The 57,627-nt window shown below is 37.9% G+C and overlaps 5 protein-coding genes and 2 non-coding genes across 9 annotated transcripts; 5 read left to right on the top strand and 2 right to left on the bottom strand.

The window, feature by feature from the left end:
• Positions 1-2,285: 2,285 nt before the first annotated feature.
• LOC131784191 (uncharacterized) lies at positions 2,286-9,786 on the bottom strand. Of its 2 annotated transcripts, none has more exons than XM_066159909.1 (9): positions 9,485-9,786; positions 8,696-8,976; positions 8,079-8,297; positions 6,461-6,640; positions 6,071-6,218; positions 5,537-5,754; positions 4,836-5,055; positions 3,332-3,609; positions 2,286-3,103 (listed from the first exon to the last, which is right to left on the bottom strand). In XM_066159909.1, exons 2-9 carry the CDS (start codon positions 8,888-8,890, stop codon positions 2,942-2,944), a joined length of 1,620 nt encoding a protein of 539 aa, XP_066016006.1. In that variant the 5' UTR covers positions 8,891-8,976; positions 9,485-9,786; the 3' UTR covers positions 2,286-2,941. The 2 variants fall into 2 exon arrangements, with proteins under 2 accessions (XP_066016006.1, XP_066016007.1); XM_066159910.1 differs by having other exon boundaries at positions 8,696-8,939.
• A 726-nt stretch (positions 9,787-10,512) lies between these two features.
• Positions 10,513-22,808, top strand: LOC131784204 (uncharacterized). The gene is made up of 14 exons (XM_059101002.2): positions 10,513-10,640; positions 12,033-12,264; positions 12,591-12,794; positions 13,822-13,983; positions 14,310-14,472; positions 14,759-14,982; positions 15,565-15,784; positions 16,921-17,183; positions 17,299-17,461; positions 18,144-20,461; positions 20,852-20,897; positions 21,231-21,473; positions 22,203-22,280; positions 22,486-22,808. The coding sequence occupies exons 2-14, from the start codon at positions 12,061-12,063 to the stop codon at positions 22,677-22,679; spliced, it is 4,482 nt and encodes a 1,493-aa protein (XP_058956985.2). The 5' UTR covers positions 10,513-10,640; positions 12,033-12,060; the 3' UTR covers positions 22,680-22,808.
• Positions 22,809-24,091: 1,283 nt separating this feature from the next.
• LOC131784171 (uncharacterized) lies at positions 24,092-32,599 on the top strand. Its single transcript, XM_059100971.2, has 9 exons — positions 24,092-24,238; positions 25,492-25,723; positions 25,917-26,138; positions 27,253-27,435; positions 27,979-28,129; positions 28,515-28,729; positions 29,556-29,775; positions 30,738-30,997; positions 31,817-32,599. Exons 1-9 carry the CDS (start codon positions 24,189-24,191, stop codon positions 31,961-31,963), a joined length of 1,680 nt encoding a protein of 559 aa, XP_058956954.2. The 5' UTR covers positions 24,092-24,188; the 3' UTR covers positions 31,964-32,599.
• A 3,689-nt stretch (positions 32,600-36,288) lies between these two features.
• Positions 36,289-45,823, bottom strand: LOC131784209 (C-type lectin domain family 4 member E). Of its 2 annotated transcripts, none has more exons than XM_059101009.2 (3): positions 45,769-45,823; positions 36,855-37,256; positions 36,289-36,414 (listed from the first exon to the last, which is right to left on the bottom strand). In XM_059101009.2, exons 1-3 carry the CDS (start codon positions 45,770-45,772, stop codon positions 36,407-36,409), a joined length of 414 nt encoding a protein of 137 aa, XP_058956992.1. In that variant the 5' UTR covers positions 45,773-45,823; the 3' UTR covers positions 36,289-36,406. The 2 variants fall into 2 exon arrangements, with proteins under 2 accessions (XP_058956992.1, XP_058956991.2); XM_059101008.2 differs by lacking the exon at positions 45,769-45,823 and adding an exon at positions 38,071-38,253.
• On the top strand, positions 40,012-42,098 carry LOC136277798 (uncharacterized). The gene is made up of 4 exons (XM_066160491.1): positions 40,012-40,060; positions 40,722-40,766; positions 40,847-41,458; positions 41,881-42,098. Exons 1-4 carry the CDS (start codon positions 40,012-40,014, stop codon positions 42,096-42,098), a joined length of 924 nt encoding a protein of 307 aa, XP_066016588.1.
• Positions 45,824-49,486: 3,663 nt separating the features above from the next.
• On the top strand, positions 49,487-50,419 carry LOC131784211 (uncharacterized). Its single transcript, XR_010715954.1, has 3 exons — positions 49,487-49,497; positions 49,610-49,671; positions 49,752-50,419. It is a non-coding gene; the product is annotated as an uncharacterized protein (transcript).
• A 3,249-nt stretch (positions 50,420-53,668) lies between these two features.
• LOC131784206 (uncharacterized) lies at positions 53,669-57,092 on the top strand. The gene is made up of 4 exons (XR_010716052.1): positions 53,669-53,770; positions 55,518-55,577; positions 55,661-56,279; positions 56,816-57,092. It is a non-coding gene; the product is annotated as an uncharacterized protein (transcript).
• The last annotated feature ends 535 nt before the right edge of the window (positions 57,093-57,627 follow it).

Below are 57,627 nucleotides of genomic sequence, written 5' to 3'. Positions count from 1 at the left end.
AAAAATTATTAATAAGTTTCGAGATTTATACTGAATGATAATAGATGTATTGCTTATACAAGCATGTGGTTCTTGGAATGAAGGTACCTCGAAACCAGACTTTTTTTTCTGTGTTCAGACAATCAATCATTGGTCTTGATATCATCCCTGGATGAATTATCCAAAATTAGTAGGTTTATTTGTCTTCCTAGATTTTACTTTGTGTTTCTACCGTTCTTTCCATGGAACCTCGTATACGTAATTTCTATGGAACCTCTTAGCATCAATAATTTTTACTCATGTATTATACTTTGTGTCACCGTCCGGTGGTTGTTCTCAATGGAAGATCTCTTGGTACTCGTAGGATTTGATGTAAGAACGAAAATTACATCTGTACAAAATGCTGCCTTGCTTTTTTGTTCGTCTAATAAATGTTATGTTTGTTAAATGCCTTCGTTTTTTATTTTGCCCTTTTTGGTTTGTTTTGATTTGTTTTTGTTCTTGGTTTTGTCATTTGGTTTTTCTTTTTAATTGTAAACAGCTGTAATTAGGGAATTTCGTCCGCAACTGAGCTCGATTCTCCTCAGTTTCGGAGGTTGTACTGGTGGGTTGTTTAATTTTTCTTTCTGGATTTTTGGGCAAAGTAAAATAATCAAGTGTCATTAAGATGAAAAATAATTGTTTCCGGATTTCAAAAGAAAAATATTGATAGGTGTAGATTATCGAGTTTGTCATCATACAGAACAAGACAGACACTAATATGCACTACAAGCAACAAGGTTGAAAGTTGATGTTTTTTTCAGATTTATCTGGTATCAAGGAGAAAAAAATGCGACATTGCTGGTTGACTTCGTGCCGGCTAGAGTAGAGTTGAAAGGCGATACCATTGGTTGCCATCGAGCCATGCTAAATGAAATGATCGAGCTTCATGGAACCACAATTGATCCCGTGAGCAAACATCAACCAGGGTTCACTATTAAGGAGGGAATAGATATGGCCGAACAGCTTATATCTAGAAAACTGGTCAGTTCAGGATACGTTGTGGTGTTAAGATAATCATTACTTCATATCTGTGTCCTTTCAGAGGCAGCTGCCCCAGCCAAACTATCTCCAATAACCTATACTGCTCTAGCTTGTTCATATGCTTGCAGAAAACACTCGTACCAAAGGCTTTTAAAAACCAGATGATTGCAAACTGCCAATTTATACCGAGCAAGAGAATCGCTTACTTCGTTTTCTGTGGTGCAAACGTAGAGGCAAATTGTGGGAGATTATTCAGCTTTTAAGGCAGAAAAGGAACAAAATCTGATTTAACAAATTTTGCGAAATTTATATATTCGTAAATTTAGCATAGAAATCTGATTGTGAATGAAAAGAGATTTATATAATACTCTGTCGAGCATTTTCCGCCAGCCAATGTTTGTTTTTGTGTTTATGTTCTTTGATCTCTTATTCTACTCGCTATCCGTGCAAAGAATGGTTAGAATAAGAGAAGGGAGACTACCTGTAGTATACGAATGATCGGCGCGAGACTCGGAGCGCTTCGAAACATTATTCCTGTGACAAAAGTGTGGTCTCCCTACCACTGCACCACAAAGTGAACCTCTCGTGGAATACACTTCTTACCGGTTTAAAGCAATTAACGGCAAAATTTGCCATGTAAAATTTGTGAGCAATAGCTTTGCTTTATGAAAACAACTATCGCCCTCATCATCCACCCACTAACTACATAATCTGACTATTAGGTGTCAATTAGATTGTCGCATATCTTTGAAGTAGTTATTGCTGTCGTTCCTTAGTGGCCATGAAGGGTCATTTATGGATCGTTTAACTGAGCTCATTGTCATCACATTTCATCCGCTATTCTCGTCACGAATTGTGAGCAAGGAAACATCCGGTAGTCCTGTAATGGCGTGTGTGGTCCTGGCTACACTCTAGACAGCATAAGCCATGTGATGCCACGCAGCGACCCGCCAGCCACTGCACACATGCTTGCTAACACATCCTTGCTTACACGATTGGCACGAGATTGTTTTAAGTTTTCTAGGGGAAACTGGTGACAAACGACTCTCCGGAAGTACTTCCGGTTAGGTTGTTTTAAGTTCTTTAGAAGGATAATTCTTGATGAATCGTGCGACGATCATGTTAAAATCAAGAGCTACCACTTGGATAAATAATCTTTCCTTACTGAACTTGAAACTAGCTTTAGGTGAAGTTTTAAAACTTTTCCAAATTAACCTGGTTTGTCAATTTTACATCAGATGTATAGTCAATGCTACAAGACACACAGTCACTGAGACCTCGTGTTCCATTGTGACGTATTAGTATATTCTATCCCAGGAAATGGAGAGTTAGTTTTCCGTAAATATTGGTTTAAAACACTCAATAATTTCTCGAGCTTATCCCACGCAGATACGTTTTCATTGTTACATTGTTTACATGTTTGGCGAGTCTTGGCTTGAGAAAGGTATGAACACCGAGTGTACCAGGAATTTATGTGGTGACGCACTTTGATTGTATCTTAACAGTGATCACACAACAACAGATAAACATTTTACTTTGATATTACATTTAAAAAAATACGGAAGCTGTCAAGTTGCCCTGCGTGACTCGCTCTTGATGATACTCGCTGATAAAGTCTATTGGACTGCGCATATCTACGTGCCAAAGACCATACCATAAACGTAGGACACTTAGAATTCAATAAATATACATGTACGGCGTGAAGATAATATTATCAGCAGTGAATATATTACCCTTTATCGCGACAGTACAAGTCATGAAATATACAAATACACATTTGATCAAATAATTGATTGATGAAGTATTAATTATGGTACAATTACTTTCTCCCACATGTTATCCTCTTGAGAAAAAAACATCTCATGGAAGAACAGCTTACAGTTGTTGATGATCCCGTGCTTTGATGCATCTTATCGCCTATATCAAGCTAATTAAATTTTCAAGTGTCAATGTTGCTGTGGCGCAGTTCACTGCAAATAACACTCTGAACTCGTTTAACAAATTGTAGAAACTCAGGTAACTTCGCAACGATGTCTTCAGGTTTCCAATTTTCATTCTTTAATTGTTCGTCCCAGTCTTTGCAGTGTAGATGCAGATCGATCTGCAAAAAAAAAGATGGTTTTATCAGTAGGTTTACATGCTGAAAATAAAATGTGTCAAAAAACGTTGAAATCGAAACTTTTGTTGATTGGCCGAAATAGATACTGCGATTACAGGTTACTCGTGAAGGCAATTATTTATTTTATTACAAATTTATAAAATTGTGTGTGTCTGATTCAATATGCGAGGATGTTAGTCACAATAATGATGACGATCATAATATTTATACCGTTTCTCTTTCCTCTTTTTTCTCAATATCGCAGGATAATGACATCTCCTTTGAAAGGATAACGAAAAATCCAGCTTGTGGTTCGAATACAGTTCGATGAGAACATCGTCTGTGACGTAGAAATATTTCCTTCGACAAAGTTTCATCGGTAGGGAGATTTGGTCCATTTACTTCATCGTCTTCCGTGAACGTAAAAGTTAGCTTAGACAGATATGACAACAGAGTTTGTCTTTCATTTTCGTCAAGATCTACAGCATAATCGGCAGAGACAGCATCATCTATAAGAAAAACATGATTGTAATATCTCTAGCCAAGTTAAACAAACAACACTTAAAGCCATGCATCATGTAATGAAAAATCAACGTTTTATCTAAGGGCCTGTTTACGTGGAGGTGGGGGACCCCAAGTAGGTGAGGTAACCCGCCTAGCCGTAGTCGAAAAATAAAACGCGTTTACATACAATCTTACAACCCCGGGGTGCTGGGGTGAGGTTTCTTGAGGTTGTTGTTGCGCTTACAATTAAGGATATTTAGCAAAGGCTCATGCTCACATCTCGAGAAAGACGAAAGATTAATTCCCGGACACAAATGTATTTATTCATGAGAGCGTCACGCGTTGTGTTACGCGGTGTTAGGTTACGCGAGGAACCGTTGACTTAATATGTTATACGGAATAGTTTGGGAAACGAAATATGGTCAATTTACAACGCTAAATATTCTGAAATGTGAACATTTTACACGCCTTGAGTGTCCGTTACGGTTTCTGGTGATTTCTGCTGTGAGACGGCTAGGAAATGTACAAAGCTTTAAAACACACGTTTCGCTTTTGAGCTTTTTGCCATGAACGCGACCCCGGCTAAGCGGGTTACCCCACCTTGAGACGCTTACATGGCAAATTGTCACCCCAGCTGACAGGGTTACCCTACCTGGCAGACCAGGAAACCCGCCTGGACGGGTCACCCACATATCATGTAAACGTGATCAAGATAATATAAGAAATTATATGGACAGGCGGGTTACCCCACCTAGGTTTCCCACCTACCTGGGGTCCTCCACCTCCATGTAAACAAGCTCTTACTCTGAGATGATCTGCATTTTTTTAATGGTATTTTAAGAATCAAACGTCGTTGCATTAATTCAATCGGAAGTTTGAATAACATTTATAATTCTTTACATTCATCCAGTCCTCCCCGGGTTCCTTTATCTATTTACTTATTGATAGATTTATTGGTCAAATGGCCAACTAGCAAACTTGACTCCTTGAGAGTTCAAAGTTACACGGACCGGCAAACTGAAATTCAGTATAGGACGTGTTCTTGATGACGCTTATACAGCGTGAAATGAGTAAGTACTCCTAACGGGTACTTCATGTTTCATGGCAGACATAGCTTTTTAAACCGCATCTTACTTTTTATTCCCTATATTTTGGCAGCTTAAATTAGGATTGATCACTTAAAAAAATAGTGAACGACTTAAATACAGAAAGATACTTAAATAACATTTACCATTTCGTTTCCGTAAAGTTATTCTGCAATCAAGTTCGCTTCCGGGAAACAAAATGTCAGCCTGTAGAAATCTGCGAGATGGAAGGGCCAGCCATCCTCGACACCGCGAGCGTGTTTTTTCATCTTCGAAATAAATTTCTTCCAATATATTTTTGACGTCACTAAAGGGGACTGCCTTCTCTTTCACTGCTTTGTCAGAGTCCTTGTTCAGTACCCATATCTGTTGTACACAACAAAAATCATGTTACGACTTTTTTAGGAAGCAATAGTAAATAAGTAAGTGATGTCTTTATTTAATGGAGGTGAGATAAAAACTAATAAACTAACGGCCCAATAACTTCTAGTGAAACATTTTTTAAATCATTAAATACAAGGTTATCATTAGATTCATCTTAAATTCCCTAATTCATGCTTTGGGTTACCATCTCAAACAGAGTGTCATTCCGCAATCATGCCGTCAAAAAAATGTTGGTGCTTACATCCAAGGGTTTGAAATACCTTCGTAAATTTTGAAACGAGCGTAACCAAACTGAATTTTATATAGGCTACTAAAAAGTGGACTAGTTTTCCGTGAACTATGAATTTAGCCAAACGTACGAAGTTTTGAGAAATCAACCAGTAGGTCCAGAATCTTAAGAATTGGGGTATAAAATCAAGTTTTGAGCCAGTTAAATTTTCCTCCCTGCACCCCTTCTACGTACCTTGCCCCTCAATTCGTGTCCGCTGGATATGACGAAGGTCAAGTCATATCTTGCATGATATTCTCTGGGGTATTTCTGACCAAAGATTTTCTCTAAGATTTGCTGATCAACATTGACACCTTCTTTAAATGCGATTTTCCAGTAATCTTGTCCTTCCTGAGGTTTAAATTTTTTCGTTGCCTCTTCAATACTCCATTGTTCTTCACCTGAAACCTCCGCTGTAATCAATCAAGTGTTTCATATTATCACTACTGCAGGTTTAGCCGGAGTCGATTTCAGATCTTCATGATTAGAACGCCACCAGTGAGTCTTGAGTACATTTTGATCATTATTCTTATCATTATTTAGATAAGTGATCAGAAAAGTTAGGAGATAAGTGCAATAGATTTGACTTTATGACAATTTCTTCTATTACATAAGGTCTATTACATATTTATTCCTGTTATGTGGATATTTTCAAACTGAGGAGTCAATACTCATAAAAAGAGAGAACTGTAATAGTCTTCTGTAACAAATTATACTCAATAAGTTTACCTTCATCAGGTCCGCGGATCAATACTTTTCCAAAATGACACCACATGTCGGCCTTCGATCCCTTTTCCCTTTTTATTCTGCGCAGAGATTCCAAAGCATCTTCTTTTAGTTTCAACTCGTATGCCGTGCTATCACTGCAACTTGATTCCTTGATCAGAGAAAACAGAGGAAAACTTTTTACTGATTGTACCTAATAATTTACAACTATTCACCATAACCGAGGAAAAGAACTAAACAACTATATCACAAAACAAAACAGAGACATCATCATCAAAACAGTAAAAATAAAATAACAAAAACCGCTGAGAACAAAGACAAAAACAAAATCAAAAATAAAACCTAAAAAAACTCGTCTTAACCGTTGAATTGTGGTCTTCAGAATCAACAAACCTGCAGAGGTTCATATCCCTCAGTCGGTAGCAGTCGATAATGTTCATATTTTTCCAGAAGACCCAACCAACTATTCAGGGGCTTCAGCATTAACTCAGAGTTTTCCGAAAGATTCCAGCCATCGATGTAGCAACAAACCTTATTACAAGGCTTTTCAGCTCCCCTTAGTCTTGCCCCTGCCTTCAAATAATATAGTAAAGGAGTTAAAACAAATTTATATTGAGTGAGAGAGAAGGTGCGTTTTGAGCCTGGTAAAGAAATAGAGAAAGATGTTTTTTCGTCTTTTCACGAGTGTGAAACAAAGGAAAAAAGAGTCCCGGCGAGGAATCGAACCTCAGACCTTCGGTATTCCACCACTGAGCCACAGAAACTCTACAGCGAGTGAGGCTATCAGGAAGTTCATACATGACACGCGTCCTGCGTGTCTACATAACCGTCTCTCTTATTCCATTTACAAACGTGACGGTAGCGACATCGCTGATCCTAACAGTACGCAGGCAGCGTGTCTTACTTGAACTTCGTAATGGGCCTCGCTCACCATGGAGTCTCTCAGTGGTGGAGCATTGTCTCACGCTTGTGACAAGACAAAAACATCATTCTCCAAATTTATATTTTAATTTTGGATTGCCATTACAACCAGCAGCGGGATATTGTAACAGTGCAAGGTCTACAAGTTTAGTACTTTTCCCGAAATAAATATATCATAGCGAATATGGTTAAACATTGCACTGACCTATACATCAGTTTTACCAATTATGAAAAATGAAAGCGTCCGCACTGAAAAATGTAGCTAAATTCTGCGGAAAATTGCCTGAGAGGCTTTTCATTCATTTTCTACACAGACAATGTTTATCGATGAATCGGTCCTCTCAGTGGCCTGTATTACAGATATACATCTAGGACCTGTTATGGGCAATTTCTGTTCTAAATATAAGCTTCTAGAAATCTCCAGACTGCTTAGTCATGCTGACATGCTTACTATAGAACTTTCTAGTGAAATAGTTCTTTCGTAAGCTTCTGGAATGTTCCTGAACACTTTGTAAAAGTATATAAGGACTCAATTATGTAGTACTTGTAGTTGTCGTTTTTGGGAGTGCTATACCGTGAGAGAGAGCTGCAATGGAAAATTGCTAATTTCAAGAAACGTTGGAGAAAATGTGAGTTTGCCTCGGTGGTGAGCTAAGATATAGACTGTAGTAGGCTTGAGTAGGTTTATTGAGTATAAATACTGTACTGCCTTTAGGAGTCGCTACTTTTTAAGAATATCACTCGTTGTTTAATAAAGTAGTTGAGTTTGTAGGATTGTAGTGTTCTACTGTCGGTAAGATTATCCCGTAACAGACCACTTGAAGAACCAATTGGATTGCACATTTCCATGCTGATGAACAGATCGATACCCTTGACTTCCTCACGTAAATTTATTTCCTGGCAAAGACAAGACGAAAATATTTCCTTCACTGGAATTTTACCCACAAATTGGTATGATATTTGTTTATGAGTCGGCAACGAGCAAAAATTGTACCAAACCGTTGTTCCAGAAAACTCTTACGTTAAGATCTGAGTTCGAATTTATCATGACAACTGAACTGTAGACCTCAGTATATAAGGTGATACTCACCACTATACTCCAAATACGTAATTTTGTCATATCTCTCTGAGACTTGGTACCACTCGTTATATAACATTCTCCTTGTATACGAATCATCCTTGCCCCAGTCTGTGTGCTTATTTCTTTGAGGGTATCGCCTCCCACACCAAAGACGATTCCTTTGTACTTATCTGGAATTTTTACCAGTTCACCCGGAGATCCTTCAGTTTTCCTTCCCTTAACTTCTTCCTGTTAATATCACACAGAAAACAAACTCATCATACAGAGATACCATGAACTTGTCGAAAATTGCACAACTATTAACGACTTAAGGTCAGCATCCTTGTGCTTCCACTCGTGGTTGTCAAGGACAATGTAAAGAGCCGAAAGTTTCATTCAGGCAATATTCTATTTATCTAACAGTCGTGTGATTTAGTAAAAGTAAAAGGATGGCCGGATGCATTTCCAGGTTCTCCCCAGAGATGTTACCTTTATAGCACGGTGAGCATTTACAGATTCATTTCCGTTTTTGAACGGAATTTTATCAACTAATTCCAAATTACAAGATGGCCTGCAATTGCAGGCCCTCCTCAAAGTTGCTTAAATTTACAAAACATTTACAGAATTGTTCCATGTTTTAAACTTACCACTATTTCTGAGATTAATCTCTTCGCATTTGTTATTTGTTCCCTGGTACCGGTGATAGTAAATCCTTCCTCATCTCTGCTCCTTGAAGTGATATTTGCCGAGGAACTCTTTCTGATCTCCTTTATCACTAGTCCTCCTTTTCCAATAACATGACCTTTGAGTTCCTTGGGGACATGCAGATATTCGCTCTCCATTGTTCTTTCAGGATTTGTTACTACAGTCTGGAACTATCATCTGAAAACCCTGAAAAATGGTTTTGCTCCATGGGCAGTTTTCCAATCTAAAGTCAACGTTGGGAAGCAATCATCTTTGTCAGAATTGTAAGAGGAAGTGTTCTGTCTTTATGTTTTTCAAGTGAAAAATCTTTTTTGACCACGGTAATTTACAATTTTGCTCCCGAATAGCTTGCAAGAGTAATACTTGCATATGTACTGCATCGTTTCTTATATCTTATTGCAAATGTGGCGTACAGCATATAGAAGATTTTCAGTATTTTAGTATCCGAGTGGAGGAAATTTAAACAAATTTGACAAAACGGCTGTAAAAATATACTTTCATTTCACCGATGATCATTAGTTTTTAAACGTACTGATCACGCAATTGATGACTTCATCATCAAATTTGCCTTAAACATGAGTGTAAATGTTACTTTTAAATCAAGACAGTGTCGAACCATTCTTTGACAAACAATAACGAAGCTACGATACACTTTTTTGACAAGATTGTCGTCAAATGTATTCGAAACGAAGAGCCTCGTCTTGAATGAATATTTGATATAATTGCCTTACCGTTTTCTTTTTGATTCCATATGACCGGGGATGCTCGTAAAATTAATTTATCCAGCTTAAGATCGATTCAGCACGAGAAGTGATCGAGATACTGCCGGAAGTACTTCCGGTGTCGCCAAAATCTTGGTCGAATCTCAAAGTTAAAGGCTCTCTTCGGCTATCTCAGTAGCTGGACATAATGGAATCTTTTTTCGGCTCACTTCTGCCAAAGGTAAACGTTCAAAAGGAATACTCGTTAGCTAAAGCCCTCTCTTCTCACTAACATTTGTTGCGTTCTGTCGGCTGCATATCGTCTTCAGAGCCCGCGGTACAGCCGCGAAATAGATTAACTGCCTCGTGTACCATACATCAGATTTCTCCAAAATTGTTATTTTTTTAATCATTCTCCGTCAAATCACTTTTAATCCAAGCAATCTTCAAATGCTTTCTTTGGGAATTCGTAGTGTCTACGAAAGGACAATAGAAACGGTCATCGCACATTTCTTTACACAGTCCCTTAATAAAAGATAAAATTCTTACGGAGGAAGACGTGTTCGTCTAAAAGCGTTAATTGGTTAATAAGAAAAGTAAATAATGAATAAATGAATAGAAAGGAGTCTTATAAAATTACAAATGTTAAAATAAAACAGATTCCTCAGAAATAACCTATTTTGCCTATAATGTAAGAAGGCTGGCGTTTGAAACTAATATTTTTTGAGAACGTTAATTAAATGATACTCTGAGAAAAGGATCCTGATAAGAAAAAAAGAGATGAAGTCGCTCTACTTTTTTTTATAGATGAATTTAGGGTATGGATTACAAATACTTACAATGACATCCTACTCAGGCTGACAACATAAAATAAGATTTAAAAAAAACTCTCAAAGACGGAACTGAGCGTTGGTCAGGTAACGAGGATTTTCTTTCCAATTAACATCCAGAAATGGACAGAGAACAGTAAGCTAAGCGGATACAAAGACGGTGGACCAGACCAACGTGAAAGCGGTATTACGTTACATTTTCTTCCTAGGATGCACTGCGGTCGTGGTTAGCACTGTGGTCAGTTGTTAGACTTCTATCCCGGAAGTATCCCGAGTTGAATCCGAGTGGATCGATTTGAAGATTTTTAAGCATAGCCACTTTTTGGTAAAGAAGATTGCATTAAGGAAGTAATGTGGTGAGCATAAAGTGTATTTGGGTTCGTTATGACCAAGAATAATGGTAGCTATGATCGATTTATAATCGAATATGCAGCGAGCTGCTTGTGTATTCATTGTTAGTACACGTAATTTCGGTCAACCAAGGAGCGATATCCCTTGTTGAGTTTCGCTTCTGAAGTAAAATTCTATGATGATCGAGTCGTCACTGTTTATGTTTGCGAAAAGTGCATTTATCTAATGCTATGAAACGCTTCATCTGAACATATTGGTGGACATTTTAGTGAGTTAAATTTTATTGTTAAAATCTGTCTGTGTTATGTTTAATCGTGTCCAGTTTAATTTGATTTAATTTATTTTAATTTTAAGTATAAGCAAATCGCATAACGTTCTCCGTCATCCATCATACTCAAAGTCGTGACTGAAATTAGGATAGCTCAGAAATAGTAACTTCGGGACAATGTTTTAAAATTGCTTAGGGTTTCAAAAAATCTCGCGTGTCGAATTTATTCTATGTATCGAATTAGTGTCCGGTAGAAACGTTATAAACGAGCCATTAAAGCAAAATGAAAATAATACAAATGTTTAACCTGGCATTAACCTATACATTCGAAATGTTGTAACTTTAGTACGCGCGAACAGTTTCACCGATTGCGTGACGGAGAATATAGAATAATTGCAAAGTAATTTCATTCACGGTCATTGAGAATACAACTATATTCCTAGACGAAAGAGTAAACAGTGAAATCTATACAGATTCCCACTCGGTCCGTTGAGTTGAGATATACGATTACCTGTGAGAGTACACAAGATCACTGAACAGTTCAACCGAAGGGCAGCACCTGACTATTATATTTTCAGAAGTTAATTAATAAGTTACGTGATTCATACTGAATGATATATCGACGTATTGCATAATTATTCATGCACCTGAGCGCTGGGAATGAAGCTGCCTCTGTATTTTTCTGTGATCAGTTCAGTTTGTTTGTTTGTGGAATGAATTGTCTGTCTGTTTAATGATTTATTTATCTTTTTTCGGTTTGTTTTGATTTGTTTTTGTTTTTGGTTTTTTCATTTGGTTTTTCTTTTCAATTTTAAACAGCTGTAAACAGGGATTTAGTCTGATATAGTGCTCGACTCTCCTCAGTCTTGGATGTTGTTTAAGTGGGTTGGTTTGTTTTTCTTCTGTTTTCTCTTCTTTTTTTTCTTTTTTTTTTTGTTACAATCTCAAATAACCAACAGTGTCATTAAAATGAAAAACGATTACTCTTTGATTTCAAAGGAAAATATTTGAGAGGTATAGATTATCGAGCACGTCATGATAGAGACCAAGACAGACTTATACAAAACGCAAAAGAATTAAGAGACAAAATTTTAGAGATAAATTTGATAATAAATTATATGTTTTTCAGATTTATCTGGTACCAAGGAGAGAAAACTATGGATGCATCGCTGGTTACCTTCGTGCCTGTTCCAGTAGCGTTGAAAGGCCATGTAATTGGTAAGCAGCGAGTCGTGCTTAATGAAATGATTGAGATTTCTAGCACCACAATTGATCCCGGGAGCAGAGATCAACCAGGATTTACTATCATTGGAAACGAAGAGGGAATAGAGATGGCCAAACAGCTGATATCTGAAAAACTGGTCAGTTCAAGATACGTTATCGTGTTAAGATCAACATTACTTCATGTTGAGTCCTTCGTGAATAATTTTCACTAATGTTCAGAAATATACATAGTGAGGAAAATATCAAATTTAAGGAAATTTCGTCAAATCGAGTGAATGTTTATTGATTTGACAATTTTGGCGAATTTCAGTCAAATTTGTCTAAGCGAAATCAGCTTGACGAATTTTCACGATTCTTCGTTACTGCATGCATTTCTGGACATATCTCAGAATTTTGATATTGACAGTTCTTTTAAAGGCAGCTGACCCCAGCAAAACTAGCTCCATAAATTTCCTTTTTTCAGGAGGAGCTGAAAGATAACTGGGACGAGCTGGTTGAAATTCCAGATAAACACAAAGGCAGGGTGATTGGCAAATGGAGAGCTAAGTTACGCGAGCTAGAAACCCAGACAGGAGTAAAACTTATTGTAAAGGAACGAGAAGTATATATAGTCCGTGGAACAGAACAACAACGGCGACAAGTAAAAATTAGCATTGGATTAATTGTGGTATGAACTAATTTATTATTTGATAATCATCCACAAAGCGAGACCGCAGTACGGGCGTGATTTAGGATATTCTTGCTGAACTCCAGAGTGTAGCAGACTAAAAATTAAAGGAGAAAAAACGATGGTATTTATCAAGTGTGGTAAACAGGAACTGCTTATTGCAAACTGAGGAGTAAACTCTAGCACTCGTGCCCTTTTTTCGAAGAAAAAAAAATGTGTTTTCTGGACTGTAACCACTTAAAACTAACTCGATAACTCACCAAGATGTGTGATGTTTAAAACCATGCTTCTAGTTAAATATATCGTGTTTTCTTTTCCTTGCGTCGTCTTAATGTGCCCTTGTAACGGTCTCTTCGGCCTTTTGTTTGTTTTATGGGCCAGTAACTGTTGCTAAGTTGATTCCGTGAAGCTGCCAATACATATGAAACTCCTAGCCCGTGCTACAAGCTACTAACGAAAGGAACATTTAGGCCTGACATAGGCAGAGAACAAGAAGATAGGTTATTAGCAACAAACAATAGGCCGCCGAAAAGTTTTAAACTGTATTTTCCTTTCCCTCTTTATGAAGACAGACCTCTTGGAATTCAAATTTTAAATAAAACATAAAAGAAAGGTGAATTATCGAGAAAATAATATTAATTAAAATAAAGTTAAAATTTTGGGAGAAAACTTAGACTTTCAGCTTTCTGTAAAATTGTAAAAGTCTGTAAAAAAAGCCCAATTATCAAGGTATTAAATTTCCATCAAAAGCCTTTATCGCCGTTAATCTCTGCCCTTTATCAGAAGGAGAGAATACACGCAGAGCATGGTGAAAAATTTTTCGTTGACCAATTCTGGTTTTAGTTAATCCTCAGCGAAAAGTGACTGAGATTTCTTCATTTTAATTGTAAACTAATTAAGTTATCACAAGCTGAACACTCGTGTCGGGTTTCAATAACTGTGCTTGCGATATGATGGTTAGAAAACTACTTTATCATTGCATTTTACCTTTTTCTGAGCACTGGTAACGATGCCTTTAAACCTTCAGGCTGGAGCAAGAATAAAGGATTTTGAAAACGAATTTTACAAAGTTTGCTCCTATGTCGATGGCAGTCATCTGCCTGTGAACTGTAAACTCAAGCTTGAGGAGACACCAGAAGAGGATTACACCTATTATCGACTGAAGCCAGCTGAGCACTTTAAAAGGGAGGTATGTTTCATGTCAAAATTCCGCAGGGACCTGTGCACGTATTGGTCAACCCGTATTGAACATATTTTATTCTATAACTAGAAATGGACGGAGGAATACTGTGATAGCTGACCTTTTCTGTGATTTATGCTCGGCGTTTTTCATTCCATGCTTATACAGACTGCGAATTTCAAACCATGAGATCCGTGCTATCAACACTCAATCGTCATCCCAGGTTTCTTTTTCCGCCCCTTTGACAAATTTCAAAAATCGTACGCTAAATCAATTTCATGATTTTGTCGCGAATTTACACTCTTTACTCCAAACGCAAATTCATATCTGGACAGGATTCCTACAATAACGGGAACGACATCGTGTATCAATCAAATCTTCGGGATGAAGTTTTGATGTCTCTAAGGAAGATTAAAAATAACGTGGAGACAGCTGAGAGTCCAAAGGTCGACATGTGGTGCCATTTAGGAACCTCCTTTATTCGAGCACCTGGTGAAGGTAGTGTTCATTTTTCTCTTTCATTGATGAATATAGGTCCTAGTATCAAAAGTCCATCCTGTTTAAAGGTTGTTTTTTTCTCTTACGTTGTCTCTTCTTTGTCGTACTTCTCGCCGTTTCTCCTTCGCGTTCTCTGTGATGTTCTCTCTTTTTTTGTTTCCCGTATGCACTTTGCATTTCCTTACTGATAACACAGACCTGGCTGACTTGTCACACCTCGCGAGACTTACAAAGTGGTTTATTTACCAACATATTCATGATGTAAATGTCCTTTTTGATATCGTAGAAGACGTTCTCCAACAAACGTGGGGAATCGAGGAGATAACAGAAAAGTTTCAAAAGCCCGATGAAGGGGAAAGTTTTTGGAAAGTTTCTTTTACTCAGCGAGATGATATTCCAGAGGATATCTTTAAAAGAAATGGCTACATAGAGATCACTGAAGACGACGAATATATCTCCAGATATGACCTGACATATCTGACACCCTGCTTTCATAAACTTAGGTGTAAGGTAAGTTAAAGAGATCTTTTGACTCTTTTCTTCCTATGCAGACAACGAAAGTGTGTAATGCGTAACAGAACTCCTAAGTTCTTGTGTTATATTTTTACACCAAACTTAATTAATTTGCTTTGCCCTTTGACGGCTTGTCCCTAGATGGCCCATTTATTGACTAAGCGCATGAAGACTTTCCACACTGATCATGCTTGTGCGAAGGGAGAAATTCATTTGAACACGAAGTAATTGACGGATTTTTCAAGGTCACCAGCACGTTAACTGAATTTCTCAGAGGCACTGCATTCTTTCTTGTTTTTTTTTTTTGTTTTTTAATATCTGGTATAGTTTACGGTGGGAAAGCGTAGATTAATACTCAATATCCAAAAGTATGTGATAGCCGTCCAAACTTCACAATCAATAGAGTCAATAGGGTAATTTAGTATTATCAACTGAGTTGATAGAAGGACAGACAAAACCCAGTTTCTCTCTGTTTCCACGTCGGTTTTCTCTCTCCCAAACAATAGGTGGGCCAAAAATTGAATCATAAATTTACACCCCATTACATACTGTGCTTTTTCCTCTTTATTAATGTGACAGGTGTGGGTGGCAAAGAGTAGCGTAAAGAAAAGGCTGGAAGATATACCAATCCCTTTCAGTGACGTTAAAAATGTACTGGAGGAGATTTATTTCGAAGATAATTTGACACGAGCACGCTGTCGTGGATGGCTCGTACTTAAATCTCGAAGGCATTTGCAGAGCGACATTCTGTTTCCTGGCTGCGAGCTAGACTGCAGGTTCACTATGCGTGAGCGAAGAGGCAAGACTAACAATTTGTGTTTAGTTGTGATCGTTATAGTCATATGTAATCATCAATCATTTATTTGTTCATTCATTCATTAATTCCTCTATCCATCCTTCGATCCGCCTGTTTGTCCTTCCATTCATCCCAACAACCACTCATTCACCCTTTTTCATTCATCCTTGCCCTGATTAGCTTTTGAAGGCTCTTTCCTGCGGCACAATGACATTGTTTTATACAGAAAAGAACAACTGAATTTATGCAACTTCGATAGGGTTGTGGGACGTGGTTTCCAAACCGGAAGCAAGACAGAATTAATGATTTTTTTTTCTCCGGTTCTGAATCATTGTCTATCATTACGTGAATTTTCTATTCCTCTGGTGATAGATCTCTTAAACTTCCATCCACGCAATAGAGACCGGCTGGTGACACAAAATCAGCCAAGAAAACTCAATATATTTTAAACATATTGAGATTTACACGCTGAAAGAAGGCCAAGTAAATTTTCTTCTCTGAGTAAGCTTGCGTCATTTACTGCATAACATCTTCCTCCACTTAAATCACCTGATCTAAGACTTACTATCTTCATTTACACCACAATCAAACTTAAGCATCCTATATTCACATTCCTATATCCTTGATAGGCAAGCACTTCTGTTTCCCAGAGGCTTTCATTCTTCTTTTAACCAATGACGTCCTTCATTCATCGATACAACATTCATCCATCAATCTTTTAACCATGTATTCGTCCTTCCCATTTTACTGTCATCGTTACCAAGTAGACTTTTGACGCGATTAAACGTCGCACCTTCATAAAGACCAGTGGTTATATCTAATATGTGAAAATGACAATTTTTTATTTTCAGCGTCTCAACAATCCGAATCTCGTATCACTTATTCCATCACGCACCACGTCCTGGTCAGATGTCGATGCGCAACAACGCTGCTCAGCAATAACTCAAAACAGAAAAAAACCGAAAAGGGCCACGTGTGTGTTTAATTTATAACGAATTGCTTTGGAATGAAGTTCGCTCTGAATCCTTCCCATCTCACGATGATACAGCTCTATGATTTTTGCATGATAAATTGTTTATTTTCTACCTCTAAAAATATTGCACAAAAGTAAATACTGTGAAACATTTATCTTCCCATAGATTATGCTGTTGAAAGAGGAGACGTTCCGAAAATCGAAGTGAGACGCACTTTGTCCACATACCTTTCTCGATTAACTTGGACAGATGAAGATGCCTTCGGATTACGTCTTCCAGATCACAATTTTCCTGAGGGATTTCACTTACTCCATAAGCGTTGCTGTAAGCGAAAAATGTACAGTACGCGTCCAGGATTCTCTGCCATAATTTCGCAGGAGAACTCATGGTGGACTGACCCTTCAGGAAATGAAACAAACAGAGAATCGGTAACATTTAATTTTTTACTACTTTGAATCTCATGAATTTTACAAATAATGGCATATTTTCTGAAGAACACACTGTCGAGTCCTAACTCTATCTTTCTCTGTTTCCAATGGGTAGACCGACCTCCATCTACACAGCGAAGAGTGCGACAAACTCCTTAGTAGCTCAGATTGGCAACCGGAAATCATAGTTCAAAAGTTGCCTGCATTTCTTGAATTTGTAAAGGAAATTCAAGGCTATGTCGTGCGGGAAATGAAAGAAACTGGATCAACAAGAACAGGTTAGAAAACACATGCTGCCTTTTCGTGTATCTCGTCGACATGAAAAAGCATCGGATTCCATACCAATTTTATCCATTTTAACGCCGGATTCCTAAATTGAGCTATGTCTTCATACAAAAACATCACAAATATTAATAGAGAAAAGTCCCAAGCCTGCATTGCAATCAGTGCATAATCTCAAAGGAGCTGGGTCAGAGAATTGGTTTAAACTCGTCTTTATGTCTCATGATGAGGTATCAACCATCTACCTTAGTTATTAAAGGCATCACAGCGAAAATAGTGCCAATGAGACCTAGAAGAAGCCCACAAATAATTTGGGAGATTGCAGTACCTTTTCTTTCAAATAGGACCTTATTCTGGGTAGCCATTGTTCTCTTAGCGAATATTCTGATTTTTGTATTAAGAAGTATCGTATATCAACATACATAGCATAAAATGGCAATCAACTTCTTTTTCCTCACGAAAAACTTTAGTTAGAACCATCGGACTTAATATTCTGCTTTGACTCTGAGCGTGACACCATTTCTCTTGACCTCTCATAAAGAAGTGTTCTTTCTATTAATTCTAGCTTTTTCATCATACATTCATTATTTATTTATTTATATATTATGGTTGTTATTACGAAATTTTTTCATTGGATCTAATCTACATGATGATGTTCTGTTGCCTTCGAAAATGCAGTTCCTCCGGAGATCCTTGCAAGGGGCCCTTCAGCCTTAAAAGCCTACTATGACGCATTGGACGAAGGAAAAATCTGTGACAGAAGAGTACCATTGATGTTGGTTGGACAAGACCGATCTGGAAAGACTAGCTTGAAGAAATCGCTAAAGGGAATGTGTTTCGACCCAGAAGAGGAGAGCACAGTGGGCATCGACTTAGATCGTTACCATTTTCAAGTGACAACAGAAATGTGGACGACAGGGAAAAAGAATGAAGAAGGAGACGTTGATGAAGAAGCTATTTCATTTGAAGAAAACGTAGCACAGTTGGCTGCTAATACGTTGAAGAAGATACAAACTGTCTCTGAGTTTAGACGAGAACACATTGCTGATGAAGGAGACTATGATCTTGAAGAAACTGATGATCTCTTGGAGGCAATCCCCAGTGACAAAACAGTTGGCCCAGAGGAAATCGAGTCAACAGAGGCTCGTTTATCCACTGAACATAGCACGGGTGAAATTCTCAAAGCGATAGGAGAGGCTCCTGACCAGAAACCAGAAGAAAATTTACTTTATCTCACTCCAGAACAAGAATCAGAATTTCAAGAAATTGCTTCAAGAATTGAACGCAAACTTAAACTCGAGGAAAAAGAAGATGAAGATATCTACTCAATTCTGTGGGATTTTGCCGGACAGTCCGTTTATTATGTGACACATCCCCTCTTTCTCACTGCAAGAGCAATTTACTTTCTTGTTTATGACCTCAGCCAAAATCCAGACGAAAAGGCTAAGCCTCTCGTGAAGCAGGGAGTGTACAAAAAATCCCAAGACAGTTTCAACCTGAAAACTAACTTGGATTATCTAGATTTCTGGATGAATTCATTGGCGTCCTTAGCCTTTCAACACCCAAGCCATGGGCAGGATCTAGAACCTGGTTCTGATGTTCTTCCCCAGCAACTTCCAGTCGTTTTTTTAGTCTGCACCCACGCTGATAAACCTTATCATGGCAGAGACCCATTTGAAATTGCGAATGAAGTTTATGGGACATTGAAAGAGAGACCCTTTGGTACCCATTTGTTTGACGTGTATTGTGTGGATAATACAAAGTCAGGCAGTGAGTCTGAGTGTCAAGAAGTCAAGCGCTTAAGACAGGATGTTCTTTCTGTTTCCAAGGAATTGCCACATGTTAAAGAAGTAATTCCTGTTAAGTGGTTAAAGTACGAAAAGACACTTGAATGCATGAAGAAAGAAGGGCAGAAGTGGATTTCACTTGCTAAAGCAAAGTGCGTTGCATCTGATCAATGCGAAATCGAGAGTAAAGATGAGTTTAAGACGCTGCTCAACTTTCTGCATGACCTAAGAATCTTGATCCATTTTGATGACACAGCAGAGCTGAAAGATATGGTGGTCCTAGATACTCAGTGGTTGATAGACGTTTTCAAAAAGGTGATAACTGTAAAACCCTACCACTGGAAAGAAAAGCCATTTGTAGACCTATGGTGTAGGCTCGAAAAGGAAGGAATCTTGGAGGAAAAGCTTTTGGAACATGTCTGGAAACCTTTGATTCTCCACAAAGAACCATCTGAAAGCTTAATTGCAATAATGGAGAGATTTAGTCTGCTATGTTCATGGCCCTTACCTGATGTTTCCGGCAATAAACAATACCTGGTACCATCAATGCTGAAGTCACATCCACCAGAAGCTGTCATGAACTTGGTGTCAACTGCACATATGCCTTCTCTTGTTCTCAAATTTGAATCTGGTAAAGTGCCTTCTGGCTTATTTCCTCGACTAGTGCTGCAGTTTTTTCTTTGGGGAAAAGAAATGTTTTGGAGCTCAGCAAAACCAAAGATGTACCACAGCTTTGTCAGGTTTTTTCTGTCAAAAGATGCTGGAGACTCTGTGATTCTTCTTTGTCACTCGTGTTACATTGAGGTTGTCTATCATCGTGGGAGTGTAGACGACGGATTAGGAAATGCTTTACGGTACCAGAGGTCGATGGATATCTGTTATAAAGAACATGAATTAACGTGTGCCCGTGTCATCTGTAGACAGTTTGGTTTGATTCTGGAGTGCATGCGCAATCAGTTCTGCTGGTTGAACAGTATGAGATACACAATGGGTATCATCTGCCCGGTTTGCCGTGAACAAAGTGCCAATGACTACTGCGATAAGCATCAGAGTCTAGATTGCAAAGAAGAGGACTGCCTTCACTTTTGGTCCCAGTCTGATTTGTTTGCTTCTAAGGGGGAAGTCTTTTGCGACAAATCGGTGTGTGCGCATAATAGTAGATTCAGCCCTGAGCGCTGGGCTCCTTGGTTTCCACCTCAGGATGATCAGGTAATTATCATTACGAAGCTGCAGAAAAAACAAGTAACTCTACTATTGCAGGTCAAATAATATAATTTAGCTAAGGCATATACATCGTAAATCAGGGAGTGTATTAACATAGTTTTCAATCTTTAAAGACAAAGAAATTGAAAAGGCTCTTTGGAATATGTCTGATTCTTGCAGAATTTCCGAAGAGTTTTGGGAGTGTAAGAGATGTGATCACATCATTGCCAGAATATATTTTATGTAAAGGTCAACAAATTATCAAAACGCAGTGTGGTAACAACAAAGCATGATATCATTATATATTCTGGCCATTTTTGAACCACAATTTTATAATTCTCAGATCGTGAAATGTGAGAAAATTTTTCAGTCCTCTCCCTTTTTTATATATCATAGGTGTCATGCAGTAACTACTGTGAGAACATTTTGTCTTTGGATACAGGTGAGCTTCCTTCCTAGAATTGCATGTTTAAGACAATCGACGCAGTTTATCGTCTACAATGCACCAAAATCTCAAATCACTCTGCCTAGTTGTTTATGAACAATATTTCAAAGCCATTTTTCATACTGGTTAAGAGTAAGTGCAGGTTCTCATGATGCTTGAAGTATCCTTTTATATTCACTCAAAGTGAATCCACTTTGTCACTCTCAAATGGTCGTGTTTGCGTACGCAATTGCGCGGTTCTCAAATTAGTCTATTCCAAGGCGCTGAGGACCTGGCTAGATAGTTATGATGTCACACATTCTTCAAGTTTTCATAAACTTGTATCCTTAGGATATAAAGATGGAACCCTTTCTGTTCCTGTTGAGATTCTAGACTCCCTTTTGTCACCGTCGAATGATTGCAAAGATGTTGTACAACAACTGAAGGACAAATTCAATCTGGACCAAGTTGTTTTGCGAGATCCCGACCCTGATAAAATGAAGCTGACTCGTTACTTGGCCAAAAAGGCTAACATCGAGGGCCGCTATGATGTGATTAAAGAGCTGAGAAGTCTTGTGCCAGCAGGGATCACAGGTAGGTTCGCTTTCAAAACTTTCCCTACGGTGTAAAAACTCAAATTTACCAAGAGGTCATTTTTATGCAGTCGAAATATTGCTCTGAGAAAAAGAAATATATATCCATTCCGAGTACAGTACAGACTTATTCCTCGATGGTCATGGGTTATCCTATATAATATATCAGAACATTTAAAGTCGTATTGGCTCTGTTTGTAAACCAAATGTTTTTCATGTACATTACGGATTCGCCCTTCTGTCAGGTTTTCAAATCTTACAGCATAAGACTTTCGCGACATTCAGATTTTCAAACTTACGACACTACAAGATAACAACTAAATGGAGAGACGAAAACTAACATAATTGCGGTGACGCAAAGAGTAAGTTTCTCGAACTTAACGTCATATCATAAGGTGACTTAATTGGAAGAGGGTTATTTGCCACTGTTTCAGCGTGTTGAAATTCATGTGTTCCTAATAAGCGTGACTTTTTCTTTAGAGTCTACAACAATTTTCAATGTGAACGGATTTTGCAGTCAATTTACTCAAGACTATAAACTCCCATTTAAGCGTGAACTGCCTGGAGACAAAGTGAGCGCTTTCCTGTCACTGTAGATATACTGTCCCGCAGTTGCGTCTTTGTTCATTTTGAACATTTTATTCTTGAACCCGACCTTTTTGGGTTGTTAGGTGTTGTGCTTTTGGATTTCATTATTTTTTTATATACATATCTTATTTCTTTTTGCTAGCTCCTCTGTTGTCTGAGAGACTTCCCATTCAACAAATACCTATCAGCCAGCTGAGCAAGCTCACCGTTGCCCTAAGTGGTAAGGCTATAAAACAAAGCATATGAACTTTTCACATTTTATTAGTAAAATAGGTTTTATAGGTTGGAAGTATAAGCCAGTTTTATTTTAAGCTTTTATGGTAGCGTTCGACAAAACTCGCAAAATATGTAAAGTAAAAGATGACGAATGTACTTGTACTATCTCAAAAACCAGTTGTGTTGATAAAGCGTATTTATTTCTGTAGTTTCAGACAAGTGGAAGCTTTTTGCCGAAAAACTAGGGCTGACCCCAGACGAAATTCGTTTCCTTGACCAGCGCACCTTGAATCCAGTTGATGCTGCCTTGAATTACATTGCAAAAAGACGTCCACTAACTGTAGGAGATCTTTACGACCTATTAAACGACTGTGAGCTACCTGTCATAGCTGATAAGCTCTAAGAGTAGATATTTTCCTTCATGGAATATTTGTTTCTTAAACTAAGAGAAAATTGATTTTTTAAATTATGTGAATAGTACCTTTTCACACACAAAAAAAACTACGTAAATAAATCTTTTTTAACTCTTTCATGTATTTGTGGGTCTTTCAACAAAAATCAACTGAGAAAAAATAAGAAAAGTCCTCAATTTAAGTCATGTCAATCATTGTTTACAACTTATCGCAGGGTCTGTTTAATTTTCATTACTTTTTTCCTTGCATAGGCTATTTTTTGGAAAAAATTTAAGCTTCGGTAGCTTTCAGTTTTGACCGTTTTCCTGCTTCCAAACTACCCTTTACAGCGTTAATTTAAAAAATGAACTCTTCATTGAGGCAAAGTTGCGCGCCTTTCACAAATATTGAAAAATTTTGAGTCCCAATAAGGAATCGAACCGCACACCCTATATAATTCTGCGCTCCAATACTCTACCACCAAGCCACAGAGAAAACAAACAACAAAATCTGAATTATTTAGCGCAAGGTTTGTTAACTATATTTCAAGTATATTCACCAAATAACTACACAAAAGAATTAATTCGTATCTACAATACAGCAGCTAACGTAAAGGCAAATTGTAGGAGATTATTCAGCTTTTAAGGCGCAAAAGGAACAAAATCCGATCTACCTAGCGCGAAATGTAAATACTCGCAAAGTTGGCATAAAAATCTGGTTGTGAGTGAGTAGTGATTAATATGATACTTTGTCGAGTATTTTTCGTTCTTGTGTTCATGTTTATTGATCTTTCCTCTATACGAATGATTGGCGCGAGACTCAGAGCGCTTCGAAACATTATTTCTGGGCCAAAGGTATGGTCTCGTCACCACTGCACCACAAAGTGAACCTCTCGTGGAATATAATTCTCACCGGTTTAAAGCAATTAACGGCAAAATTGGCCATGTAAAACTTGTGAGCAATAGCTTTGCTTTATGAAAACAACCATCGCCCTCATCATCCACCCACTGACTACATAATCTGACTAGGCGTCTGATTAGGCGTCGGCGTCTGATTAGGCGTCGGTTAGATTATCGCGTATCTTTGAAGTCGTTATTGCTGTCGTTCCCAAGTGGCCATTTCCTAAGTGGTCATTTATGGATCGTTTGACTGAGCCCATTGTCATTACATTTTATCCGCTTTTCGTGCGAAGAAACATCCGGTAGTACTGCAATGGGGTGCGTGGTCAGGCTACACTCTGGAATACACAAGCTATGTGATGCCACACAGCGGCCCGCTAGCTACTGTACACATGCTTGCTTGCCTGGCCTGAGCGAGTATCCAAGCCACTTTATTAAGACTGGCACGAGATTAATTCAAGTTTTCCGGGGGAAACTGGTGACAAAGGACTTTCCGGAAGTGCTTCCGGTTAGGTTGTTTTCAGTTCTCACGAATGATAATCCTTGGCGAATCGTTCGATATTTAGGTTGAAATCAAGAGCTGCAACTTACTTAACAGAGAGCGAGCACTGCTTGATACCGATGGGAAGTCGTGGTTTTGATAGGAGACGATCGAATGACTCGAAAGGAGGGTAAGAAGTTATAAGTAAAGTAATCGAATCAACTTTTAAATTCTTGCTTGAAATGTCTTCAACTTTCCTATTTAGGTGCAAAAGTAGGGAACCCTTTTACTTTCTTTCCTTACCTTATTTGCTTAAAGAAAAGTGGGTGCGTTCTTTTTTCAAATTAATTTTCGATTCGTCCTCGGCTGGTGTCTAAAATTTTTTCGAATTCATATGTACTCATCAGATCTCGTCTTACTTCGGTTTCCAATATCACTTATTCAAACAGATTCTGTATACAGTCCCGATGTTACAATGACAACCGGAAAGTTTTATTTTTTCTTTATCATAAACCAGGTCAATTTGAAAACTAGGAGGTTTGTAACTGCAAGTATCGGTTAGAGTGTTTATAATCAACCATACTCAAGTATTGTGATACCGCGCCGGCAAAACACCAAAGTGACAAATGCAAATTTTTTTCTAGTCACGACACTGTATAATGTATAAATTTAAACAGTTTTAATCATAACACGTATAAATTATCAAACAAGGGCAATTTATTATAATCGTGGCGAATTTCTGAGTCTTATTGCCTTCATTATATATAAATTTTCTTAATGAAATATCATCTTGGATAAATATTATTCCTTACTGAACAAACTAGCTTAGTATGAATTTTTTTAAACTTTTTTTAATTAACCTGGTTTGTTATTTTTAAAACGGGTGTTTGGTTGATGCTACGAGACACAGTCATTCAAACCTAATGTTCCATTGCAGAGCTTGTCGTGTCACACAATCGAAAAGGGGGCTTATTAACAATTCGACAGTTAAAAACTGTGATGACGAATTTCGTTGTCGATAGAAGTTTACATAATAAGCTCAGTTATGCACGCATTCTGATTGGTTCTCACTTATGATCTATTGGAGGACAGACGTATAGATGACGTCATCATTAAAACGTTTTTTAATTCTTTATTATATAAAACAAATGCTGCGCCTCGTGTGTCACTTTTTTGTTCTTACCACGTTGTGACGTCCTCTGTGATCTATTACTGAACAGACGCATGGCAACTTGGAAGCTATTTGTTAAACAGACCGCTCTAAGCCACTGTCGATTTTTTATCTCAATATCGACGTCAAAGAAAAAGGTTCTCTCCTTGCGTGACCATTGCGTGACACGTTGACTCGAGCGGCGTGGTCTGTACTCTTAATGCCAACGGCAATTGGCAATCAGATTGGGACATTAATGCCAATTGTGGTAAAACTATTCTTATGTTTGACAGATCAGCTTACAACCGCCTCAAGAAACAAAATAAAGAGGCAGTGGAGAGTGAATTAGTTGAGGTGCAAAGCGATTTGAAAGGCCATGTAATTGGTAAGGGAGGCTGTAACATTAGAGAGATCATGGCGAAATCTGGAGCAAAGATCACCTCGAGGAGAGATGAGGACAGCTTCTTAATAAGGGGCGATACTGAGCAACGAGCACTTGCAAAGAATCTTATTTTAGAGAAGGTGGTAAGTTTCTACTGATAAAAAGACAAACTCACTTTCATTGAATGAGAAGGCGCTAACACTGGGGTTAAAAATTTCGAGCCAAGTTTACCAAATTTTAAGAGCTTTATTTCCTTCAGGCTTATTTTTGCTGATCTTGTCCAAAACTGATTGAGATTCGTATTCTAAGTTAAATCAGTTTCGTTCATTATAATAGCAAGAAATACAGCGTAAGAGAAACGACGCACGTTCCCTTGGTGAACATGTGGAGATTCCTCAAGTTTACAAAGGCTTGGTAATGGGTAAAGGAGGCGATAATCTCCGTGACATCAGCACTCAAACTGGTGCAAAAGTCATAAGGAAAGACGGTGAAGTATATATAGCTGGTGGGACTGAGCAGCAACGACAACAGGCCAAACTGCACATTAGCACTATCATCGTAAGTTCATTCCTTCACAGAATATTAATTAAAAGCAAAAATATTCCTTTGTAAATCTCTTTTGAGAACTGAAATGATGATAAGGGTCGATCTTGTGCTTTCGTGAACATTATCATTATCATGATGGGCATTCCCATTTCCATTGCAATCGTTTTGATTATGGTCAGCGTTATGATGGGTATCGCTGTTCATCAAGGTGGGCTCAATAATGGGGATATGTTTCAAGTGCATTTTGTTGAAACACATAGCAGAGAAAAATGATGCGTGAAAAACACACCAGGAAAACAGGTTTTGGGAACAAATGAAAAAGACATAAGGGCGGGGGCACAATCACAGAGCACGAATGCTGCAAAAAAAATTGTAGTGGGGGAGGGGGAGTTTTAAAGGACAAGTTCCTAGGAATTGTCTCCTAGAAATTTGTCCTCCGAGACACGTCGCACAGAGTTCAAATTCTTGAACTTGATAAGAGAAAACTTTGTAAAGACAACCACGGTAGTCGTTTGCACGCTTGTGCCAATTTTTTTTTTTTTCACAATGAAATTAGCTTTTCGGAAAGTCGACCTTCCGTAAAGGAATTGAGGGAATGAAAATTAGAAATGTAGAGTTCCCGAATCGGGAGGCGATTTTTCATGTTTTCGGAGAATCAGCCAACTGGTCAGTTCTTTCCTTTAGTCTCAACTGGAGTCTTCCTTCATCTTCATGCATCAAATTGATCAAAGTATTATTGTAGTCTTTCACTTCTGAAACTCTTGAAAATAATTAGTTGTTCACACAGGGCAGGTCTGCTTGAGTAAACACCTTTAAAACAGGCATTATATATTATTCGGTTTTTTGTTATGTTTTTCTTTTTTTTATTGATGTGCAAATAATTTGCATGCACGTAGAAATATTTCACCTCTAGGAGCAAGATGATCAAGGAACGTACCGCACATTCAAGTTCGACTGATAAAAGAATGCACAATATGGAGAATACTTGAGAAAATAAAAAGACGCCTGTTTTAGAAAATCACAAGGTGTCTGGTATAGCTTTGAACACTGCGAATAATGCTCTACTACTTTTAATTTGCTGATTTTAAAACAGCTTATGCAATAATAAAATTCGTTGTTTTTCAAGGCTGGAGCAAGACTAAGGGGAGTGGAAAACGAATTCAACAAAGTATGTCGTTTCATTGATGGCTGTAATCTGCCAGTTGATTGTAAGCTGAAGCTGGAGCAAGTTTCTGAGGGAGATCGTATGGTTCTTCCAGGACTGCAAAGTCAGTGTCGACTGAAACCTACTGAGGACTATGAACATCAGGTTTGTTCATAACAGTTAATATTAAAAGCGATGTAGTTTAGGAACGCGCTAAGACAGTTAGCTATGAATATATTATCAAAAAATTTTCCGTAATAAACTCAGATAGTGTTTCATATGGCCGAGCAATTCCTTCTTCCTCCTTTCTTCTTTTAGCCCACTTCTCGAGGGCTGTACGGCTTTCACTCTTTGGCCCTGCTCACGCTATCACAAACGGCCAATCATAAGGGGATTTTTGTTATGTGATAAATGAAACTTTTTATTCACCGGAGTCTAAGACTATCAAAAACATTTTTACGACCAACTTAGACTTTCATTTGCCCGTCGATGCCGCAGATTTTTTAACTGTACTCTGCAGATACACAAGTGCAGCACAAGAAAATAATTTTTCCAGGCTAAAACTACATGTACGTCTAGTTTCATTAACGATGAAAATGTTTCGAAATTATCGCATACCCTTTTTAGTGAAAAACTGGTTGTTAACGCATATTTAATGCATTTTGCAACGTCAAACAGAATTTGAAATTGAAGATTGATCTAATTTAGGAACCAAATAGTTCTACCGATGGTTATCACTCGCAAATTATGGATGCCGCATTAAAGGCACTACGTCAAATAAAGTATGAAACCGAACAGCAACCGAAGGCTGACATGTGGTGTCACTTGGGAAAGGCTATCATCCGGGGAGCCGATGAAGGTAATTTCACCCATAACCGTTCTACTTCTTCTGTTAGCTTATTGCAAAAACTCTTATTTTCAGGGACAGACGAGAAACTGTGAAATTCCAAAATAGTTTTCATCTGCGTAAACGACTTTAATACAAAAAGTTAGAAAAACTTGATTTACACTCGTTTTGTTCTTTGTTAAGGACGAGCTCTTGCTGATAAAGAACAGGAAAAGAACTTATACGACGATTGTTTGCAAATGAATTAAGGATTAATTAGATATAGTGCATCAGGCCTGACTTTTATCACTGAATCTTGTTATATGAAGAGGAGTTGACCATAAATATCCGATGCATCAGTAACAAAAAAAAGTGATGAGAACAAAAATGTATTCTTCCTATTTTTTTTTTCTGGTAGAGGAAGTGACTGAAGGGGAATGGAGTATTGATGAGGTTACAGCAAAGCTTCAATCTTCAGAAGCAGAAAACTATTGGAAAGTGGCCTTCAAAGAAGGTGTGAATCTCGATGAGAAAATCCTGGAGGGTAATTTGTGCGAAACGACGCCTGAGGATTTTAAAGTGAGATATGATTTAACATATTCGACGCCATGTGGGCACCAAGTGCGATGCAAGGTACGGCGACATCGTGGTTAGAAATGGTGATCCACACAATATAAAATAGATCAATACACCAGCTGATAAACCTAACAGATAGCAGCATAGCTTTATTAAAAATCCATTGCAACCACAAGGATGGATTATGGACTGTACAAATCTTTAATTAATACTAAATACAAAAAAGAATAAAAAACTAAATAAAAAAGGGCTAAAAATACTACATATGTACATTAAAACTCATGAACGGAGGAGAAAATATACTATTGATATATATCATTATATGTATTGTACATAGTGAAATTTAAGAAATAGCCGCATTATATATGTTAAAGCCGTTAGGAAAAAGCCGCGTTGTACATGATAAAACTATTCTTCAGTCTATTTTTTCTGCAAAAAGGTACGTTAAAAAGCGCGCTTTCTCCTTAAGGTTACGGTACTAAGATTACATGACGGCAAAAGGCCATGTAATTTGTGGCAGGTGTTGTCTTTGATCTCACTGAATAGGCGCTCCGTCAGCAATTGGCGCCGTTGGTAGAGGGTGGCAATATTGCACTTTTTAAGAGCTTCTTGGTAGCTTAAAACTGGGAGTTGGCAAAGCTTTGGGAAAAAAGACTCGGTTAAAAAACCTCCAAGAATGATATATAGAGCGATATACAATGATATCCAGTCCCCTACATTAAGATATATAGTTAAACAGCTCTTAAGTTTTTCTAACAAGCTAATTAACAGGAAAATAACGAATCTCACGCAAAAACAGATTCTTGCATTGCATTAAAATAAGTGTTTCTAAGGGGATCATATTCAACAAACGATCGTGTCTTGTATAATCTTTGATATATAGGTGTGGGTGGCAAAGGCGGATATAAATAAGAAGTTGGAGGATATTCCAATCCCTTTCAGCGACGTGAAGAATATCCTCGAGACAATTCACTTTGAGGACGAGGTAACACGGTCGAGATGCCAAGGATGGCTGGTTCTTCCATCTCGAAGATATTTACAAGCCGATATTTTGTTTCCCAGTTGTGAATTTGATTGCAGGTTAACCATTCGAGGGCGAACAGGTGGGTGTGAAACGCTTATAATTTGGTATCGCACTGACCTTTGAAATATTATTGATTTTATTTAATTGCTATTCTAAGAACATACACTATCAAAACTCTGTGCGAGTTTGGTGCCAGCAAAGGGAACTAGGAAACGAAGAATTCGATAAAAGATTTGATAATAAGAAAACTTGTCAAGAGAATATGCGTTACAATCCTCCTCAGGTTTTCTTGAAACACCCCATTCCTCCCTGTGTTATATATTCGCGAGCGCTGCAAGTTTCTTATGGCCAACGTAAAAAGGGGGTAGTTAAGATCTAAAGCAGGTTTGTTACGAGAATTAAAAAAATTGTCTGAATATTAGTCGTTTGGCTATTTTGTACCATCATGCTCCACGCTGTACTATGTAACGAGAAAATATGACACATCGTGAGGCTAGTCTTCTCATTGCTGTAATATACGATAAACATACTGCTGTAAGCTTGGAAAGAAAAGGTCATTGTTACTGAGTAATACGTCAGTTTGAAAATCTGAAACATACCGGCACAAACTCACGTCAACGGAACAAATTACAGATTCACTCCACCAGATGAAAAATAGGCTTAAATTGATTTAAATTTAAAGCACTGGCGCACCATGTTAGGGATCTCCCACTTATTAAGATGTAAGAAAAGTATATACAAATATAAAGATAAAAGTTCCAATTATCCTTAATAAAATTTAAAACGCTCCTTTTTAAGGCTGTAATACTGTTTGCGTCTCGAATATTACTTGGTGAACTCTTCCATTATCAATGATTTGGTTGAAAAAGCTATATTTAAAACCATTAGTTCCACTAAAACTCGGGCGAGGTCCGGTGTGCCATTTTTCCTCAAGTTATAATTTATATTTATGTCCTTACAAAATGGGAGCTTGTTTTAAATATCTAAATTATAATGTCCACTAATCGAACAAAAATGTAACATTTCTCAATAATTCTGTAGATCGTGCGGTCAACGCAGACTATGCACCAGATGAAGAAACAAGACTTATCATGTCAAAGTATCTCTCTGGACTCACCTTCGATGATGAAGATGATTTCGGACTCCGCCTTCCAGAAGAAACCATACCCGAGGGATTTCACTTGATCCATAAACGCTCCTCCAAACGAACTTTGTACACCGCCAATGAGGGATACGCGATCATTCTTTCCAAGGAAAGCTCGTGGCGAAGTGACATCCTAAACGAAGACTCCAGAGAATCGGTAGGGACAGTTCCATCGGGCCAAGCCGGTCAAAATGATGTGTTCGTTAATATTAATATTCTACAACATGGCCTCAAATTTTTTATGATTACTCGTGGACACTATACAAATAGGCGGGCTTACCTTGTTTAAAGTAGAGTAGGTACTGCATATCATGTAAACGTCACTCAAATTTTCTTTCTGCGTTTCTTTTGGATTTAACAACATTTTTCCTCGTGGAACTCCAGCTATGATTTGATCACCGAGTGTTGTTCCGTCTAAGCTTCCATTTATCATGTCATACAAAGTTATTCATGTACGTATTTTAAAACAGTTCTCCATATGCCACCAGCAAATTTTTTATTCTTATTTCACAGGGCTATACTTAGATACTTAGAGTAAACACATGGTTTCAAATGTAATTTGGGATGGATGAGCGCGAACAAATGTTTTCAAAGTCTAGCATAATTGCATGAGCCTGTGACGCCGTTTAGAGGTCGTGTTCGTTTGGCTCTTTATGAGTGCCTTTGTTTATCAACCATCAAAATTCTCTGTTTTTCACTTTTTTGGCACGGAATAACCCTTTCTCTCCACTAAATTTTATTATTTCTGCATCGGAATTCTCATCGACACGTTTTTTTGATGTACATTATAGATGAGGAAATGATATAACGAAAAACTCTGCGAGAGCGAAACCGAAGGAAACTGTGTATGATTTGCTGGAAGCGTAGGACGAAAACAGCCAAAAAAAGCAATAGAAAAGCTTGAATTAGATAACGACTATTTTTCTACTCATAGAAAATTATTTATTTACACGTCATTGTTTGTATTCGTTTGTAGACTGATCTTCATTTGCACTATAAAGAGTGGGATGAGACACTTTGCACCAAGGACTGGGAGCCAGATGCCATTGTTGCAAAACTTCCGGAGTTCTTGAAGTTTTTGAAACAAGTTCAAAGTTTTGTTGCACAAGAAATGGCAGAGTGAAGTTTTCTTAAAGGACTATAGTTTTTGTATTATATTTTTGTGAAAGATTTTAAATGTTTCTGAAATTTTTGTGATATGTTGGAAACATCGTTCACAAATTTCGTTAATATCAAGTCCAGCCCTTCTCGGAAAAATTCAATTTTAAACCGTCAATTTCAAACTACTGGTAGTAAGTTTTTCAGTATGCAGGCATTCTTGATGGGCAGCCCCAACTCTTCTGACCACTTATTAGATTCTTTTTAGTTCGAAAAGCTGACTCAGAATTTACACCTATTTATTCTGTTTTCAGCCCGCTACTTCCGACAACGCCTGTTCTGGTAATATCCAGGACGCTTGTCGTAATCTAAGGCTTAAACTAAGCAAATACCCAGATAATACGTTTGCCGTAACAAAAAAGTGGTGATGACCATGCAAGATCTGGCTCTCGCAAGCTGAAAGTTTTTTTTAGGATCAGCTTACAAGTACACTTCTTCCTTACACTTCGATAGAATCCCTCTCCTTAGGACAAAATCAGATTTTCCCTTGATTCCATCCCATTTTTCCAGTCATTTACTATCAGCTGACTCAAACTCGTTTACTCGTACCCTTGGAACGCAAGTGCACATTTACAGAACAACTGATTGAATAAACGAAAAGTAACATATGGAGGTGTTGTGTTAAAATGGTTTTTACTTTATAAGGTTTTTTATAATGAAAAACGGATACACAATGTTTGGTCAGTCTGATTATTGTATTATCCTGAACTTTAACAATCTAACCGTCATCAAATTGCCTTGCATGTCAACGCACTCATAGAGTGATCTGGCCACGACAAAACTGTTGTATCAAAAACCACTATAGGAAGACTGACTCACGTTTCCCTTATTGAAAAAGTTGCCATAGGGACTGCAAGAGTCATGTTCCGCTATGCGTTTCCATCTCGCACAGCCAAAAAATATCAGATTTCTTGGAAAACCTGCCTCCGTTCGTGAGACCAATAACAAAAAAGCTTAGGTAAGATTGACTTATCCAATGCCTAGACCAGGTGCCTCCTTCTCAGTCCCATTTTTTCTGTGACCGTATCGAAAGATAATTGCTGCACTTAAAACATTAGATGTTTGAATTTTGTTGGTTTTCGACCGCGGCTATTGACTGGAAATCAACCAAAGGAAACAACAATCTAGCATTAATGAAACCTCAATACCCAAAAAATGCAAAAAATTTCGTTAGTAACTCATTGTCATGGAAGTGCACTTTCATTGTTCTTTCAAAATGAGACAAATTTAAACTGAGCACAAACAAACAAAACAGATCTCCATCGTCAGAATTAAAGCCTTACTATATTTTCTGTTTTTTGTTTGTTTGTTTGTTTGTTTTTATTGTTTTTTTTAAGCTGACTTCATGAAGAATCTGAAAGAGGAAAAAAAAGAAAATTGGTCTCTATTATTAGAAATTAAAAAAAAAAACAATAAAACAGGATTCCGTTCCGAAGAGCAGGTGATTTAAGAACCGTTTTCTATGTACGCACATTGTTTGCTTGACTGTAATACGCAAACACAACATACATTACAATTTGGCAGACAACTGATAACATGGCAAGGGAGGAGAAAAAGATTGCATTGGAATTATAAGATTATGGATTTCAGCTTCGATTTCAGTTATGATTCATTCGATAATATAGAGGAGATTGTAGTTTATCTTTCCCTTTTTTCACAATAAAAATTTCCCTCAAGAGTACCCCTGTTAACACATGATGTAAGAAGAATCAGCTCCGAAACAAAAACTTAGACTGATCAAGTATTCAGTAATCTGCGAGTTAAAGTTCTAAAATATACCATGTGCGTTTTGGAGATGGTATTACCTTTAGGCATTTCACAAATGTAAGCCCTATTTTGATTGTTTGACTGAAGATCATTAAACAGGCCTTGCGTTTTTGCTGGGAAATCCCTTGATATCACCACTTTATCTCCATCACTAGATGGAGCGCCAGCGGTCGTCTGCCATTTTTTAAAGCTCAGCTTGCTTCCACTCACCAACTTCCAATCCCCGTTAAAACTTTATTCATATTCATACAAACCCACCGTAATAATAGTGTATAATACACTTACAGTTCCTAAAAAACAAATCGTGCGGGAGTTTCTTATGTACATTGAAAAAGGGCAGCACGAAATGTCACAAGATAGTCTACATGAGGCCCTCGTGAAAAAACAATAAGAAAACATCCAAAAAGAGTAGAAAGTGACCCGTAAATTACAAAATGTTCTACACATATAAATGACTGCAATGGATACAAAAACAACCAGGCGCCTTGTGAGTTCGTTAATGAATGAGCTCATGGAAGAACAGTCCTTTATTTCATTAGGGAAAATTGTTCCAAATTCTAGCCGTTCTAAAAGCCGAAGAACGCTGTCCATATGAGTGTTTTACTCGAGGTAGTACTCCCAATTTTACAAAAGTGCCGAGGACAAAACCTGACGCAAACATGGATATTTCTCGGAGTTTCCGGGGTGTTAGTACTCTCCAGCTGATAGGCCTAGTTGTTCGAAGGCCGTTTGTCTTGGAATTTTAATTTGTTTCTTTATTCCTTTGTTCAAAAGCCTTTTTAGGATAATTTTCTATATTCTTTTTAGAGCATCCACGCGTCCAATCGAGGAAAAAAAATAATTTTACTGAATTTTCTGCCAAAGCTTTCAGCTCTAAGATCAGATTATATACTTACCCTGGGTTATCTTATCCCGGCTTTGAACAACCCAGCCAATACGGAAGATGAACCAGTCAAGTATGTTATTATCCAACAGCACAAAGTAGAGTACAAATAACACGCGAATAGATTTCAAATATCCCGCAATAGTGAACCTGTTTAACCTGTCGGCTGCGCGCTACGCTTCTCTATCCGCTTTTCTTTTCCCGCCTTATGAGATATGAGTAGAAACGATCGGCAGAAAAAAAGCAGTTAGATGATAAATAACATGTTAGACCTTTTGTTGTGTAGTATGGCTAATTACCAAATGGACGTGAGTGTTCTACCGAAAACTAAAACACTCGTAGAATTAATACGACTTATTATATACTCAACAAAATATCGCGTTTCTGATTGGTCAATGATGAATGCATAAATAGGTTATAGAGTGCAATAGAGGTTATAGAGTGCAATACGGAGAAGTTGCCATGGAAACACCGGGGAAGCGCGTGCAGAGTAGCGCGATGGAGTAATTTTGTCAAGAATATAATAAATAAAAAATCGTGTGAACCTGCTCGTGCATTTCGTGATTTATGGTCACTCGTGATGTTTTGAAAGTTCTCAAATTGTACTCGCCTACGGCTCGTGCAATTTTGAGAACTTTCAAAACATCACTCGTGCCCATAAATCACGAAATGCACTCGCGTTCATACGATTTCCTATACTAATACATCCGGAAGCCGAGTGGCGTATTTTTCATATGCGACGAGAGTGCAGATATTGAGCAGCGACGTCACAACTCCCGCCTTTTCAAACTTTACTGAGTGAACCTAGTTCGTTTCTTGTTGGAATACTACACGGCAGCAAGAGTTTTTTTTTGTGGTAAGCGACAAAGATGTAAATGTATTTTCCTGAACAGCTATAGAACGAGAGCGCCGAAAAGAAATTTCTCTAAACTTGCGACGAGACAAAGGTAAATTTTTGTTTTTTTTTCTATTGATACCCAGAAATAGAATTTAAGCCCCTACCATATATATATCAATGGCCCATACAATAAAAAGAATAATACACTTTAGCTCGAAGACACGAATTTTCTGTTCTCTAAGCACGAATAACATCTAAGATGTTGTTCTCGCTACTCGAACGTAAAATTCGTATCCTCTCGCCACCGTGTGATGACCTCTACGTATTTTTAAGGCGTTGTTTTTTATTTTTACTCTCTCTAAGAGCCAGTTAAAATACGGCACAACTCAGCGATACTGCACGTCAAAACGTCAAATAAGATAATGTGCCGGCTTAGCTGGAGATACTGCTGGAAGGAAATACAGTTGGCCATTCAGCCGTGTCATGGGCTACACTCTAAATTTGGTTTTAGACAGTGACCGGGGCATAGAACACCAATTTTTTAGAATTTGAAACTTCCCGGTTGCTTCTTTTAGCCGACCAATGTGGAAAATTTCCTATCATATCGAAAGATAATCGCTGCAATTATGATTTTAGACCATTGACTCTTGCTGGCTTTCGACCGAAGCTATTGATTTGAGACTCAACCAAAGAAAACTCTAACTTTGACTAGGAGCTTTTGTAACCTTCAAAAACCATCAACCATTAATAAGACCTCATACAGAACTAACCAAATTAAATTCCGAAAAGATATGGTTACTCATTTGCCTTACAATTCCACTTTTATTGTTCTTTCGAAAATGAGACAAATTTGAAGTAAGTAGAGAGAATCAAAACATATTTCCATCATACTCTGTGCTATCATTTCTTTGCCGACTTCATTAGGAATCTGATGAGGAAAGAAAAGGCAATATTAATTGGTCTCTTTACAATGAGAAATTAAATCATAAAAAATTAAGATTCCGTCTCGCTGAACAGGTGACTGAAGAGCCATTTGATTTCTACACAAATTGTTGATCATACTGAACAACCACTATGGAGGAATTCTTGCACGTATATAATGACTTTGGAAAGCAAAAAAAAAAGAACAAATTGCATAAGAGTTATCAGGATGTGAATTTAAGTTTCATTTTTAACTATACTACATTCAATAGCAGAGAAGATTGTGACCTATCTTTTCCATTTGTACAATTGAAGTTTTGACCGATTCACAAGTTGGATACTATGATGCTAAAGTTTCTTTCTCGTAGGTTACTTTAAACAGCTAATAAGGCTTGATCCCTTTGGCAGAGACCAAAGTTCAGTGCTGAGTCACTTAAATTTCCTTACCTTTGGGTAGTTCACAGATGTAAGCTCTTTTGATCCAATTTGGAAGATCATTAAACAGCCCTTTTTTTGTCGGTGGGTAATCCTTTGACATTACCGCTTTATTTCCATCACCAGAAGGCTCGCCATGGGTTGTTTGCCACTTGTCTATGGTCAGGGGGCTATTGTTCACCCACTTCCAGACTTCGCCCACTTTATTCAGGCCAATGTGCCATTCGTTAGGTTGCCCAATGCAACGCTTTTGAATTTCATCATTGAGGAAGCTCCATTCTGCTTCGGTCTCGATGGAAACAAGGTCACCACCCTTTCGTTTGCAGGTTTCTCGGTTGTCGGTCCATGTTGCGGGTGATTCCGCATCAGAGATAAGGTAACAAGAATTTTGGAAGCAAGGATTGGTTCCCACCGCTATAAATGGAAAATATTTGAAAAAATAAACATCGAATTGGAATGGATGGGTTGTTTATATCACATACAAGGCACAACAGGAAACAGATATTAAACTCATTGTTCACATCGTGTAGTTGCATTTTTAGTGTACAATTAACACACTTAACTCCACTGACCCCTCAATAGAACAAAACAATAGTCAATTTATTAAGTGAAATCAAAATGGGAAGGAAATGGTGTGTTACTGACAGCTTCTTTCTTAGCCAAACGGTGAGCGTTTAAACAAGTTGATTGCGGAAACGATTTACTGAAGTAAACGAGAAAATATTGTCATAATTAAGCGGGTCCACGATAGATTTGGGGTGAAAAATCGTAAGGTCCTTGAAAATCAGTGATTTTATTCCAACTTGGTAGATTCAAAGTGTGAAATGTCTCCGAGTATCAATTCTTATAAGCAAGGACCAATAGGCAAGAATCACATTGAATTGTCCGGGGTACTGGATTTTGGTTGATGAATCAGCAAAATAAGTAATCTGATGGTAAATCAATTTTGATTCAATGTAAGCATGCACAACGAACGTCGCATTACTTTTAGTTATCCGGAATCAATTATAACTTGATTTTTTTTCTTCATGGATGCCCTGGAATAGCTTAACAATGTTTAGTTTTATTTAACACTTTGAATGTTTTAGTATGAATTTGAGCACCAGGGCTAAGTTATACCTTATATATATAATTACTGCTCAGCGAGAGGAAGCGAAGTACAAATCAGAAAAGATCGTAAAGTTTCTTGCGACTACAATATTCTTTTTTCTAGTCATTGTCTGCTTACCATTAGCAATGCCTTGAAAGGAAAGAAGTACCATTCCCAAGTTAACCGTGAAGAAAACGTTCGTCATGTCTTCTATCAGATTTTGTGCTGTAAAAAGTCTCTTGGAAATGTTTCTCCTTCTAACGACGTATATGTATGTGGTCTTCAAAGCTTATGTTGTAGACTTGAAAATATCCCTCTGCGTCTAACGATATATGCATGTGTCCAAACATGCATAATTTAACTAACTTTTAGTTCTTAAAATTAAGCGTGGGTCTTATGAAAGGGTTCACTAGATCAACCTGTCGCAAAGAACCTAGAAATCATATTCAGGGCATAGATATGCATAATCAACTTAGTCAGCTGTGCTAAACTGTTGTGCCGTAAAAAATACAGACCAGTTGAGGATTTTAAGCCTCGAATCCCACATTGTCCCTAAAGACAATTTCACATTTGAGTAGATGGTGCGAGATAAAAAAGTTAAAATAATTTGGTTGATGTATTTTTTATCGGCCATCCAAACCGACCGGGCACAATTGGAGTCAAACTAAAACCCAACGCGCTGAAAACCCCAAATCCAAAAGAGATCCAGTAATCCCAACTTGCATTTTTTTGCTCTTAATTTGCGATAGCATTTATTTCTGCGGACACTAACATAGTGCTCCTACTTATGGTATCCATTAAAAAAAGGATCATTTCTGATATTCTGCTCTGTCGAAAGTTTTGACTGGTAAAACGTAACTCAGCCGTGTTCAATTTTCTTAATCAAGTCCGAGTGAACGTCAATATATTTACATGTCCTCTTCATTCTCAGCGGTTTCATAAGATGCAAACGGTAGCACAGAATGCTTGGTCAGTTTTTTACTATGCTCTCCACATGCTAAGTGTGTTTAGAAGCAGCTAGCTTGTGCCATGCTTTCAGTTGGACGAGAACCACCAGCCGCTCGGAACAGGTTGAAATGGCATCACATTTAACTTACTATCATCTGTTGTATTGATAAATACTTAGAAAATGGAAAAAGAGCACCGTGTTGTTGACCTTTGCTTGAATTCTCTTCATCAAACACAGAATATGATATTTGACAATTAATCGACTGACCATTTGGTGAAATCTTTTAAGAGCTCCACTATCTAATGTTTCGAAGGGAAATGTATGTAGGGGATTGTCAGTAAGAGCTAAGCTGAAAAAAGAGTTCTCGTGAAATTAATACTGTCTAAACTTTTTTTATGTAGTAAAAATCATATTTTGAACAGTTTAACTATTGAAACTTAATAACTGGTATAACAGAAACTGAAATTAATGTAGTGCTAGAGGACTTTCTAAGGACTCGAGCCTCTTATCGATAGATATCTGACAAGGTAATAAAACGGTGCTTGAAATGATACTAGTTAGCTAAGAAATTATAGGATACTCTGCTGAAGTCCCCGAAAATCCCAGTTCAACAGAGTAATTTCACCATACTTTTAGATATATCTTTAAGTGGGAGACTTATCTTCACTAAAAATATAAGGCATGTAGATACCTACATGCCTTATATTTACCTCATGGGATAGTCATGTGGGACTCTTCGATAATGAAGAACAAAACTAATGGCAAGAAGAAATTAAGAAGAATGCTTATATTGGTTAAGCCAGAGTCTTTTTGCTGACTGATACTAGTGATACTAATACAATACTAACGAACTACTCAGACTCAGGCCAACTTTGCGATCGAATTGCATCACGATAAGTCCAAGGCCAGAAGGATCACAACGAGTGTAACTAGCGTTTTTATCGTGTTGTTCATCAAAAAGAAGGCGGTGGAGCTATACATTTCTGTAGCTCTTGCTGCGTCACTGCTCAAACTCTAATCAAAAAGCTTGTCAATGAACAATAATGGGAAAAACTTCGCCTGTTACGAGGGAATCCCACGCCATATTTTAAGCGAAAAACTGATATGCCCCCTGAACAATAACGTAATTCATGGGATATTTCTGCCCTGATCCTCGCTTGTTAACCGACTGGCTCATAAGTTAGAACATTTCAACGTCAACCTCACATTTTACTTGAGGTCTACATTAGAATTGAGCGACTTCTTTTGGGGACTATATGTTGCTGCCGTGAGAAAAAACATTAAATAGTGCATCTAAAAGCTTTTAGACATCGGAAGACCTCATAGATAATAAGTCATTTTATGGCATGTATCTTTGCTCTGCGAATAAATCTCAAACCCACGCATTCATTTCTCAGAGTACTCGAACGCCCACTTTAGAATCTAACTTAACTATAAATAAGGAGTTAGCTTCTTCGTCCGGTACTCATATCCTAATTTTAACGGGATCAAGAAGAAGCACTTCAAATCACGTAAATAGTCGAGCACACAATGTGGCGTTGGATCGTTTCGTTGATGATTATCATTGTCTTTGTTCAGGGCACTGCACTAGGTTAAAGATTTTGTTACCCTGTTTTACTTATATTTTCCTATTTTTGAATAGGTTGCTCTCCGGAATAGGTTGATCTGTTGGTCTCCCCGACTCTTAACAAATGATCTTATTTGTGTTGTGTGTTATAATTTCAAACATTGCTGGAAAAGCTAAAAAAAAAAACCTGGCCAAGCGCCCGGTCGCGTGAGAAAAGCAAAGCTCTTGTCTTCCCAAAGCGTGTCATCATTGATATCATTCCTTATTCAACAGGAAAGAAACCTAAAGGACGCAAAAACAAAAATGACAACCCTGAAGGTAAGGTAGATCTAGATTCAGAGATGTGTTCATGTGATTCAACTGCTTTCATTAATTCTTGAATCATTTGTTTCGTGCAGACAGCCTTAACGTCGTATTGGAAGTGTTTTCTGGCGTACGTGACCCAAGTTGGACGATCCAACAAGGGAACTCAAATTACCAAGAAATCATAGCCTCCTTAAACAGTGCCACCTTGTACGAACCAGATGAGGCGCCTCCAAAGCTCGGATACCAAGGATTTGTGGTACAAGAGGTGAAACAAGGACAGAAGCAATCGCAAAAGCTGGTGGTTGGTTCTGAAACAGAGAGCTTACAACTGATGTTACTTCGCAGCAGCCCAGAGGGTAAAATATCGTCCAATGTGAGAAACATCGTGGAGATGGAAATCCGAAATGGAAACGTGTCTGCGATGAGTAGGAGAAGAAAACGATATGCTCCATGGTACGACCCGAGTCATTGGAACGGACCAGCGTATGTGCGGAGAAACAACTGCTATAACTACGCAAGCACGATCCGGAACAACACTTTTGCACAGCCTGGCTTTGGAGCGGGACAGCCATACCCTTTTCTATTTACCGCCGAAGACATGAAACGAGCTACAGAAGCTGATGGATGTGTTTCCCTGGTAGCAAAAAAACACATGTGCGCCCCAAAGGGACCAGAACATCTGATTGCACTGTTTGTCTACATTGGTAAGTAAAGGTGCATCGTTGGATTACCAAATTTGGCAATTGTATCGAACTCTCAATAATTAAATCATGTGCAGCATTTATTTTTTGGTTGAAAGCTCATACTCTTATAAAGGTAGGCAACCTACCATATTAATACATTACTATTTGTACCATTCTACTTTTCCTATTTTATTCTAGAATTCAACTGAAATCGAAAATCACTTTCGTAATTACCTGGTGTACAAGTACTCTAATCTGTATCCCACAAGAACAAAAACATTTGCAACAAGAAACAAGGAGTGTATGGGTTTCGAACATCACACTTTTTTTAAACAGAGATCACAAACTATATCTATGTATCGTTCGCCTTTATATCGTACTTATACCACGGTTATAAGTTATTTAAAAATACCAGCTCAGTGTTCTTCTCTCTCTTTCCACAGGCGATCCAAATGATTATTTTGATCGTGATTTTCACTTTTACCGATTGGACAATAATGGATACTGGTCTCACAAAGCTGGACAAACTCCTGCTACAAATGTGGATGGAGCAGGAAACCGTATTCGTGACCCAAGAAAAGCTGTAAATGGCTACTTCGATTATAAATTTGTCTCCTTTATGACCATTAATAGAAACAATGTAACCATACAGGGATACTGAATAATATCTGGCAGAATAATTGTCTCGTTACCCGTTGTCCTTTGTAAGTTGCAAAGTATGCTTTCAAGTGATGTTACAACCTGGCTTGCCCAGCTGATAATAAATTGATCACATTTCCAAAAACGATTTACATTTTTTCGTTGTTCTTTCATAACGAAACCTTATTTCAGGGGCCCAAATTAATCATACAGCACGTACAAGAGAAATCAGTCCCTTCCTACAGCATCACGGACTTTCGAATTGGAAATGTCCTAAATGTTGTAAACTAAAGGGAACGCGTACGTAAAGGGGCGTACTTACCGTGGGAATGTACCGCTTTTGGTCGTTTAAAACTTTGGTTTGAATGTTGCTCACGCCGTCGTCTAAGAAATATTTCCTTTAGTTTAGACTATGCAACTTTGCGCTTTCCTAAGATATCTTGAGTTACAGTGCTTATATTTTAAACAAGGAAAGACATTGAACAGACACAAAAAAGCAGCCAATACAAAATAATCGACCCGGAAATTTGAAGTAACTGGAACCTCGCATACATAAAAAAAATTACGATTTACGAAGTTAATGAACAAATTATGATTTACACTATTAGACCTAAGACATTCTTATAAGACTATTGATCCCGCTTTCTCTTGGGTATTTTACAAACTATAGCCTTTTACTTTATTGATTTTCGCCTTCTTGGTCGTCAAAATTTTAGCTTTATTTTGATGGAAACTCCTGCTTCAATTTTCGTGGGCTCCATTACCAGGAGATGATTTAATACCGCTGTAAAATAAATTGTCAGGCAACTGCTGTTCTGTCTAAAAATTTCACAAGTTGTCCACAGGTTGATAATAGAAAAAAAGGCAAATGAAACATTAAAACTGTAAAAGGAAAATACCACATGGGCCGAAAAAGATACTAGATTGGAAAAAAAATATAAAAGATGAAATATTCGCCAAGCTCGAAAAAAAACAAAACTAGCATTATGGGCCCCTTATCCAGTTTGTTAGTAATTCCACGTCCGCCGACTCCAAGTTCCCCTTCGGCGCGAAGTAAAGCAAGATTGAGAATAACCCCTTCAGTTCAGACGCCCTTAAAGATTGTTATCAAATTTACTCGTAGAGATGCGAGAAATGAATTTTACGCTAACAGATGAATACTCATTAAAATAAATTGCGGCCAAACACGAAGATTGACGCATTTTAGGCAGTCCATAGAGTTGTACAATTAATTAAAGGAAGAGCTGCAAAGAGTTTTTTCCATGGTGAGACTCCTCATTGCACCTGTTCTGTCGCACTTTGTAATACTTGTCACAATTTTAACAACACTGGGAATGAATTTAAAATGCATTTGAAAGTTTTCGGCTAAGAGGCCGAAGTGTCTCAGATGATGGCCTTCCCAGAGGAGTGAGTAAATCATAACCATTATAATTTCCGAAAAAGAAAATACATTTGAGACAAACATCTCTAGTGGGGACAATGTCTGAAGCAAAAAATCTGGAAATTTCCCAGTTTTTTTTGTTTTTTCTTTTTTTTTTTTCAGGGTAAGTGGTTGTTGCTATGGTTATTGTGATCAATTCTGTGATTGGTGGATTTAGCTGAGTGAACTTAGTATGATTGGTTGTAATCTGTCCGATTACAGGTGTCCGATTACAGCCAACGGTCCGACTATACTGTCCGATTACAACTATACAGAGTGATAAGTGGAATATAAAGCAGCTGATGCACCAATCACATTTGAGGAGATTGTAATGGTTATGATTAAAGGTGCAATTGAAGGGTAAACTATTTGAATTAATTGAATTCAACCAAAAACAGGAAGAAAACGCGAACACCGTCCATGACAATGAAGTTCTGTAAGAAAAGTTCAAGGCAACAAACAAAATATGACGAGTATGCGAGCGGTTTGATCACTGAGATTGATTTGAACAGTTTTCGTTCAAGGATTAATTTATCTGAAAGCCACACTCAACTCTTAGTTTTTTGGGTTTTAACGATAGGGAGAAAAAGTTTTCGGTTAAGAGGGGATTCATTTTCAGTACAATTTTTTATGATTACGGCCTTTAAAATACTGTTACCATATGTCTGTATTGACATCTCAATTTTTCCAGTTATTATTGAGGAGAGATGCTTTTTTTCAGCTTTCACTTGTAGTGAGCCGAGTCTTTTATCACTTTTAATTCGTCGTGATAGCTGTGTTTTAAATAAGTGCAACTAAAGGTATGAAATCGACATTTGATGTCACACGGAACCGGTTCACTTCCTTATCCATTCATTCATGCATGTTATTCCTGATTTTTTAACGGGATCATTTGCTGTCTTCCGTTTGGATAATTTGCAGTTTTGTTTGAGGATTATTTGCTGCCCTGAGCTGCACTGTACTGATATTTTTCCTTTTTTTCAAAACTTAATCTTGCGAAGCCTTTAATCTTTTTTATTTCATATGTTACCCGCAAAAACCCAAAATTTTATCATTTGCCAATTTGTTAAGATATTCATCAACTAATCGATATTCAGATGCCTATTTCTAGACTAAATTATTGTAAAGAATATGTTTGGTTTTGTTATGGTTATTTGATGATTATCTTTAATGCGGTCTGATTTTCAAAAGTACTCAAAAGTGCGCCCCATTTCAAGGGAGCAAAAAACACTAGTATTCAAGTCACAAACACTCCAAACTCCGCATTTCATCATTCGTTGGTGATCCTGAAAAATTCATCCAACTTTAAAAAAACTTCCCTACTATAGATCTCTTTGCAAACGTTGTGAGGAAAATAAAATTATGGCAATTTACCTTCAATCGCTGTAACTGATTTACAATTTCCGCTAACTATAATTATAAAGTTATTAGTTTAAATGACAAGGTGAACGACTTTTCTTTTATAAACAAAGAGGGATGGTGGGAAAACGCGAGAGATGTTTGTGACCCACGAGCCTGAGGCGTGAAGTTGACAGACTCTTCCAGGGTGGAAGATATGAATCCGTAGAAAAGCCGAAGACGTTGGTCCCTAGGACGGTAGACGTGTATCCTGAGGTAGCAAGGACTCACCTGCCTCGGAAAATTTAGACGTGCTACTTGTGTTAGGCTTGATGCTATTTATAACAAAACAACTAGAGTAACAGGGTACACACTCTCCCTTATATATCTTTAATTAAGTCGAAGTCGACACTTCGCACCACATCCTAGTTTACACTACGATGGCTAATACCTAATACAATTCCACAACGTGTCTTTCGGGGCCACTACAAACAAATTGTAAATAAACATTATAAATAGACATAGAGCCAGTTATTCATGGCTAAATACAAAGTGCAACCTAGGAGTTGAACTCGGGGCAACCAAGAACAAAATTAATTCCGTGAGTAGAAGAGTAGAGGGCTTGAACCTTGGACCACCAGATTCATACGTCCAGTCCCCTTAACACTGCCACACTTCCTCCACAAATTATACATATGTTAAAGATAGTTTATTATTTTCATCTTTTACTTATTTATAAGAGATTCATATATTTTAAGAGTCAGTGGTGCAATCATTTCATCCTTTTAAGGTATCAATGTTTGAAGCTAATCATTTTAGGCCAGCAAGTAAACCGTATTACGCGTGTAAGGTTGTTATCATAAATGATGTAACTTAAGTTACCATTGTAAATAGTAAGTATAGTATAAACCAAAAATACAAACAAAGCAATGACCCATTTGTAAGCTTATTAAAAATATTTTCTGACGATGCAGATGTTGTTTTAACACTTGAGCTCAAAAGCCTCGATCATATGACTAGCCCTGATCTGATATAGACTTGATCACGCTTATATTGATGCTAATCATTTCTATAAATAGAAAACTCCATCGTTTTAAGAGTCACAAGCTTGCAAAGTCTCCCTCAGGGCCAAACAGGTAGATAATTACCATTCAAGTGACGATATCCGGTTGAGTTGGACGATCAATGACCTAGAAAAAATGTCAGTTGCACGTTCAGACCTCTAGATTTGTGTAGTAGCCTGTGGTAAGCTCAAGGTGGTCTAAATATGCAAAATACTATTGCGCGAAAAAAAACGAGAATCAGACAGAGAGAGTGCACCAGATTTTATATCCGACTTCAGATCAAGATAAGCTTTCTTGAAGACCGTCACAAAACAGCTTTGGACGATTTGAAATCTGAGGGGCTAATTTGCTCCGTGTCGATCGCCCTATTGAACACCAGATAGATAGCCCCTCCAACGTGGACACCCATCTGGATGCTGCGCGCCAGATGGCGCCCAAATCCACTTACCTATTCCCAAGTCATCACAGTCACTCGTTTGGCTGCCGTATGTAACACTCTTGAATCTCATCATGGATGAACTGCCGTTTCTCTTCGGTTTCTATGTAGAACAAGTCATCTCCCATACTTTGGCGTGTTTTCTAGCTGTCCCTTCATTTCTTTCCAGATTCCGAAATTGTGTAGAGGAAATTTTTAAAGTATGGTTTTTCGATTTCTATTTATGAAATCAATCTAAAAAAAAGTAGCAAAAACTATTTCACTGATATCCACAAGGTTATACAATATACTTGCGAAATTTATTGTTTTTATAGCTCTATTGTTGTAATATAAGTTAGCTACAGCCCCTTTTCGATGAAAATTGAATTCATAAAGTATGACTAGAATCTTTGAGAGGATCTTCACTAAATCCAGACTTCTTTTGTTGGACATTTGCAGAAACGTTTTCACCCAAAACATACCATTACACTGTAACCCAAAGTTCGAGCCTTACGGGAAGTTCTGTCCTTTTATGCGCTTAAGACGCCCTATAAATATCACGCACAAATTTCGCACTTAACGAATGCACTAAGGTCACGTATTTTTAGCTTGGGGTGGAAAGCATTGTGGTTTCCTAATGTAGATTTTTATTGCCGAGGTCAGTTTGATATAAAAAAGAACCAATCTCATGCTGTTCGTCGATACATCAATCTAACTCACAGGCGTACAAGGATCACTAAAGGAGGACGGAAATTGGCAAAGGCCATATACGAAACGAAAGGCGGTAGGTGACACCTACGAATAAACAATTATACAACATTCGTTTCGGATTTAGCGAAATGTGACTCTCGCCTCGCAGCATGGAGGGGATTTGTTACAACAAGTTTTATTTTATGAGGGTTTGTACAAGGAAAAAAGTATTCGTAATGTTTGGGTTGTCTGAAAATTTGGTTATCCTGTGTTTTATCTATATAACCGTCATCGATTTCAATAGTTAGTTTTACATGTAAAACACACGCATGGATTTTTGTCAATGGTGGACTATCTATAAAAAACCTTAGCGAAATTGACATATCCCAAGGCCTGGACCATAAGCCTCCCTCTCTGTCCCGTTATGATCTCCTAGCGGCGAATGTCAAGGTATCACATTTTACACATGAAAAATAATATGGCTTAATATTTGGATTAATTTGCGGTTGTATTTTAAAATGGATTAAGTATTTCCAAAATATCTTTAGTTCAAGGGACCGTAACGAAAAAGCCTAAGCGAAGCAGAAATGCGCTGTATCAGAGCATAAAAATTTCTGCTTTGACTGTCGCTTTTAGCCAGTTTTCCATGCTCGGGTGCATCAAGGATCGTATTCATTCGAGAAAGTCAATTTTGATTCACTCTGATCTGTAAATTTCTTGAGTACCACCCCCACTGCATGATTTTTGGATGTTCTACGCTTTCTTGAACGCTGCGCTGGGTGCACATTTTTGACGTTAACCGATGAAAACATTTGTTTTCGATGTGTGCCCCACTTTACTGCTGGACAGATTAGAGAGCTATAAAAAAGTGCTAAAAATTGATCACGAGAGGATGTCCGTTTACAGAGACAAGATTAAAGAGGATTAAGAGAGACATCAATTCTATTTTAAAACATAATTTATTTAACATGAACGTTAAGGATCAAAAGCAAGTAGGTAAGCAAAGAAAAGCAAGTTACTGATGGGGAATGAATTTGAAGTACAGTTTGAATAATATCCCTTAGAAATCACCAAAGTAGTCGGGTCAATTTTCAAGGTCCACGGGTGCGATATATGATGAAGCTTCAGCAGACATATGAATCTGAGGAATTTTACACATGAACAATGTTTTCCTTTCTCGAGTCTGTCGAAAAAGCGTACAACTAACTACCGTAACTACCAGTTCTTGATAATTTAACAAAATTATTTCAAATTACAAGATCTGGAAAATAGTTCCTAGTTTTTTTTACTAATCTCATTACGAGTAGAGCATTCTTAATCGACTCTAACAGGATAGTCTAACCAATATGTGAGTAGGAAGAATAATAAGTAGACAAAATAGCGTCAAACTTAAGATCTTTTCTTTAAACCTGTCTGAAAAGATAATGATACCAGTATGGCGATTCATTTACATAATCTGCTCGGGGGTAAACCAACCATGAAGTGACATACTGAGTAACAGGTTGACTTTATGAAGACTCTTTATTCGGCTTATGCGAAATATTCATTATGTCACTTGTGAGCAGAACACTTTCTGGTATGTTGGCATAAATAGCTAACCAGGGTATTTAATTAAAAACTTCACGACTCACGTTGGGTAAAAGTGAAAAAGAAGACCATGGGGCGATACATCCCAACAGTTTGGGCGGTTTTCATATCCCTCTGTTTTCTAGGAATTGGTAAAGGTATGCAGAGGGGAAACTTTTCAAAACTATGGAAATTGGCAGGGTTGCTAAATTGTGTTCATAAAAAAGATAATTTTACATAATACTAAATTTAGGCAGTGGTTTCAAGAAAAAAACCTTAAAAGCTGAAGTAGGTTGTGTTTCATGATATGAAATAGAATATTTCTGTTTAAGTCTTTAAAAGCAAAAAAGGAACTTCAAACTTTAGCAAGCTATTTTACAAGGTTATTTACAGCATATTTGAGTGTGTGGATCGGAAGATCTTAAAATAGCAGATCGGTCCAACTCCTAGTATTCTAAAAAATTGTTCAGTTGCACAGGGGGAAAACGGCCAAATTCCAAAACGGCCAATTCCAAATCCTTTATGAGCACACGGTAAAATGTATAGAACTGTAGGCTTCTTCGTTTACGAATCAAGAAAGATACTCGGGAACTGAAGAATTATGTCACAATAAATTGATAAATTGCAGCAGCATATCAGCAGGTGACTTTACTGTAGGGAACCAACACTTAATTTCAACTCGCAAATAGATTTGAGGGGATCAAATCCGCAACGAATTAGTTGTCTTCTAGTTTAATTTACTTTAAGAACTACACCTGTAGGTCAGTTTAGTACCACCCTGTTGATATAACCAGCTGGTTAAAAACAATTGCTTTTGACCTCAGTTTATTATGCCAACCCGTCATCAAAAGCACACATTCATGCTACATACCTCAACTTAATAGAAGTGATATGGATCAGTGAGGTCGGTTAAGAAAATGACCTTCCGGTAAAAGTAATTATTCCCCTACAAAAATTTGCATGACCAAGAAGGGGATACTCCACCGCAGTATTCAGTGGTCACCCCAGTAAATAATGCTCGTTTGTTTGATTTTCATCAGGTCAAGAGGACACCTGAGGGCACTGCCAGTGGAAAATGGTCCTGAAAGTAGCATACCTCCAGGTATCCTCTTAAATCAGCAAAGACTTCAGTAGAAACATTTATAGGAGACATATTGCCTATATAATTTCTCTTTGTTTTAGGTGAAGACGGTTTCATCATAACTTTGGAAGTACTTTCCGGTGTTCCTGACCCACAATGGACGATTCGACAGGATGACGAAAAGTTCAGTGAGGTACAAAACCTTTACAAAAATGCGGAAAAACATAAACCGGAGGAGGCACCAGCAAAGCTCGGATACGAGGGATTTGTAGTACAGGAGGTGAGGAAGGGACATTACCAGCCATTGGTATTGATTGTGGGTCCTGAAACAGAGGAGCTGCAGCTACTCTTACTCCGGACCAGCCCTCCTAATAAGATTTCGACGAGTCTCAACAATATCGTCGAAGGAGAAATTCGGAGTGGAAATGTCAATGCCGTAAAAAGAAGTAGAGCGAAACGTTACGCACCCCCTTATCAGCCCGGAAGATGGAACGACAATGTCCACGTGCTGTTAAACAACTGCTACAAACTACGTCAAGCACAAAAACAGGATCTGACACCTTGGCTACAGCGCCCGGGGAAAAGCGACGAGTAGGGAAACCGCTTCCGTGGACTTTTACGGTAGATGACGTGAAGAAATCAGCAACGTCGGATGGGTGTGTTTTTGTGAAGGCCAAGAAAAAAAACTATGTCTGCTCCTTCTGGTAATGACCACCTTGTGGCTTTAGTTGTTGCCATAGTAAGTACCTACAAAACATTACTGACTTAATTATCGGTTAGCCTTATAAACCAGTCGCAGATGGAACTAACCTCGGGGTTCCATCTTAGTTATAAAGCTTGCATACCTTGCAAACTTACAGGAAGCATTAAAGATTTTACTCGAGAATGGACATTAGTCTTGTAGTAACTTTCAGACTTTGCTCGAACGATATTAATGCAACTCGGAGTGAAAAGGCTTATGGGAAAAAAGAACGTAAGCATAAACGAACTAAAATAAAATGAAACTCCCGCAAAATCAGTTGTTCCATGCTGCAAGGGGATTTCAAAGGGAATGTTTCTCCAAAAACCTAGTACAGGAAGCCTAATGCATGAGATTTGTTTCAAAAAGACCCTTTTTATTGTCGTGAGTTATGATGCAGTTCATATTTACTTTCCAACAGTGTGATTGTCCAACGATTACCAACTGGTACCGACTGGGACAATAATGGATTACTGGTCTCACAAACCTGGCCGAACCACTGCCCTGCCACTGATCGTGAGCGGGAATTTGGAGACCAGGATACGTGATCCAAGGAAAAGCTTGCCAATGGTTTTCACATAACCCCCCCCTCTGAATTTGTTTGTTTTCATGAAAATCACATAGGTTTCACTCTAAAATCGCATTGAGTTTACAAAAAGTATCTGTTAAGAAATCTGATCAAGATTACATAAGTGTAACTCAAACTTAATCCGCCTTAAAACCTTCAACAATTAGCCCTGAAAAGAAGTAAATAAAATGTTTTTTTTCTTGTTCCATTATTTAGCTGTTTGAGAACAGGACCATCTTTGTCAGTTCATTTTATATGTTGTCTTTTGGCCGCTTCTCATTGTTTTGGTCCTCGTCAGCCTTCATCACTAATTTTTTTGTAGTTTTAGATTTACGTTTTTTTCTTTTCCTTTCCTTTTTTTTCCTTCCTTAGATAATTATCATCTTTAACTAGGCTCGCTACATGATTAAATTAAGTTACTTTGATTCATTATCCCGCACCGTTATACCATTTGTGACAAGAATACCATTGGCTCAAACACTGTATGACTGGCTTTATTGGTTATGAACTCTGTGCGACCCCCCGTTAATCCTAACTCTCGCTGCTTTTCATTTTTGTGGTGTAGCTTTTTGAGTGGGTCAGGCAATCTCACTCCTTATTTTAAGTTATTTAGTGACGGACTTATTAATCGGACTAAGCTTTGTAAAAATAACAATTGCACTGAAAGCACAAGGGAGGGGTTCCATCTGATGCCTTTTGTATGAGTATAACCAGAGAGGAGTGATGAACCCTAATAAATCGAAAAGTCTAGGTCTTCCTCATCCTGCCCCCCCCCGCTGAAAACTCAGTCCAATCCCTTCGTCAAATGGTATGTTGCGCTGATATAAAATCCCCTCTGAAGAAAACTAGTTTGAAAGCCTAAATGAGTTCATTCTCTCTTGATTGGAAACGAAAGAAAGCAAACTAATGTTAAAAAACCACCGACCGCCTCTGGTTTCATTCTAAAATTACTATCTCGAAGTAATTGCTATCTGGTAATTTAGTGTTTATACAACTGGGTTGAAAACGTAAATTAACCACCGTAAAGAGTAAAAAAAAGCTGACGTTTCGAGCGTTAGCCCTTCGTCAGAGGCGATTCGGCTCTGTCCAGCTTTTGTACTCTTTACGGGGGGGGGTGCTCAATTTACGTGTTTCAACCCAGTTGTTATACACTAAATTACCTGCTATACTCTCCCACCCCACACCAACGCAGCACCACAGTTTCTGAGAAACTTACCCCTTTATTCATAATGGACTATCTTGGATTGTTCAGTCGACCAAAATTCTTCTACAAATGAAATAAACTGCACGCAAGGTCTCAGCCACGCAGTCAGGACAATATGACGTACACACGATTTTCTTAATGTTTTCTAATTTCTTCGAAACGATTATTTCTGTTTTCTAAGCAACAACAAAAAAACACTCCCAACTCAAGAGAAAGTTTTATAAGCATAACAATTTTCAGTTGTTTTTTAAGCTCGTCCGTGAGGAATTGGCGGTGCGCTTCTCGTAGCAGTAAAGACAATTGAACATTAACCAGACTAACGATAAAAGGCGGTTGGGCTCGTAGATGATTGTTAGATTATCTAGGAATTGATGGTTTCCGGGAAAAAATAAGCACGAGCGATGTACCGAATCAAGAAGGTCAAACAAAACAAGATATACAATACATCGGAAGGCAGTAAATGTATTTCGGCCTTGACTTCGACTTGTGGTTAACTTTGCATCCGCTCGGAATAACTCTCGGATGGTCGTTTCTGTCCACGAACATATAAATCTGTTGGTCATTCAAGGACAAAATTTACTTCAAAACTGACTACAAATGTTCCAATTGTACCGTTACTTTCATTAGGGTACAGAAAAGTTTTAGAGACCACGAAAGTTATTTGACGTGAATAGATACACAACCCCAAACTCTATCAGTGTTTCACTTAAGTCTAAGTGGACAGCTGAAATAGCCTGAGTCGTGTTTAGAATTTATCACAACCTATATGTCACTTATTTAACAGAAATTTTCAGGAACAAGATTAAGAATGATACTAAATGCTAAAATGCATCATTCCATTTGGCCCTGACCTGGGTGAAAAAATGAACTAAGGATAGCTACAAATGGAACAAACCCATATCAAACCGACCAAACTATAATAGAATCAAACAGTGGGTCACCCTTCATTGTTCAAGATTTGATCCCTCGGGAAATTAAGACAAGACGTTAAGTTGCATAGCTACAATTCTATATGACAGAGCTCTATCTAAGACATGAAATTTGGGTAATTTCAGGGGGAATTTTTCATGCCTTTGTTGAGTTGAAAAGCAGTATCACGATTTGTGGAACTCGTACACTTTACACTGCTTTTTAACTAGTTTGAGCTAATTTGTGGTTTCCGAAAATGAAAATGAAGATTTAAAATGAATTGTTCTCACCACTTAAATAAAGATCAAAGTTCTCATGACAAGATAAAATATCTTTGAAACAAACTATAAAACTTAACATAGAATTGTACAAATTTTCTTCAAAACCCGTTAACAAACAAGCGATACCCGGTTGCTGACTCATTAACATAATCTGCTTAGAAGCAAATTGACCATGAAGTAACAAACTGAGAAACAGGTTGACAGATTCTTTATGCGGCTTATTCGAAATATTCATTATGTCACTTGTGAGCAGAAAAATGCTTGGTATATTGAAATATATAGATAATCAGGGAATTCCTTTAAGACCAAACTTCTGGGTTCACGTTGGAAGCAAGTGTGAAACAAGAAGACGATGGGACGATACTTCCAGACAGTTTGGGCGGTTTTCATATCCCTTTGTTTCCTAGGAATTACCAAAGGTATGAAAAGGTGAAAAATTTCAAAGGCGACTGTGGTTCGTAGACTAGTTAAACTGTGTACCTAACGTATTACTTTGTTCATAACTGAAACATTGGTGTCATTTAAGAACACTCTTAGTTGGATTCTGTGGGGTTTTTTTTAATTGAATGAATACTAAACCATTTAAATGTAAAGAAATAATTGCGAACTCAGACAAGCTGTTTTGAGGTGCTAATACATATGCATATACAGTTCATGAGATGCCATGAATCACAGTGTTTTGGAATTCAAGCAAGTCCAAGTCTAAGTTGTTTAAAATTGCTTTAAATTACTTCTCGGCACAGAAGCATTTCTACCAATCTCGGCCTCGGAAACTCAAGCTACTCTTAAATACTCTTCTGGTTCTTGATCAGCCTTTTGAACTATCATCATATTAAGAATATTAGTTTTTAATTCACAAATGCATCACGAAAACACAATCGAATGCTTTTTTCTTCTATTTAACGATTTTAAAAACATATAAGAAAAACTTTGTTTAGCGCAAAGCCGTATACATTTCAGTTCTAATTAATCAATATTGCGTTCATTAATTTCATTAACTAAGCTCTCCATAGAAATTTTTCAAAATAAAATTGAGTGGGGTTGCGAATTTGGAGAAGTCGGATTAGTTGAATGTCTTCTGCCATTTTTTTTTTTTTTTTTTTTTTGCGACTCCGTTACCGACATTGTCCAAAGATTACGAGGTTTGTAAGTCCGTTTTACGCTTTTTTTTTCTGCACGTGATCAAAACGGGCAAGATTGCCCGCTCAAGTAGCCAATCAGAACATGACTCGATGCATCCTGCTCAGTGGGACCGTCAGTTTTAGAATGAATGGTTATGATGGTGTTACTACTATCATCATAAAAGGACACGGTTGATCATTCCTATAAGATAACCGAGTTATTACGTGTTTATTAGGCTGTTTGGTTTAATACTTGCAAACTGTTCTTGTAGTTCATGCAATTTCCTCGTTATATTTTAGCTGGATGGAAGTAAGAGTACATTTGAAGTCAGTCATAAAGATTGAGTTCGTCTAACGCAGGGTTCAAACTTCAAAAAACTTTAGAATAATTTGTTTTGGCGTGTGTTAATGAGGAAACTAGCTACAGAGCGCACTACGCACGAAAGGCTGTAAAGGAATAGTTCAGTCTTCTTTAATCATCGATGTTTATTATAATTCTACTTTCGTAAAATTTACTTCTCGCACTTCTCTTCCCCAGTCTGACTCTGACTGACTGATCAACTCCGATTTTCTATCTCTGATTTACTCGTACTTACTCAGAGTAACTCTGATCGCCTGACCGCGAACTCTCTATACCATAAAATATCTTATATCGACCATAAGTAGGCATGCGCGGACATGTTGGCCAACAATAACCCAAACAATTTCAAAAGAGTCTCATGAATGATAACAACGCGCTTAATGATTCCAATCACACAATTAATCTTTGCCTGCCAAACCAAAACAGAACTTTAGTGTGATCCAAGGCAAGGTAAGAAGACTAACAAACTTAACACGTCCACTGAAGGAAGTTAGATAAAATAGTAGCTATTAGAAAACTCACCAAAACAACTTCGGACGAAGTAACGCGAAATATAACGATGATGACTAAATTATACCTAACTAATTTGATCATTCACAACATTATATCGGCCTAACTAATTTGATCATTCACAAACATTATATCGGCCTCAAATGGTTCAATTAACATATTCATTTCTATCAGGTGAAAGGGCATTTGAGCGCACCGTAAATGGAAATGGTCCTACAAGTAACATCCCTCCAGGTACTTCTCTACTCTACTGAGATTCAGGTAAATAATCACATAAAGGGAGGATGCATTGCTATGATAATTTATCTTTATTTTAGGTGAAGATGGCTTCATCGTAACTCTCGCGGTATTTTCCGGCGCTTCCAAACCCACAATGGACGATTGGACAGAACGACCCAAACTTCAGTGAAGCACAAAGGCTTTTCAGAGCTGCGAACAAATACCAACTTGAGGAGCACCACCAAAGCTTGGATATGAGGGATTTTTCGTGCAGGAGGTGAAGAAGGGGCAATATGAGCCATCGGTATTGATTGTAGGTCCTGAAACAGAGGAGCTACAGAAACTCTTGTTAGGGACTGGCCCTCCTGATAAGGTTTCGACAGCGCTGAACAGAGTCGTTATGAAAGAAATTCAGAGTAAAAATGTCAGACCAGCGAAAAGAAATCGAATGAAACGTTACGCGCCATGGTATCAGCCCAAAAAATGGAACGACGGCATTCATGTGTTTTCTAACAACTGTTACAACTATGCAAGCACAATCAGGACAGACACCTTTGCACAACCGGGAGAAAGTCAAAGTTAACGTTTCCATTTCCATTTAATGGAGAAGACGTAAAAAGATTAGCAGAGGCCGATGTTGTGTTTTCAAGGAAGCTAAAAAACACATGTGCGCTCCTTCCGGTGATGAACACTTGGTGGCACTTTTTGTTTCCACTGGTAGGTACTTTAAAGCAGTCCTAATATTGTATTGACAATAGCACTGGAAGATGAAAAATGTGATTACCACCCACATGGCTAGGAAACGTAAGTGTAGGCAGCTTATGGGGTTTCTCGATAACTTTGGTGGTGAGGGCTACTGGCGAAGGAGACGGAGGTGAGGGTTTCAGCGACCCTTCATAGTAGGACATTTCGCGAAACCTTTGTAGCGAAAATGAAGCGGCCAGAGGAACGACAATCGTCTATAGCTGATATTCTAAGTGGAGAGGAGGACTGTGATTTTTTTTTATGGCGCATTTAACATAACAGGATAATGACTCCGGCCATGCAGGATACAAACCCTAACTTTTCCAGATTTAAGGACGCTTCCCAAACACTCTTAGTTCCATCGCAGCCTTTCTTTGGACTCTCACGCAGCGCTCCCCCATGGGCGTGGCGTGACTAAAGAACGGCTGCGAGGGAGACTAAACACCCTAACTCCTATTACACAAATTGTTAAAGTTATTATGAAATTTATCGCTTTTTATTTCCTTTAGAAATAGGTCTTGAAGATTACCATTGGTACCGATTGGACAATAATGGATACTGGTCTCACAAAGCTGGCGGCACCCCTGCCACTGACCTTGATGGAAATGGAAACAAGATCCGTGATCCGAGAAAAGCTGCCAATGGTTTCATACCCTATAAATTTGTTTGCTTCATGACCATCGACAGAACAACTATTCAAATCGAGTAAATTTCTGCCATGATCCTGATCCGTTTAGTCATTCAATGAATCTAACGTAGTCCAGAAATGTACAAACAAATAGTTCTAACAGGTTGAAATAAAAGGATTATTTGTAGAAATAAAATAAATGGCTTTTTTTGTCATCTCCTACTCAACAGCTCAACAGGTCACAGTTTATGTTTCAGAGAGGGCAGTTTTAATGGTTGTATCCTACTTTGATTCACAGCCTACATGTTGTATAAAGTGTAATTTGGTTGGTCTGTGGCTCAAGCAAATGTCATCCAGCCTTTCTGCTGTTCCCTGCTTCTGTGCTCCTTATAAGCTCGAGGGAATTTAAATCTTGGGATTATTTATTCCTTTCGATACAGCCAAAGAAAGCCTTCCTTCCGAATTCTGTAACTGAATGTTAGCCTCAGAAACGATTGATTTAACAGAGTTTACTTTAAAACATACAGCTACAACAAATCTTTCGTTGAAACTGACCCTCTTTTTGAAGGAGTGTTTTGCCTTGGGAGACAACAATTAAGTATTTTCCAAATTGCATTCGAGTTTAAGGAAGCTTGCTCGAGAAGATGGCCCCTCTCAGAGTGATCAAGAATTATTCTGCAATGTTGCAGATGA

The sequence above is a fragment of the Pocillopora verrucosa genome, chromosome 13 (genome assembly GCF_036669915.1).
Source record: "Pocillopora verrucosa isolate sample1 chromosome 13, ASM3666991v2, whole genome shotgun sequence".
Taxonomy (NCBI): Eukaryota; Metazoa; Cnidaria; class Anthozoa; order Scleractinia; family Pocilloporidae; genus Pocillopora; species Pocillopora verrucosa.
Note: the sequence above shows the minus strand (reverse complement) of the source record. Positions and strands in the feature narration are given on the sequence as shown.

Coding starts and splice junctions, on each gene's coding strand:
- LOC131784204 (XM_059101002.2), top strand. CDS start 12,061: ATGGATGCATCGCTGGTTACCTTCGTGCCTGTTCCAGTAGCGTTGAAA. Junction 17,462..18,143: donor AACTGGATCAACAAGAACAG/GTTAGAAAACAC, acceptor TCGAAAATGCAG/TTCCTCCGGAGATCCTTGCA. Junction 20,898..21,230: donor CATTTTGTCTTTGGATACAG/GTGAGCTTCCTT, acceptor TTGTATCCTTAG/GATATAAAGATGGAACCCTT.
- LOC131784209 (XM_059101008.2), bottom strand. CDS start 38,137: ATGACGAACGTTTTCTTCACGGTTAACTTGGGAATGGTACTTCTTTCC. Junction 37,257..38,070: donor CTTTCAAGGCATTGCTAATG/GTAAGCAGACAA, acceptor TTCCATTTATAG/CGGTGGGAACCAATCCTTGC.
- LOC136277798 (XM_066160491.1), top strand. CDS start 40,012: ATGGGATATTTCTGCCCTGATCCTCGCTTGTTAACCGACTGGCTCATA. Junction 40,061..40,721: donor GTTAACCGACTGGCTCATAA/GTTAGAACATTT, acceptor CTTATTCAACAG/GAAAGAAACCTAAAGGACGC. Junction 41,459..41,880: donor TGCACTGTTTGTCTACATTG/GTAAGTAAAGGT, acceptor CTCTTTCCACAG/GCGATCCAAATGATTATTTT.
- LOC131784191 (XM_066159909.1), bottom strand. CDS start 8,890: ATGGAGAGCGAATATCTGCATGTCCCCAAGGAACTCAAAGGTCATGTT. Junction 8,298..8,695: donor GATTAATCTCAGAAATAGTG/GTAAGTTTAAAA, acceptor TGATATTAACAG/GAAGAAGTTAAGGGAAGGAA. Junction 6,641..8,078: donor TACGTATTTGGAGTATAGTG/GTGAGTATCACC, acceptor TATTATTTGAAG/GCAGGGGCAAGACTAAGGGG.
- LOC131784171 (XM_059100971.2), top strand. CDS start 24,189: ATGGGAAGTCGTGGTTTTGATAGGAGACGATCGAATGACTCGAAAGGA. Junction 26,139..27,252: donor TGCACATTAGCACTATCATC/GTAAGTTCATTC, acceptor TTGTTTTTCAAG/GCTGGAGCAAGACTAAGGGG. Junction 28,130..28,514: donor CATCCGGGGAGCCGATGAAG/GTAATTTCACCC, acceptor TTTTTCTGGTAG/AGGAAGTGACTGAAGGGGAA.